The 72,089-nt window shown below is 38.1% G+C and overlaps 2 protein-coding genes and 1 long non-coding RNA gene across 4 annotated transcripts; 2 read left to right on the top strand and 1 right to left on the bottom strand.

Moving 5' to 3' along the window:
• The first annotated feature begins 16,462 nt into the window (after positions 1-16,462).
• On the top strand, positions 16,463-22,738 carry LOC133240983 (uncharacterized). Its single transcript, XR_009734457.1, has 3 exons — positions 16,463-16,479; positions 21,312-21,357; positions 22,517-22,738. It is a non-coding gene; the product is annotated as an uncharacterized LOC133240983 (long non-coding RNA).
• Positions 22,739-27,871: 5,133 nt separating this feature from the next.
• LOC133240982 (putative ankyrin repeat domain-containing protein 19) lies at positions 27,872-61,507 on the top strand. Its single transcript, XM_061405951.1, has 7 exons — positions 27,872-28,261; positions 28,423-28,596; positions 43,986-44,092; positions 51,097-51,234; positions 57,002-57,035; positions 61,168-61,228; positions 61,318-61,507. Exons 1-5 carry the CDS (start codon positions 28,067-28,069, stop codon positions 57,006-57,008), a joined length of 621 nt encoding a protein of 206 aa, XP_061261935.1. The 5' UTR covers positions 27,872-28,066; the 3' UTR covers positions 57,009-57,035; positions 61,168-61,228; positions 61,318-61,507.
• LOC133240981 (tropomyosin alpha-3 chain-like) lies at positions 29,881-30,723 on the bottom strand. Of its 2 annotated transcripts, XM_061405950.1 has the most exons (2): positions 30,542-30,609; positions 29,881-30,407 (listed from the first exon to the last, which is right to left on the bottom strand). In XM_061405950.1, exons 1-2 carry the CDS (start codon positions 30,607-30,609, stop codon positions 29,927-29,929), a joined length of 549 nt encoding a protein of 182 aa, XP_061261934.1. In that variant the 3' UTR covers positions 29,881-29,926. The 2 variants fall into 2 exon arrangements, with proteins under 2 accessions (XP_061261934.1, XP_061261933.1); XM_061405949.1 differs by having other exon boundaries at positions 29,881-30,723.
• Positions 61,508-72,089: the final 10,582 nt, after the last annotated feature.

Genomic DNA, 72,089 nt, shown 5'->3' with positions numbered 1-72,089 from the left:
GCCACTATGGAGAACAGTGTGGAGATTCCTTAAAAAACTGGAAATAGACTGCCTTATGACCCAGCAATCCCACTGCTGGGCATATACACCGAGGAAACCAGAACTGAAAGAGACACGTGTACCCCAATGTTCATTGCAGCACTGTTTATAATAGCCACGACATGGAAGCAACCTAAATGTCCATCAGCAGATAAATGGATAAGAAAGCTGTGGTACATACACACAATGGAGTATTACTCAGCCATTAAAAAGAATGTATTTGAATCAGTTCTAATGAGGTGGATGAAACTGGAACCTATTATACAGAGCGAAGTAAGCCAGAAAGAAAAACACCAATACAGTATACTAACGCATATATATGGATTTTAGAAAGAAGGTAACGATAACCCTGTATGAGAGACAGCAAAAGAGACACAGATATATAGAACAGTCTTTTGGACTCTGTGGGAGAGGGAGAGGGTGGGATGATTTGGGATAATGACATTGAAACATGTAAAATATCATATAAGAAGCAAATCTCCAGTCCAGGTTCAATGCAGGATACAGGATGCTTGGGGCTGGTGCACTGGGATGACCCAGAAGGATGGTACAGGGAGGGAGGTGGGAGCGGGGTTCAGGATGGGACCACATGAACACCCATGGCAGATTCATGTTGATGTATGGCAAAACCAACACAATATTGTGAAGTAATTAACCTCCAATTAAAGTAAATAAATTTAATTTAAAAAATCCATGTGAAATCTCAAACCTAAAAAAAAAAAAAAAGGTCTATGTCCAAAAAAAAAAAAAAATCTTTAAAGAAAAAAAACCCATCTGTGAGAATTATTATTTTAAAATCTGAATTTTAGGCTTGAAATTGAAAATGTCAAGTTACAAACTACAGTCAAAAAGCAAGTGGGTAAAACTGAACAACTTCAGAAAAACCTGTTAAGTACAAGATTGGTAAGTAAACCTCTTAATTTCTGTCATACTGAGAAAATATTTTATTATTTTTTACTAGTAATATATAAGAATATTTTGGACAATGTGAAAAGTCTCATTGATTAGCTTATTGTATTTTTATTGATACTGCTTGCTACTAGTACTGTGATTCCTCTATAGAAGAAGTCGACTGAATTCATAAAATTAATGAGTTTTATAGTAAGATTTTAATTTAAAAAATTGTGACAGTCAGAGGGATGGTACGGGGAAGGAGGAGGTAGGAGGGTTCAGGATGGGGAACACGTGTATACTTGTGGCGGATTCATGTTGATATATAGCAAAACCAATACAATATTGTAGAGTTAAAAAATAAAATTAGAAAAAAATTGTGACAGTCCAAAAGCAATATTTTATATAGACCACATTTTGTTTGTTCATTCATCTGTCAATGAAATTCCACCTTCTGACTATTGTTAATAATGCTGCTTTGAACACTGGTACATAAACATCTATTTGAGTCCAGAAATTTGAGGGATGGTTTGATTGAGAATTTTGAGTTTCTTATGTAATCCAGATCTTTCTGTGAGATTTTTGAGAATGAATCACTTTAAATATTGTAGTTTGTTCTCTTCATTAAGAAGGAATACTGTCTGTATAGAACCTTTTTTCTAAACGAATGTATTTTTCATTTGTTGGATTTTTTTTAAGAGATGGGGGTTGCATGGGAATTTTTCAAATATTCTTTTAGTAGGGTGTGACTTAACAAAACCTGGAATATCTTGAACTATTGATGAAAATTATTTTAGAGCATCTCTAGAAAGTAAAATGTAAATATAGGCAGTTTTATTTATTTATTTTTTTTGTGTGTAATTTTAGCCAGTGTGATTTTATTTTATTTATTTTTTTCTAATTTTATTTTATTTTTAAACTTTACATAATTGTATTAGTTTTGCCAAATATCAAAATGAATCCGCCACAGGTATACATGTGTTCCCCATCCCGAACCCTCCTCCCTCCTCCTTCCCCATACCATCCCTCTGGGCCGTCCCAGTGCACCAGCCCCAAGCATCCAGCATCGTGCATCGAACCTGGACTGGCGACTCGTTTCCTACATGATATTTTACATGTTTCATTGCCATTCTCCCAAATCTTCCCACCCTCTCCCTCTCCCACAGAGTCCATAAGACTGTTCTATACATCAGTGTCTCTTTTGCTGTCTCGTATACAGAGTTATTGTTACCATCTTTCTAAATTCCATATATATGCGTTAGTATACTGTATTTATGTTTTTCCTTCTGGCTTACTTCACTCTGTATAATAGGCTCCAGTTTCATCCACCTCATTAGAACTGACTCAAATGTATTCTTTTTAATGGCTGAGTAATACTCCATTGTGTATATGTACCACAGCTTTCTTAGCCATTCATCTGCTGATGGGCATCTAGGTTGCTTCCATGTCTTGGCTATTATAAACAGTGCTGTGATGAACATTGGGGTACACGTGTCTCTTTCCCTTCTGGTTTCCTCAGTGTGTATGCCCAGCAGTGGGATTGCTGGGTCATAAGGCAGTTCTATTTCCAGTTTTTTAAGGAATCTCCACACTGTTCTCCATAGTGGCTGTACTAGTTTGCATTCCCACCAACAGTGTAAGAGGGTTCCCTTTTCTCCACACCCTCTCCAGCATTTATTATTTGTAGACTTTTGGATCGCAGCCATTCTGACTGGTGTGAAATGGTACCTCATAGTGGTTTTGATTTGCATTTCTCTGATAATGAGTGATGTTGAGCATCTTTTCATGTGTTTGTTAGCCATCTGTATGTCTTCTTTGGAGAAATGTCTATTTAGTTCTTTGGCCCATTTTTTGATTGGGTCATTTATTTTTCTGGAGTTGAGCTGTAGGAGTTGCTTGTATATTTTTGAGATTAGTTGTTTGTCGGTTGCTTCATTTGCTATTATTTTCTCCCATTCTGAAGGCTGTCTTTTCACCTTGCTAATAGTTTCCTTTGATGTGCAGAAGCTTTTAAGGTTAATTAGGTCCCATTTGTTTATTTTTGCTTTTATTTCCAATATTCTGGGAGGTGGGTCATAGAGGATCCTGCTGTGATGTATGTCGGAGAGTGTTTTGCCTATGTTCTCCTCTAGGAGTTTTATAGTTTCTGGTCTTATGTTTAGATCTTTAATCAATTTTGAGTTTATTTTTGTGTATGGTGTTAGAAAGTTGTCCAGTTTCATTCTTTTACAAGTGGTTGACCAGATTTCCCAGCACCACTTGTTAAAGAGATTGTCTTTAATCCATTGTATATTCTTGCCTCCTTTGTCAAAGATAAGGTGTCCATATGTGCGTGGATTTATCTCTGGGCTTTCTATTTTATTCCATTGATCAATATTTCTGTCTTTGGGCCAGTACCATACTGTCTTGATAAAACTTTCATTAACATTTAGTGTTTTATGTGTAAAAGTCTCTATTTTTAACAAATAAATGTTGGCAATTTAAACTCCAGAAAAATGATGAAATGAAAAATCTTTTTAAGTTGTTTTAGGAAAAGTCAATTTTGAAATCTGTTATTGGCATCAATCAGGTTTAAAAATTGTGTTTACTATAAATTCATATTAGCTTGTGAACTCATGAGAAATAATATTTTTAAGAAAGAATAAGCCTCTATGTGTTTAAAAATAATTTTCCTAAATTGTTTTTTTCTAAGTCTGAGGATGAAAAGGAACAATTAAAGAAATACATTGAATTAAAACAATCTCCGGAAAATAGCTTGGAGCAAGAAAAGAAGAAAAACAGTGAGTTAGAAAAAGAGATTACTGGGTAAGATTTTAATATTTCTGATAATCTCAACTATTAATAAAAGTATAATTTTATTTTATTTAAATCTTCGGACATAAATTCATTTTTATTTGTATTTTCATAATTAAACACATTATCCTATTTAAAAGTTTACTGTGGAAAGTCAGCACAATCTGAAATGTTTTTGAGTGCAGCAGTGTTATACTTATCTGTAATGATTTCTAAAACAGTGACAACCGTGCCTCTGCATATAGTAATGTCACTCTGTTCCTCATCATCTATGCTGAATTTTTACTTCTACAAAGTATCTTTGTTCCTTTTGGTAGTCCTGCCTTCTTTTAATTGTGTTCCTTCCCTTCATCATTCAAGTAATTTATTATCTAAAAACCTACCTGTGTTATTGTTGAACAACAACACATGTATACCTGTGGCAGATTCATTTCGATATTTGGCAAAACCAATACAATATTATAAAGTTAATATCATATATGAAACGAGTTGCCAGTCCAGGTTCGATGCAGGATATAGGATGCTTGGGGCTAGTGCACTGGGATGACCCAGAGGGATGGTATGGGGAGGGAGGAGGGAGGAGGGTTCAGAATGGGGAACACATGTATACCTGTGGTGGATTCATTTTTATATTTGGCAAAACTAATACAATTTGTAAAGTTTAAAAATAAAATAAAATTTAAAATAATTTTAAAAATAAAACATTAAAATTGAAAAAAAATAAAATTAAAAAAAAGTATCTTGATTTGGCTTATATTTTCTTTTTGCCTCAAAATTTTAGTTATCAAATTTACATACAAAAATCTATGTGTAACTTACAGAATAATAAAATTAGTGACCATGTTTTGATCAGTAAGATAAAAAACTGCTTCTGTTTTTTTTTGCTGAGTACGGTTAACCCTCATCATCTACAGATTCAGCCAACCCTAGATCAAAAGTATTCAGGGAAAAAAATTTGAGAAAGTTCCAAAAAGCAAAACTTGGATTGGTCTCAAGCTGGCAACTATTTCCATAGTGTTTACACTGTATTTATAGCTAGTATTTATTACACTGTATTTATAACTGTATTTAAAATGCTTTTATAACATAAAAGCATTTATGTTGTATTAGATAATGTAAGTGATCTAGGTATGACTGAAAGTATAGGGAAGATGTGCTTAGAGAGACTTGAGCATCCATGGATTTTGTATCCACAGAGTGTTGGGGGATTTTTCAACCAGTCCCCTGTGGATGCCAAGAGATGATTATACAAAGGGTTCTTCTCTGATTATCATTAATATTTTTCTCTTAATTTTCTATACATTGCTTTGCATTTTGTTAACAATGTGCTGGGCAAGTTTCTACATCTCTTAAAATAGTCTTGAAGAGACTGGTACCCTCTCTCTTTCTTCTGATTTCCTTTCTTCTAAAACTCTCAGCCTGGGTTATTTCCCGCTTAACTCAGGCTCCAAAGATTTTTCTTTTTTTTTTTTTCAATTTTGAGTGAGAATCTTGTTGGTTTTTTGTATCTACTTTCTTTTATTTTTGTAGAGGTTGTGGTCAGTAGGAACAAACATGACTTGTGTCTTTTCAAAAAACATTCATATATCATATCTCTTCATCTTTAGCTTGAATACTGATCTCTGGTTTATAATTAATATTTAATACTAAATTAATATTTCACACTAGCATGCTAAAAATTGACATAACTTATTTATAAGAACCCATATATTACATATATCACACACAGTTCATTTAAATATGATAAAATTTTTCTTCATAATATTAATCTAAGATTAGAATTTAGTTATTATGCTTTCAAGGAGTATTAAATTTGAACAATGAGAAAGGATTACAATTTATAGATTTGTTTGTTTTATCTGATAGAACATATATCTGTTTAATTATTAAATATCTTCTCTTAAAGAACTTACTCATTCTATACGTTTCTACAGATTTAAGAAACTCTTAAAAATGACAAGAAGGAAGTTAAATGAATATGAAAATGAGAGCTTAGTTTCCATGGAGATTTAAAAACCAGTCAAACTGAAATGGATATTCAAATTAATATGCTAAAACATAAGGTAATTTTTAATTAGTTTTAGAACCCCAAAATCACTTAATTTGGGGAAATATAAATCATTCCATGCTTTGAGCAGTGAAACACAGATTTGTCTATTAATTTTTTAGGTTGGACACCACTAAAAAAGACAGCTTTTCCCTATATCATTTTGAGATAAAAAGGGCACACTCTTGACTCTCTCTGTCTTGAACCCTGGCTGGTGATCTGAAGCTGAGCAGCACAGCATTAATGACCCCAAAGCATCTGTTGTTTTTGGTGACAGGTTTGCTGAAATCTAATGAACATACCATGCAGTTCATTCACTTAAACTGTACACTTCAGTAACTTTATTGTGTTTAAAGAGTTATACAGGTATTACCACGTTAGAACATTTTCATCACCCTCCAAAAAAATCACCCTGTGCCACTTTTCCCTTCCTGACCTTCCCAGCCTGAGGGAACCATGACTCCACTCCCTGACTGTGTAGATGTCCCTTTCTGGACATTTCGTGTCAGTGGAATCATGCAATATGGTATCCTTTGTGACTACCTTCTCTTATTTAGCATAATATTTTCAAGGTACATCTAACATGTATCAGTATTTCCTTGCTTTTATTGCTCAATAATATTCTATTGTATGGACATACCACATTTTATTTATCCATTCATCATCTGATGGACCTTTGGGGTTGTTTCTACTTTTTGGCTAATGTCAGTAATGTTCCTGTGAACATTTATGTCTAAGTTTTTGGTGTGAACATATTTTTTCACTTCTTTTGGGAATACAGTTATGAATAGAATTGCTGTATTACACAGCAACTCTGTTTAACCTTTTGAGGACCTGCCAAACTGTTTTCCAGCATGGCTGCATCATTTTATATTTTTATCCAAAGTATGTTATGTAAAACATTCCCATTTCTATAAATTCCTGTCAGCACTAGTCATTACCTGTCTCTGTGAATATAGCCATCCTAGCAAGTATGAAGTGGCATCTCGTGGTGTTTTATGTCTCTCTCTGAGGAGAGGACAATGAAGATTGAGTTCTAGATTAGTAACTACTCAAAGCTACCCATCTCTTTTAGAATTTCAGTAAATTGAGATGAGGTCAAAAGTCTGATTTTGGTAATTAAACTATTTCTAATTATTTCTTATAGTTCAAATCATATGTCTCATTGCTTACTAGTCTTCATTGTTTTCAACTTGAGCAGAAATTCTAAGGAGTCACTCCTGCCTATTTGTAAGAAATTGTAATTGAAAGGAACCCTGAAAAAACTTCTTCCTGAATAGTTCTTAAGTCTTCCTTCTAGTTATATGCTTCTTCTCATCAACATTGTCATTAAAAATCTCATCTTTTATTATATTCCAGTTTATAGGAGACCAGTTTCTACCTGCATTTAAGTTATGTTTCTTTATTTTCTCTTTTTCAAAAATCCATTTTTCTGTTTTTTTTTTCCTTAATTAGCTTTAAGTTTAGTGGCTTCAATAAACAACATTGGTTTCATTCAAAATCTACACTTAGAAAAAGGTGGCCAGGATGGCTGACTTCTTGTCCCCTTGGCTTCAGGTGGGGCAGCTCGGGGGCTGGGGGTTGGAGTCGGGTGAAAGTGTGTTCATTCTCTTGTCTGATAGTTGGTATCTGTGGTTGGCTGGACTTTGGTGAAGGCAGACAAGTTAAACACCTACCCTGAACACCTAGGCTCTCTTTGCAGCCTGGGCTTACTCGCAACATGGAGCCTGGTTCCCAGGTTGAGAGCCAGGCAGAAGCTCTGCTGCCATGTCTAACCTTGCTTTGCAGTTCACACAGCATCACTTTCATCATCTTCTCTTCAATAGGAGCAAATCACTTATACTTGGCCTATATTCTACCTTTTTTACAGAATAAAGTTTTTAAAACTAACGTGTACATTTAGAAACTAGAGCAGTTACTCACTGGCCACAATTTTTTATATTCCTTCCAATGAAAAATACCCTTTTCCCTACCCATTCCCTCACAAGTCTCAGTTGTTAACAGTGTCAGGCCCAGGCTCAAGTAGAGATCTTACCATCTTCATCAGGTACAGATGGCACATGGGGATGAAGTTTCTGGGTGTGATTTCTAGAGTGTGATCCTGTGAGCACAACCTTCTCAGTACTAAGACTTGAGAACTAAAGGGAAAAGTTATCTGCCACCCACACCCCCGCCATTCTACTGAATGACTAGACTCTCCTGTTCTGAAATGGGAAACGGGAGGCACCGTAGTCCATAGCAACTCTGAGGTCAAATTTGGTGCTGTTAGCTCTTTGAAGAGGACTTGGTCCTGCCCATAGGAGTGCTTCTCCTTGCTCTACCCTCTGAGCTCTGTGTGCTGTCCTTTTCATAAGAAATGACCTCTGTCTGTAGCTGAGTCATGTTTCTTAAGCCAGCTTCCTCTTTATTGAACTTCTAAGAAAATCCCAAAGGCCTATTCTCATTTGTATGTCTTGGTCTCTGTTAGGCCAAGCACTTTTTTTTTTTTTTTTGCTGCCAAGTTTCTCTTTAAAGCTTTTAGTGTCCTGTGAATTGGATTGGGGTTCACGTCATTGGAGAAGCTACCCTCACAAATCTTTTTTTGAGAGAAGCTCTGCAACTTGGGTTTCTTGTGAAGGTTTGTAGGATGACGCCTTTAAAATTCTTATGCCCTTAAGATCTTTAAAGGAATTTGTGGCACCACCTTAAGTCTTTCCAGGATCTTAATGAAGGGTTTTACTGTCTACAGGCTTCACCTTTAGACCATGTTTTCCTGGTAGCACCCTAGATTTGATCTTAGCCCAGAAGCTTTTTCTCTCTTTTAGCATCATTTGACCACTGGACATGTGAAGATGCTATAAAGGAGATAACAGATATTGAACCCAAATATAATTGAGCCTGGCTCCTTTATATTTAATAGTCCCCCCACTTTTTTTTTGATAGCTTATCTCTCTCCTTGATACTTTCAGCTGGTTCGTAGCAAGAGTCTCTTTTCCCCTGTGTTTCAGTGTCATTTTCTTCTCTTGCCTAGAAGCTGTCACCAGCAGCCTCTTTAAGGGCCATCAGGATTCAGTTTACAATGTCATGAAGCGCTTTGGGTTTTCATTTCTTTCTCTGAATCCATTCAGATCTCACCTACTTCCATGTTGAAAGGCATTCTCACATCTTTTAGTTATTTTTAATGGCATTTTTAATATCAGTATCTGTGTCAGGTATTTATTGCCAGCAAATTGTATAATAAAGCATGTCAAAACCTAGTGGCTCAAAACAGCATTTACTTTGTTCACAAATTTGTGTTGGGGCAAGGCTCAGTTAGTGAAGCCAGCACATTTCTTTTCCAGTCGGCACCAGCTGGGATGTCGTGAAGGTGGGGACCAGAGTCATCTGAAGATTAGTTCATGCACATGTCTGGCAGTTGGAGCCGGCTTTTGGATGGGACATTAGTCGGGGGCAGTCAGTGGGGGCACTGACAAGGTGCTCAGTATGTGGTCTGGGCTTCTTCACAGAATAGTGACTGATGCTAAGGGTGGGCTTTCCAACAGAGCAAAAGTCAATTTCTCCAGACTCTATCCAGTAGAAATCAGTTACTGAGGCCAGCACATATTTAAGGGGAGGGAATTTCAGAGAAAAGTGTCAAAGAATTTGTAGACAGTTTCAGTACCACCACCTCCATTCACCTCGACTTACCGATTAATCATTCTGTCTAAAGGACAGTTCTTTGCAACTCAGTGTCACTGAACCCACAGATTTTGTTTGTTGTTTTGCTTGGTATGTTCTGTTCTGTGAAAAGTAACAAATGGTTACAAAAATGAGGCATTGTTTGCTGTTGTTGTTCAGAAAAATGTATGGATCATCTCACTAAGCTGTTAGGAGATGGGATTTCTTTAACCTTTTGAATTATTTTCCTTTGGAATGCAGTTCAAATTAGCAAAAATTATTCATAGTTCAGAAAAAGACTTATGGGATTAGAATCCATATTTATAAGATTTATTAATGAGAGTCTTATTTTCACAATCTTCTTTTGGGAAGCATTTATTAACTCAGCCCTAGATAACTCAATATATATCAAATCAGATCAGATCAGTCGCTCAGTCATGTCCGACTCTTTGCGACCCCATGAATCGTAGCATGCCAGGCCTCCCTGTCCATCACCAACTCCTGGAGTTCACTCACACTCACGTCCATCGAGTCAGTGATGCCATCCAGCCATATCATCCTCTGTCGTCCCCTTCTCCTCCTGCCCTCAATCCAGCATCAGAGTCTTTTCCAGTGAGTCAACACTTCGCATGAAGTGGCCAAAGTACTGGAGTTTCAGCTTTAGCATCATTCCTTCCAAAGAAATCCCAGGGCTGATCTCCTTCAGAATTGACTGGTTGGATCTCCTTGCAGTCCAAGGGGCTCTCAAGAGTCTTCTCCAACACCACAGTTCAAAAGCATCAATTCTTCAGTGCTCAGCCTTCTTCACAGTCCAACTCTCACATCCATACATGACCACAGGAAAAACCATAGCCTTGACAAGTGAACTTTTTTGACAAAGTAATGTCTCTGCTTTTCAATATGCTATCTAGGTTGGTCATAATGTTCCTTCCAAGGAGTAAGCATCTTTTAATTTCATGGCTGCAGTCACCATCTGCAGTGATTTTGGAGCCCAGAAAAATAAAGTCTCACACTGTTTCCACTGTTTCCCTATCTATTTCCCATGAAGTGATGGGACCGGATGCCATGATCTTCGTTTTCTGAATATTGAGCTTTAAGCCAACTTTTTCACTCTTCCCTTTCACTTTCATCAAGAGGCTTTTTAGTTCCTCTTCACTTTCTGCCATAAGGGTGGTGTCATCTGCATATCTCAGGTTATTGATATTTCTCCCGACAATCTTGATTCCAGCTTGTATTTCTTCCAGTCCAGCGTTTCTCATATGTACTCTGAATATAAGTTAAATAAACAGGGTGACAATATACAGCCTTGATGAACTCCTTTTCCTATTTGGAACCCGTATGTTGTTCCACGTCCAGTTCTAACTGTTGCTTCCTGACCTGCATACAAATTTTTCAAGAGGCAGATCAGGTGGTCTGGTATTCCCATCTCTTGAAGAATTTTCCACAGTTTACTGTGATCCGCACAGTCAAAGGCTTTGGCATAGTCAATAAAGCAGAAATAGATGTTTTTCTGGAACTCTCTTGCTTTTTTTCATGATCCAGCGGATGTTGGCAATTTGATCTCTGGTTCCTCTGCCTTTACTAAAACCAGCTTGAACATCAGGAAGTTCATGGTTCACATATTGCTGAAGCCTGGCTTGGAGAATTTTAAGCATTACTTTACTAGCGTGTGAGATGAGTGCAATTGTGCAGTAGTTTGAGCATTCTTTGGCATTGCCTTTCTTTGGGATTGGAATGAAAACTGCCCTTTTCCAGTCCTGTGGCCACTGCTGAGTTTTCCAAATTTGCTGGCATATTGAGTGCAGCACTTTCACAGCATCATCTTTCAGGATTTGGAATAGCTCAACCAGAATTCCATCACCTCCACTAGCTTTGTTCGTTGTGATACTTTCTAAGGCCCACTTGACTTCACATTCCAGGATGTCTGGCTCTAAGTGAGTGATCACACCATCGTGATTATCTGGGTCGTGAAGATCTTTTTTGTACAGTTCTTCTGTGTGTTCTTGCCATCTCTTCTTAATATCTTCTACTTCTGTTAGGTCCATACCATTTCTGTCCTTTATCGAGCCCATCGTTGCATGAAACGTTCCTTTGGTATCTCTGATTTTCTTGAAGAGATCTCTAGTCTTTCCCATTCTGTTGTTTCCTCTATTTCTTTGCATTGATCGCTGAAGAAGGCTTTCTTATCTCTTCTTGCTATTCTTTGGAACTCTGCATTCAGATGCTTATATCTTTCCTTTTCTCCTTTGCTTTTCACTTCTCTTCTTTTCACAGCTATTTGTAAGGCCTCCCCAGACAGTCATTTTGCTTTTTTGCATTTCTTTTCCATGGGGATGGTGTTGATCCCTGTCTCCTGTACAGTGTCACAAACCTCATTCCATAGCTCATCAGGGACTCTATCTATCAGATCTAGGCCCTTAAATCTATTTCTCACTTCCACTGTATAATCATAAGGGATTTGATTTAGGTCATACCTGAATGGTCTAGTGGTTTTCCCTTCTTTCTTCAATTTCAGTCTGAATTTGGCAACAAGGAGTTCATGGTCTGAGCCACAGTCAGCTCCTGGTCTTGTTTTTGCTGACCGTATAGAGCTTCTCCATCTTTGGCTGCAAAGAATATAATCAATCTGATTTCGGTGTTGACCATCTGGTGATGTCCATGTGTAGAGTCTTCTCTTGTGTTGTTGGAAGAGGGTGTTTATTATGACCAGTGCATTTTCTTGGCAAAACTCTATTAATCTTTGCCCTGCTTCATTCCGTATTCCAAGGCCAAATTTGCCTGTTACTCCAGGTGTTTCTTGACTTCCTACTTTTGCATTCCAGTCGCCTATAATGAAAATGACATCTTTTTTGGGTGTTAGTTTTAAAAGGTCTGTAGGTCTTCATGGAACCGTTCAACTTCAGCTTCTTCAGCATTACTGGTTGGGGCATAGACTTGGATTACTGTGATGTTGAATGGTTTGCCTTGGAAACGAACAGAGATTATTCTGTCGTTTTCGAGATTGCATCCAAGTACTGCATTTCGGACTCTTTTGTTGACCAATACAGTATCTCTCAAATTTCTTTAAAACATGGGTCATTAAGATGGGGGGAAGGAGTAAGAGACATTCTACTAAGAGGTGACTTGTTGTCATTTTATGGAGAAAAAATAGAAAACAGTGTAAAATCATGAGCAAATGTTGTGTGACAAAGATGATGACAGTGAAGAATATATTTTGTGACTCTTGGTGGTTTGAACTTCTTTCTTGATTCTCTGAGTAATCCCCGGTCCTACACTCTACAATACAGATGCCATTGTATCTATTTGATCCTGGGTTTGAGTTAGGCTGTGCTCAGTCCACTTGCCTCATTATCAAACAGTATTGTTTTATTTTTGCAGATTGATGATCTTACAGCAGAGCTGGAAACTGCATCTTCAAAATATCTGCACCTGGATGCAAAAAATCAAGTTCTTCGAGAGGAGTTATTATCCATGAGAGGAATGCAAAAGAAATGTGAAAAACTAGAGAAGAATAAAAAGAAGTTGGAACAAGAAGTAGTGAACCTCAGAAGTCATATAGAAATGAATATGATAGAACACAGTCAAGTAGAGCAGTATAAACGGGAGGTTGAAGAAAGGGCGAGACAGGATCTCATAGAGAAATGAAAGGAAGTCAACCTATTTTTGCAGGTTAGTTTGTTCATCTGTCATGTGCTTGAATTCACCTCATTGTAAATTACGTTTTGGATCTATACAGCTTATGTGTTTTCTCTACTTCCCTTAGAGCAGTTGGTTTGGTAGTTTTCTGGAAGGAAGGGGACACTTGTTTCTCCCTTTAAATATTTCTGTTTCCATCACAGTTATCACCAAATTGACCTATCAGAATGATTCTCACTAGAGAATCCTTGCATTTACAAGACCAATTGGTATAAAATAAGACTACTAGGAGGAAAAGAAAATATTGTGGTTTAGAATTGGTACCATCCTCTTGAATTATTTTTAAGTTGTCTTTTTCAATTTTTGACATTTTAAGTTGATCATCTTGTTCTTTGAATTATCAGATTATTTAAGCACCACTATAACAATAATTCCACTTTAATTTTATAATTCACATCAATTCACTTCACATTGACTATAATTGTTTTAAACGTCTGCTCTTTTTTTTTTTTAACCTTTAAAATTGCTTTCTGAATCACTGACTCAAAACTAAAGGAAGCAAATATCATTTTCCAGGTTAATGATTATTTTTAAAATGTTATTTTTTAAAATTTGCCTTAGATACAAGCAGCTCTCAGGAGAATTTAGAGCAGTTACAAGAGAAGAATAATGCTTCCATAAGAAGTCAGATGGAACTCAGAATTAAAGACTTGGAATCTGAACTCTCCAAGGTGAAAACTTTGCAAGAAGGTTCTCATAAAGCAGAGTTGGAAAAATATAAGCAATTCTACCTAGTAGAACTAGAAGTTAGAAAGTTATTGGAAGGTAAACTAGTCAAGTAAGTCAAAACACAGAATCACAGAAAGTAAATTTAGTTCGTTAATTTGTTTCTAAAGCCTAATTTTTATAGAGCGCAGTTCATAAGATTAGTAGGAAGTGAAAGCTAACTAGATGGTCACTGCTAGAGGGCGCCCTAAGACAAACTATTAATAGTGTGTCCTTTTAAGTTTTACCATACAGAGTCGGAAATGAAGTGACTTAGCAGCAGCAGCACACTGCATAAAGGCATGCTTGTGAAAATGGGGGCAATAACACAGGAGTGAAAGACAGGATAATTCACAGAGTGGCTAGAAATAGTATGGTGACCTGACTGAGGTGGGGGTCGGTTTGTGGAGGATGTAAAGGGCAGATGGCACCTCCAGTGCCTAGTCCAGGTTTCCCCACTGTCTGAAAGCAGAGCATTCCTAGGAAGCCCTTCATAAGCCAAAAGAGCAGACAGCAAAGAAGCAGGTACCCGAGGGCACGTTCTACTACCTGAAGCCTAAAATGAATATGCACAAGTGAAGCACAAGTGCTCCCATATAGGGTTCAGGGTTGTGGTGACTTGACACTAAGATGTGGGGTGTGGCTTCCAGGGAAGGAGCTCAGTTGGGCCAGTCTCCCTGGATGGGGCGTGAAATGCCTCTCACTGTAAAACAAACACTGAACCTTTTCATATGAAATCAAGAAGTCTCTTCAAAAAAACTTTTTTTTGTTGTTATCAAAAACAGATGCTGCCTTTGTTGTGCAGAAGTTTTAAGGCAGCCTTCAGAATGGGAGAAAATAATAGCAAATGAAGCAACGGACAAACAACTCATCTCACAAATATACAAGCAACTCCTACAGCTCAACTCCAGAAAAATAAATGACCCAATCCAAAAATGGGCCAAAGAACTAAATAGACATTTCTCCAAAGAAGACATACAGATGGCTAACAAACACATGAAAAGATGCTCAACATCACTCATTATCAGAGAAATGCAAATCAAAACCACTATGAGGTACCATTTCACGCCAGTCAGGATGGCTGCGATCCAAAAGTCTACAAGCAATAAATTCTGGAGAGGGTGTGGAGAAAAGGGAACCCTCTTACACTGTTGGTGGGAATGAAAACTAGTACAGCCACTATGGAGAGCAGTGTGGAGATTCCTTAAAAAACTGGAAATAGAACTGCCTTATGACCCAGCAATCCCACTGCTGGGCATACACACTGAGGAAACCAGAAGGGAAAGAGACACGTGTACCCCAATGTTCATTGCAGCACTGTTTATAATAGCCAGGACATGGAAGCAACCTAGATGCCCATCAGCAGATGAATGGATGAGAAAGCAGTGGTACATATACACAATGGAGTATTACTCAGCCATTAAAAAGAATACATTTGAATCAGTTCTAATGAGATGGATGAAACTGGAACCTATTATACAGAGTGAAGTAAGCCAGAAAGAAAAACACCAATACAGTATACTAACGCATATATATGGAATTTAGAAAGATGGTAACAATAACCCTGTATACGAGACAGCAAAAGAGACACCGATGTATAGATCAGTCTTATGGACTCTGTGGGAGAGGGTGAGGGTGGGGAGATTTGGGAGAATAGCATTGAAACATGTATAATATCATGTATGGAACGAGTCGCCAGTCCAGGTTCGATGCACAGTACTGGATGCTTGGGGCTGGTGCACTGGGACGACCCGGAGGGAGGGTGGGGGAGGGAGGAGGGAGGAGGGTTCAGGATGGGAAGCACAGGTATACCTGTGGCGGATTCATTTCGATATTTGGCAAAACTAATGCAATATTGTAAAGTTTAAAAATTAAAAAAAAAAAAAAAAACAGATGCTGACGTAGACCTTTCCTAGAAGTGAAGTAACATAAAGTAAACTTTGGAAAAGCAGGGGATACTTGTAATTGTTCTTGGGGTTGTTTTAGCTCTTTTCAATCACCCATTGACTTTCTTGTCCTCCCCTCTAGATTGTGACTCTAGAGGATTCCTCAGAGCCAAAAGCTTAATTTCTCCAAGGTCGTGAGTGAACGTGTATACAAGGGTGGTGAAAACAAATGCTTGAAAGTGGCTTTGTGGGATGGGGTGTTTCTTCATCCCTGAACTGTTTCCTGGAGGCAGGTGTGTCCCAGAGGGCAGCAGGTGTCACTGTGAGGCCACCTCCCTTTCTCTCTGATGTCCTTTCTCTCCTCTCCCAACTGTGACTTGTTATTTGAAAAGCCCTAGACACATGTGTACTTCCTTAGAACAAGGTTACAACTATCACTGTTTACAGGAGGTCTGCTCTGTGTTTTTAATGTTCAAACAGTTTATTGGGAATTCCATTTACTATATGGCAACTTTAAAAATGCAAATCATTAAGTTGATGTTTTCCATCTTCCCCAGGACACACGAGAGGCTGACAGTGATCAGCACCAAACTTGAGGTGGAGAAAGAGCAGAACAAATCTTTACTTAGCACTCTTAGCACGAGGCCAGTCCTGGAACCCCCTTGTGTTGGAAATTTCAATAATCCTTTAGTGCTCAATGGAAATATTACTCCAAGAACAAATGTAGGTTTCTCTACCTCAATTCCACACCCTTTGAATAACAGTATGAAGACTTACTTGACCAAGGTTAGCTCTATTATATTTTTTCCACTGGGTTTCAGATTTCTGATATGAATGATCCTTGTTTTTAATTTGGTGAACTTCTGAGTTGTTTATTTGACTTAATGCACATTAAGTAAAAGTCATAATTAGCTGTGCTAATAAAGGGGACAGAAATTTTATGATTTTTTTTTTGTCCCAGAGTTCTTGATTTTAAGAGATACTTAATAAATTATTAAAGTTCTTGAAAAGCTGCATTTAAATTATACTTTAGAAATGAAATCTTATTGCCTAGTATCCAAAAGTATTCTTTCAGATGTTTCACTTCCTTTCTAATTGATTTCAGTTGGCAATGTTTCATAATCATTTCCAAGCTCTGCTGTACCCAATGAAGTTTTTCTGCCTCTAAGCATAAGTGAATCACTGGCATCTAAACACTAACCACATATAGATGCTTTTTGTTTAAAGGAATCCTAGATAAATCATTTTTTTAATGAATTAAATAGACTTACAGTACTAAACCAAAACATTAATTTCTAGTTTTAGCTTAACATTTTTTGTCATTTTCTTACATAAATTTTGTCGTTTCTTACAAAAATGACATTTTTGTCATTTTCTTTAATTGCTATTTTATCTATAGCATTGTTTTTAAATAAAAAAAATCTTGCAGAGCATTTGTAGAATATTTCTAGATTTGTAGTTAATTCAAACATTTAAACATTATAAATGATGCTCACTTTATCTCTACCTTGACATCACCTGGATGAATGGTATCTAAGATAGCAATGATGGGGAGTCTTTAAATTGCAACCAGTTTTCACTGTTCAATCAGTGTGATTAAAATACCCATTTCAGTCAGTGCACACAGGTTTATAGTTTTAATGGTGTTTTCCTGATGTTTGTGATGCACGGAAAAGTAGCCCTTGTTAAATGCAGTCTCAACCTGTTTTCTCATTTGGCTTCTTGCCATCGTAGGAGAGCAATTAAGGTTTCTTTCACAGCACTGCATCTACATTGGGTCTTAGTACTTGAAAGCTGTGAAACTGGAGTACATGCTTTAGCTGTGCGGTCACAGTGGGCCTCCGAACACTTCATCCTAAGTCAGACACTTAAGAGGAGGAAGCAAATGCTTGACCCCCATCCCAGACACAGGCTGCCTACTGCACACCCAAGTTCATGGTGCTGTGGGCACATACATCTTTTCAAAGTAGAGATTTGGAACCAAGCAAGCACTTTGGGAGAAATTCCTTCTCCCAAACTCACTGGTTAGGTAAATCTCCTCACCTTTCATAAGGAGGATAGGAGTATAAGTCCTCACCTTGAAACTTTTCTCCTTCAAGTTCCCTGTCGTGTGTGTGTTTTTTTTTTAAATATGCTTTATAAATTAACTATATCAACTGACTGCTACATATAGGAGTTTGACATAATTTATTCTTGTTCTTGCCTTTAAAACATGATTTAGTTAGAAAGCTACTATGTCATGTCATGCCACAAGCATTATTGAACTATGTAAGAAGGTTTTACATATTCATTTTCTCTGTGCCAGGAGAAAATACAATCTCTTTAACAAGTGGTGTTCAGAAAACTGGTCAACCACTTGTAAAAGAATGAAACTAGAACACTTTCTAACACCATACACAAAATTAAACTCAGAATGGATTAAAGATCTAAATGTAAGACCAGAAATTATAAAACTCTTAGAGGAGAACATAGGCAAAACACTCTCTGACATATATCACAGCAGGATCCTCTATGACCTACCTCCCAGAATATTGGAAATAAAAGCAAAAATAAACAAATGGGATCCAATTAAAATTAAAAGCTTCTGCACAACAAAAGAAACTATAAGCAAGGTGAAAAGACAGCCTTCACAATGGCAGAAAATAATAACAAATGAAGCAACTGACAAACAACTAATCTCAAAAATATACAAGCAACTCCTGCAGCTCAATTCCAGAAAAATAAATGAGCCAATCCCTTGCATTCCTATACACTAATAATGAGAAAACTGAAAGAGAAATTAAGGAAACACTTCCATTCACCATCGCAACGGAAAGAATAAAATACTTAGGAATATATCTACCTAAAGAAACTAAAGACCTATATATAGAAAACTATAAAACACTGGTGAAAGAAATCAAAGAGGACACTAATAGATGGAGAAATATACCATGTTCATGGATTGGAAGAATCAATATAGTGAAAATGAGTATACTACCCAAAGCAATTTATAGATTCAATGCAATCCCTATCAAGCTACCAATGGTATTCTTCACAGAGCCAGAACAAATAATTTCACAATTTGTATGGAAATACAAAAAACCTCGAATAGCAAAGCTATCTTGAGAAAGAAGAATGGAACTGGAGGAATCAACCTACCTGACTTCAAGCTCTACTACAAAGCCACAGTCATCAAGACAGTATGGTACCGGCACAAAGACAGAAATATTGATCAATGGAACAAAATAGAAAGCTCAGAGATAAATCCATGCACCTATGGACACCTTATCTTTGACAAAGGAGGCAAGAATATACAATGGATTAAAGACAATCTCTTTAACAAGTGGTGCTGGGAAAACTGGTCAACCACTTGTAAAAGAATGAAACTAGAACACTTTATAACACCATACACAAAAATAAACTCAAAATGGATTAAAGATCTCAACATAAGACCAGAAACTATAAAACTCCTAGAGGAGAACATAGGCAAAACACTCTCCAACATACATCACAGCAGGATCCCCTATGACCCACCTCCCAGAATATTGGAAATAAAAGCAAAAATAAACAAATGGGACCTAATTAAACTTAAAAGCTTCTGCACAACAAAGGAAACTATAAGCAAGGTGAAAAGACAGCCTTCAGAATGGGAGAAAATAATAGCAAATGAAGCAATGGACAAACAACTCATCTCACAAATATACAAGCAACTCCTACAGCTCAACTCCAGAAAAATAAATGACCCAATCCAAAAATGGGCCAAAGAACTAAATAGACATTTCTCCAAAGAAGACATACAGATGGCTAACAAACACATGAAAAGATGCTCAACATCACTCATTATCAGAGAAATGCAAATCAAAACCACTATGAGGTACCATTTCATGCCAGTCAGAATGGCTGCGATCCAAAAGTTTACAAGCAATAAATGCTGGAGAGGGTGTGGAGAAAAGGGAACCCTCTTATACTGTTGGTGGGAATGCAAACTAGTACAGCCACTATGGAGAGCAGTGTGGAGATTCCTTAAAAAACTGGAAATAGAACTGCCTTATGACCCAGCAATCCCACTGCTGGGCATACACACTGAGGAAACCAGAAGGGAAAGAGACACGTGTACCCCAGTGTTCATCGCAGCACTGTTTATAATAGCCAGGACATGGAAGCAACCTAGATGCCCATCAGCAGATGAATGGATAAGAAAGCAGTGGTACATATACACAATGGAGTATTACTCAGCCACTAAAAAGAATACATTTGAATTAGTTCTAATGAGATGGATGAAACTGGAGCCTATTATACAGAGTGAAGTAAGCCAGAAAGAAAAACACCAATACAGTATACTAATGCATATATATGGAATTTAGAAAGATGGTAATGATAACCTTGTATGAGAGACAGCAAAAGAGACACAGATATATAGAACAGTCTTTTGGACTCTGTGGGGGGGTGGGGGTGGGCGGGGTGATGACTTGGGAGAATGGCATTGAAGCATGTATAATATCATGTAAGAAACGAATTGCCAGTCTAGGTTCTATGCAGGATACAGGATGCTTGGGGCTGGTGCACTGGGATGACCCAGGGGAATGGTATGGGGAGGGAGGTGGGTGGGGGCTTCAGGATGGGGAGCACATGCACACATGTGGAGGATTCATGTTGATGTATGGCAAAAAAAAAAAAAAATACAATATTGTAAAGTAATTAGCCTCCAATTAAAATTTTAAAAATCTATGTGTTTTTTCTTAGTCTGAGGAAGTAGCTGGCATAGGACTCTGGACTCAGTATGAAAGTCATTGGTTTTCTTACTTCTTTTGTAGAATTATGAACTTTGCCTAAATCATGACTCTCATACTTTACAAAAAGTTTTTTTTTTTTCCAAAGAAAACAACCTTTCTTTAAAAAAAAGAAAAAAACACTTTTGTGTGGAACCATATTATATAAAACGGAGACAAGTATAAAGCCGTTTAGTCAAAGGAGTGGCCAGAGGTCCTGCACTTGTGACTTCTCAGTTCCTCAACCCTGCAGTGACCCCTGTGGGACCTTCCCCTTCTCTGGGACATAGTTGGGAAACTAACAGTTATGTGTTAATCCTTCTCACTAAACACCTTTAGAATAAAAACTTGCTGGTACATTGTTTTCTTGTGTATAATTTTCTCACCTTTCTGTATTTTTGTTAAATGGAAAAGTTTAAAGAAAATTGCAGGTGTGTTCTCCTTAATAACATTCAACTCAAGCTACTTCCTCCACTTGAACAGGATCCTTACCTAGAAATCAAAATAAAAGTCTCAGAAGTATGTATTTAGGGCAGGAGCTGTTAGGGGCAGAAGATAGTAATCTTGTGGGTCATTCCTAGGATCATGGGTCATTCTCTAATTCTTTGAAATTATGTGTACTCGATAGACTGATATTTATTGTACTTTTTATCAGATTAATGTTCCATATATATGTTCTCTGTTATAAGTGGAATAAGTAGGAATGCATTTTCTTTTATTTATGTGATTATTTTTCTACTTAAGTAATCTTCAAGTTAGGTCTAGTCTCTAAAAGTATTATTTAAATGTCACATTTATTAAGCTGTATAACATTCCTATGATAATATCTCTTGCTTAACTTAAAGATAAATAATATTTGACTTATGTCAGATGTGGCAGGAGTTGGACGGGAGTATAACTAGAGAACTAAGAGAAGGTATGTTGCCAAAATGTATGAATTAAATTTAGATATTGATTTCTGAAATACACTGTAAACAATAAATGGCATCTCTTTCCATTGTTTGGATAAAAGATGCTATGTTAAATATTTTTTTCTTATACATAGCTAATGAAAAATGTGAAAGCATGAGCAGTCATAGTCAAAAATATTCTTCTTCCTCATTTATTCATCATGTTCCATAGTTTAAAAACAAATCTCAAAAGGTCTATGTATTTCTATTATTATTATTCTATTATTTCTGGCTGTATCCTTTCTCTATTACTGCCATCACTGTGGAACTGTCCATCTGCACCCTGACACCATTCTCAGAAAGCATGGAGTTCATCAATGTCTCAAGTGACTGGTAGTGGTTAAGGCTAGAACACCCAGACTCAAGCAGTCATGTTTGCATAGCTGTCACTTGGTGGGTGACTTTATAATTTCTGTGTCATTGACTTTGTCACTAGTTTATCTCTTGCCCTCAGGAAAAGCTCCAAACACCTGCATCAATTTGGGTCCTTCCAAAGTACTTGGCCTTATCTCTTTAGCACCTTACTCTGCCCCTTAGCTGTGCATCTAACCAGCCAGACTGTATAGGATCCCACAGATTTGTTTCCTCACCTCTGGTCTTTGTACGTGCTTCTCCCCTCTGACTCATACTTTTACCTGTCCTTCAGGTAGCTACTTCCATAGCACCTCCACCAAAAAGGTGGTAGTATTGACACAAAGCCGGCTGTCCCTTCTGAGTGTTCCTTGTGCCATCTTGTATACCTGTCTTAGTATTTATGACTCCATATAGAACTTGTCTGTTCATCTATTTTTACAGTTTATGGCATTATCATTTCTCAGGGTGACTGTGTCACATTCATTTTGTAATTCCAGTGTTTGTCACAGCACCTTAGCAGATAGTTATTGAGCAAATGATTGAAGAATGAGAAAGCCAGAAGCTCTGATACTCAGCCACATGTGGGACCATGGGTTGATTATATAATTGTAATCTTGTATTTTGTTTTCTGTCATTTATAGATATGTTTCATTTTTCAGAGCACTTAGAAATATCTCAGGTTTTTTTTTTTTTTGTTTGTTTGTTTGTTTTTCCTAATACTGAGTTAACTCAAGTATTTTAAATAAAGAATGTAATTCTTTTTCTTTCCAGCTGCTGCTGAATTTGAATCTGAGTCCTATGGATTGTCTCCTCTAGGAGCTACAGATGGGTCAAATCTGTCTCAGGACCTGCTTTTGAAAACATCACAAGAATATGTACAGATTTTGAAGAAAAAAATATATGATCTGAAAGATAAATAGTAAAAATTTCCCTTCTGGACTGTTTCCATGACATTTTAGTTGTTTCTCATTAAACATGATGAGAAAATCTTTATTAAAGGGAAATATTTTTGTGTGTTGAAAATTTATATGGTATTTAAAAAATACTATTTTTAAGTAGTATGAATACTACTTTTAAACAGTAGTATCTAAGTACTTTTGGTACTAAGTATTTTCTCTGCAGCTAACTTAAGCGATTTAAAAACCAGCACTGTTAAGTTTTCTATATTCAAAGTGAAAATGTTAGTCACTCAGTCGTGTCCAACTCTGCGACCAGTGGACTGGAACCCTCCAGCCTCCTCTGTCCTCCACTATCTTGTGGGGTTAGCTCAAATTCATGCCCATTGATTTGGTGATGTTATCCAACCCTCTCATCCTCTGTTGTCCCCTTTCTCCTCCTGCCTTCCATCTTTCCCAGCATAAGGGTCTTTTCTGATGAGTCAGCTCTTCCCATCAAGTGGCTAAAGTACTGGGGCTTCAGCCTCAACATCAGTCCTTCCAATGGATATTCAGGATTGATCTCCTTTAGGATTGACTGGTTTAATCTCCTTGCAGCCCAAGGACTCTCAAGAGTCTACTTCCAACAACAGAGTTCAAAAGCATTAGTTCTTCGGCAGTTAGCCTTCTTTATTGTACAACTCTCATATCCATACATGACTACTAGAAAATAGTGTATATATGTTATTCCCAATCTCCTAATTTGTCCTTCCCCTCATGTTTCCCCTTTTATAATCATAATTTGATTTTGAGATATTTTGAGTTGGTTTCTGTTGTGTAAATAAGTTTATTTTTATTAAATTCCACATGGAAGTGATGTGATACTTGTTTTTCTCTGTCTGAGTTACTTCACTTAGTATTGTAATTTTGAGATCCATCTGTGTTGCTGCAAATGCCATTATTTCTTTTTATGGCCAACTAATATTCCATTTTCATTGTGTGTGTGTGTGTGTGTGTGTGTGTGTGTGTATACCACATCTTCTTTTCCATTCTTCTGTTGATGGACATTTAGGTTGCTTCAGTGTCTTGGCTATTGCAAATAGTTCTGCAGTGAACATTATGGTGCATGTACCTTTTTGAATTATGGTTTTCTCCAAATATATGCCCAGGACTGAGATTGCTGAATCATATGGCAACTCTATATTTAGTTTTTTATAGCAATCTTTATAGAGTTTTCTACAGTGGGTGTACCTAGTTGCATTCCATAAGCAGTGTAGAAGGATTCCTTTTTCTCCACACTCTCTCCAGCATTTATTGTTTGTATATTTTTTGATGGTGGCTATTTTGATTGGTGTGAAATGATACGTTATTATAGTATTTCAGCATTTCTATAGTAATTAGTGATATGGAGCATCCTTTCTGAGCATCCCTCATGTGCTTTTTGGTCGTCTGTAGGTGTTCCTTACAGAAATGTGTATTTAGATCTTATACTCATTTTTTGACCAGGTTGTTTGCTTTTTGATATTGAGCTATCTGAGCTGTTTGAATATGTTGGAGATTAATCCCTTGTCAATTGCATCACTTGCAAATATTCTGTGGGTTGTCGTCTGTCTTGTTTATGATTTCCTGCACTGTGCAAAAGCTTTTAAGTTGAATTATATCCCATTTGCTTATTTCTGTTTTTATTTTCATTACTCTAAGAGGTGGATGAAAAAAGATCCTGCTGTAATTTATGTCAGAGTGTGTTCTGCCTATATTCTCCACTGAGTTTTACAGGACCTGTCTTATACTTAGGTGTTTAGTCCATTTTGAGTTTATTTTTGTGTATGATGTTAGGGAGTGTTCTAATTTCCTTCTTATACATGTAGCTGTTGAGTTTTCTCAGCACCACTTATTGAAGGGGCTGTCTTCTCTCCTTTGTGTAGTCCTGCCTCCTTTATCCTAGATTAATTGACCACAGGTACATAGGTTTCTCTCTGGACTTTCTTCTTGTTCCATTGACCATTCAATATGTTTCTGTTTTTGTGCTAGTACTGTGTTTTGATTACTGAAGCTTGCAGAGTAGTCTGAAGTCAGGGTACCTGATTCTGTCGGCTCTTGCTTTTCTTTTTATTTTATTTTATTTTTAAACTTTACATAATTGTATTAGTTTTGCCAAATATCAAAATGAATCCATCACAGTTATACATGTGCTCCCCGTCCTGAACCCTCCTCCCTCCCCATACCATCCCTCTGGGTCATCCCAGTGCACTAGCCCCAAGCATTGAGCTTTTCTTTCTCAAGATTGCTTTGTCTATTTGGGGTCTTTCATTTCCATACACACTGTAAAAATTTTTGTTCTAGTGGTGTGAAAAATGCCATTGATAATTTGATAGAAATTCCACTGAATCTGTAGATTGCTTTGGATACTATAGTTATTTTGACAGTTATACAGTTATAATGTCACTTTCATTTCTGTATTTCAGTTTCCTCTCTTTCCTTCTTAATTTAGGTAAGGGTTTATTGATATTGTTTATTTCTTTCAGGAAATGAACTTATAGTTCTTGCATATGAGCACTGGGCTGGCTCGCCAGGCCTCTGTGAGCATGGGCAATGTGTTTAGAGGTGTTGCTTAGCAACGATCATTCTGCGATGAAAGATTCCAAACTGTTGAGCTTCCCAGCTGGGAGGTTGTGGTGGGATGGCTCTGGCTTACCTGTAGTGCTCGTGTTGGGTTTAGGGGGCTGTGAAGAGCTGAGGGAGAGGTGAGGTGTGTTTGGAGTCTGTAGGCTCTGTGATGAAGATTTTTGGCTTCAGGAGTAAGAAGGGTGTGCCAACCTTTGGCTCCTCCATCAACCCGGTGAGAGACAGAGATCATGGAATCAACGTCCAGCCCGGGAACCTCATCTGAGACAAAGACCTCAGAAAGATCCACAAAGCTGCCATTGTGGGTAACATAGCCAAAGTGCAGCATGTTCTGTTGTTTGGAAAAAATGACCTGAACGACAGGGACAAGATGAACAGGTAAGCAGGGTGGAAGGGCCTGGCAGAGATCCCTCCTGTGAGTTTCCCTTCCAAGGCTCCTGGATACCTTCCTGGGATCCAGCACCCCACAGACTTTATAGGCAGCAAAAAGCCTTCGCTGGTTTTGGACCCACTTATAATTCCCCTTATACAGCTTTACTGATAGTTTTGAAGTCATTACCTGAATGTTGGTAATCACAGAAATGAAATGAAACATGAATAGCATCTGTTTTTCCTTTCTTCCTCCTACTTTTTCTTTGCATGGGTTAGCATGGTGTACTCATGAGTAACAGCTCTCAAGTTACATAGCCTTCAAGAAATCTTCTGAACATTCTGGCTCTCACATTTTTTCTCATGCGATTTATGAAAGCACTTCTTCATGGATCATCTGTTGTGGATCATGGCAGTGGCCAGATTTCTGATGTTGTCAATATCTTATTTTTAATGTATACATTTTTTATACCATAAGGTTATATATTACAGAAAACTGCATAGTTGAGCAAAGTAATTCCCATGCCAAATCAACTTCTGGATTAAAAATTCTTCAGATACAATTCAATATCCATTTTATATTAGTGTACACTTAGGTATATGTGTTCTTTGCTGAAGGACCATAGAAGACAGCTTTGAAGTAGGAAGCTGGCTGTGTCCTTGAATAGGAAGACATTTTCTTAGGATGTATGGTCTTTCTGTATTTAAAGCAAATCAACATTTCATGGTTTTAAAGATTTTGGATTACATATGCTGTCTTTAATTGTTGTGATGAAATTAAAAGTTTTGTATAGTAGAGGAAGATTTGCCCTTCTAGATGTCAAAATGTGCTATAAGTGCCTATAAAGTGTTTGTTTACTAACAACTGAAAAGATAGATAAATGAATGGAACAGAATGCCCAAACACCCAAATGTATGTAAAACTTTAGAACTTGAAAATGATGACTTTTTCTATTAGAAATGATAAACTGTGTGTAGATGGTGGAGAAATAACCTGGTAAAAGAGAAAAGTAACTCAATTTTTATCTCACCAAAAAGTTTCAGATAGAGTATGGATCAAACATTTCAAATATGCACAGTGAGAAAAGTACCAGAATAAAACTCAGATTCCTATTTATACAATTTTATCTGCTGACAGAGACGTTCTGTTTTTCCTATTTCTACTGTTTCTTAACCTTAATTTTTTTAATTGGAGAATAATTGCTTTACAATGTTGTGTTGTTTTCTGCTGTATAACATCATAAATCCGTTGTCAGTATACATATATTCCCTTCTTTGTGAGCCTCCCTCCCACCCCAAAGACCTTTCTAAGAATGGTTTCAAAAGTAAGAATTCTGGAGTTTCCTGGATTTCGGCATCAAAAAAAAAAAAACAAAAAAAGAAAAGGAAAAAAAAAGAAAATCTGGATGTTGATTTAACATTTTAACAACATAAAAAATTTAAAACTCTCTATAGATCAAGCTGTCTATAGGCAAGTCGGATTAGCAGACAAGGCTTGTCTTTTTGGCACTAATAGGAATGTGGCATGGATAAAAATGATTTCTCACTTCCAATTTTTATTTAGAATTTTTTTGAGGATTGATATTTTCTGACGACTTTCAGCCTTTTCAGAAGTCAAGGGAATCTAGGAAGTTCCTTGGTCATCCAGTGGTTAAGACTCACTGCTGTGGGCCCAGAGTTCGATACCTGGTGGGGGAACTAAAATCTTGCCAGCTACTGGGATGTATTGTACAACATGGGGAATATAGCAAATATCATATAATAACTTTAAATGGAGTATGACCTATAAAAATTGTGAATCACTATGTTGTGTACCTGTAACATATAAGTAATGTGCATCATCTGTATTTTAATTAAAAAGAAGCAACCTTAGACAAAAAGACCTTATGGTAATTAGATCAACAGGAAAAATGAGAAATGAGCAAACAAAAATGCTACCAATTATAGTTGTACAGATATTGTAAATTACAAATTTCATTCCAATGTCAGAGACGTTAAAATGTCAGAAAATGAAGGTATTAGAATCATTGAAGCACAGTGTTGTCTCTAATCCTCAAAATGTATCTGCAAAGGAGGTATGATATCCTTTGACTTCATTGAGATGTTGTCCTTGTAAAATAGTAGTAATAGTAATAAGTATGATTATATTACCTAACAGGTACTGAGCTGTTACCTGTGCTAGGAATGGTTGTAAACTCTTTGCATGAATCTCATTTAAGCATCGCAGTGCTGTCCTGTGAGAGGCACAGAGAGGCTGAGCGACAGCTAAGTGACAGAGTGAAAGTCAAATTCAAACCCAAGTTGAGCTGAATCTCAAGGTCATGGTCATTCTATTCAAGTAAATTGTTCTTTCATTATTGTGTTAAGAAGAGCTAATGCTAATATATAATGTTCTTTCTCCAGAAGGAAACAAAATATTTGTTTTAGAGCCATAGGAATAGCATGCTATTGAATGTTTTCAATCACAGGAACAATTGTTTGTTTTGAAACAGTAACACTAAAGTTTCCTGAAAACTCCTCTTGCTTTCATAAGACTGCCCTCCACGTGGCCTGTGCCAATGGCCATTCAGCAGTGGTCACTCTGCTCCTGGAGAGAAAATGCCTGCATAACCTATGTGACAATGAAAACAGGACAGCACTGATGAAGGTACGGGGCAGTGAACCGTGTCCACACGAGGTGGATGTGATTTAACTACTGACACTAAAAGTGAATTCATCTCATTAAATGTAGCAAACTGGTGAAGCTTGTGGACTGTTTACTTTGAATTCCTAGAATTTACACTCTGTTTCTTGGTGCAACACTGACAGGCCATAGAATGCCAAGAAGAGGAGTGTGCGACTCTTCTGCTGGAGCATGGTGCTGACCCAAATGTCATGGACGTCTGTGGGAACACTGCTCTCCACTACGCTGTCTTTTGCCAGAATATATCACTTGCAGCAAAGCTGCTTTCCTGCAACACCAATATAGAAGCCAGGAACAAGGTATATCTCAACTAACTTTATTTACAAAATATTTGCAAAGCATTTTTTTTTTTTTTGGAGGTATTGGTTCTTTATTTCAAAAAGACATTTATCAATTTTCAGTATCAAAATGGTTACACTATTGGGTTTTTTTTTCTCCCAGTTGGTCCCCAAAGAGACACCAAAGGAGAGAACATTTTAAGCCAATTAAGCTGCAGGATGCACACCTAACAGACCTCACTGAAACCTCATCAAAAAAGGGGGATTGGGTAGGGAAAGAAACTTTAAAAGATCAGCACACTGCTAGCCCACAGACTGTAGAGAGCTCTTACAGGCAGAGGGGTGACCAGTGTGCCTCAACCCCAAAGAAGCAAAGTTCCAAAATAATATAAAATTTTAAAAGTTTTGTACATATGCTTTTCAAGATTTCTCCAGCACTAACCGATACAAAGCACAATGAGATGGCACTTTTAGAGACAGCAGCTTCAGACCCAGAAAAGGATGATGAGATGAGATTCATATGGCTAAATCAGTGGCAAAACATAATTTTCTTTCCTTTCTTTCAAGGAGGCAGGAGAGCAAATAAGTGGTCACTTCAACATAAGAGGCACATGATCCATTCTGTGAGCAGTTGGGAACAGGGTAGAGCTAGGACAAGGATTTGGCCTCAGAGGTTTCACCATCTTAATTGTTTGGTCGCTTCTGATGAAAAAAGAAAAAAGAAAAAAAAAAAAAGGTTGTCCAAAGATACTGTAAAGCTGAAAACCTGAACAGCACTTTTTTTTTTTTTTTTGGTAACTCCTCCTGGAATGATCTTTCTGGTTTGGCAGGTACTTTTTACAGGGCAATGAGGTTTCCTCAAATGGAGCCTTTCTCTGGACTGCTAGGCTCTCAGTAAGGCAGGCCCAAACCTTTTCCCTTTCTCTCTGGAGAAGGCAATATGCATTAAGCTGAAATGTTACCTTCCAAAAGTGAGAAAGAGATTAGACTGCTGCTTCAGAACTATGGAATTATCTGGAATGTTTTTTTACAAATGGTTGTTACATCAACAACAAAAAAGGTAATTACAAAATGTGTACATCACAACATGCTTTTAAAGACACTTTGCATTGTGCTCACATTCCGTTAAACGTTGTTCCCAAAGGTGCTCAGCCTCTAGCCCAACTGGAATCTCTGGGGAGAGGCAGAGACAGTTTGGCGAAAAGGACACAGGAGTAGGGGGTGGGAGAGGTGGCGAAAGGAGAAAGCAGCCTTCCAGTTAAAGATCAGCCCTCAGTTTAAATAAAGGTCAGCTTCAGAGTCGGGGTCGGGGTGAGAGGGAGGAGCAGCGGCAGGGCGGGGCTGGGGTGCTCTACATCTCATTCAGGTCAAGCAGAGTCTGGTCCAGCATCCTTTGTGTACAGAGGTGCTCCTCTTTGGTGCATTTCAGTTTATCTTCCAAATCATCAATTGTCTTTTCCAGCTTGGCTACCGATCTCTCAGCAAATTCAGCACGGGTCTCTGCCTCCTTGAGTTTATCGGTAAGAATCTTTATCTCTTCCTTATATTTGTCTTCTTTTTGAGAGTACTTTTCTTCAGCAGCACTCAGACACTTCAGGTTCTGGTCCATCAGTTTGATTTGCTCATTCATCTCTCGGCAACGGGACTCTGCCAGCTCGGCTCGCTCCTCTGTGCGCTCCAAGTCTCCCTCAATAATCACCAACTTGCGAGCCACCTCTTCATACTTCCTGTCTGCCTCTTCTGCAATGTGCTTAGCTTCTTTGAGTTGGATTTCCTGGAGTTCCATTTTTTCTTCATCTTTTAAGGCTCGGTTTTCAATAACCTTCATACCTCTCTCACTCTCATCAGCAGCTTTCTCAGCTTCCTCCAGCTTTTGCAGGGCAGTGGCCAGGCGCTCTTGAGCTCGGTCCAGCTCCTCTTCGACCAGCTGGATCCTACGGTTCAAGGAGGCCACCTCAGCCTCAGCCTGTTCTCGGGCCCGTCTTTCTCCCTCCACTTCCCGCTGGAGGCGCTCGGCCCTCTCCTGTGCATCATCGGCCTGCTGCTGCAGAACCTGGATCTTGCGCTTCACCGCCTCGATGGTGGTGATCCCGGCCATGGTCCCCACCCAGCTCCTGCTTGCCTACGGGTTCCTGCCTCCTCCGCTCGGCATTCTGCAAAGCATTTTTTTAAACTAGAAGTGTTTTATTTCTAACTATGTAAATAGGTAAACTGAATAGTGTCCATCAAGCCCTGTTACCATGGAAACAACTCCAAAGCCACTGCAGGGGGTGGGGGAAAATGTTGGAGCCCACAGAGAGGGCAAAGCTCTGTCTCCCAGCCAACCATCTATCCCAGAAGGAAGATTTCTCATCAGAACGTGCCTGGGAGTGGGTGGTAGGCTCAGAGCCCACAAATGATGAAGGCCTGGGGGGAATGAAGTGATGTGAGGAGTGGCTGCTTCCAGGGGCTCAGGGAATGGGTGCCCCTGGGAGTGGGTGGGAGGAGGAAGGAGACCCAATGCCCATGAGGGGGAGCCGGGTGAGTGCAAATGGGCCTGGGAGGCAGCAGGCCTGGACCCCTGAGCCCTGCAGGACCCCGGTTCTGAGATCTGGCCAAGAGGGTCAGGTCATGTTTGACTCCCAGCAAGGGCGTTCACTTGTGCTGGTGACTGCTTGGTTTGCGATGTACACCTCGGGGTCTCCCACGCTCAGCCCCAGGAGCTCCTTGGTGGGGTTGCAGCTGTGCATGTGGAGCTGGTGATGGCGAAGCCACACCTCCTGCTTTCTCCAGGACACACGTGAAGTCCTGCAGCTGCAGCCCCGCCAGGAACTCCCTTCACTCTCACAGGTGGGCTCAGTTTTCCATCTTTGGAAGCTCCAGCCTTCCCTGAGTGAAAGTATTTTGAAGGAACCAAATTGTCTACGATTTCACTTTAAATCATGATATTTCTCAAGGATTAGAGAGTAAAGCATTCCTTTATGTGTTTATGGTTGTTACTCGTTGTAACACTGCACTTGTTAAAGGTAAAATAGTGAAGTTGCTCAGTCGTGTCCGACTCTTTGCAACCCCATGTACAGTAGCCAACCAGGCTCCTCCATCCATGGGATTTTCCAGGCAAGAATACTGGAGTGGGTTGCCATTTCCTTCTCCAGGGGATCTTCCCAACCCAGGGATCGAACCCGGGTCTCCCGCATTGTAGGCAGACACTTTACCATCTGAGCCACCAGGGAAGTCCTGTTAAAGGTAAAACATTTTCCAAATATTTTCCCCCACTTAAGTTTTTTTTTTTTTTTTGTAATCAGTCTAAAATAACACAGTAAAGCAAAATTTGCCTCAGTAGACTTTGTCTTAAAATTCAAACATAAAGAAAGCATTTTACAACATATTAGAAATCTTGCTGCTGTTCACAAATTCCCATTTTATGAAAATTGGTTTATATAAGCACAGTTTCTCTCTCATTGTCCAAGTCTTAAGAGGGTAAAAGGAAAGGAAAAGGAGCAAGCAAGTGAAAAATGCAAGTCAAGCTGGAATTTTGTCAGTTGGGAAATGCCAAGACGAGGATTTATTTTTTTTAAATATTTATTTATTTGGCTGATCTGGGCTTCGTTTCAGCATGTAGGATATAGTTTCCTGACCAGGGGTCGAACCCAGGCCCTCTTTCCTGGGAGCACTGAGACCCAGTCACAGGACCACCACGGAAGTCCCGAGATTTTGGTTTGTGCTTTTTATTCCCTTCAGTTTATATATTTCTTATATGCTTTTCAGTTTTCAGGGATAATAGTTGTCATTTTGAAAAAGATTGTGAGTGAACTGTAAACTTGCCTAGGTGCCAGTTTTAAGAAGACTCTGATGAAACCAGACTGACAGTCAACAGGTGGTGATTAAGTGTGAATTAAGAGGGAAGAGCAAATAACTACCTGCTAATATCCTATTCTGGCAGAAATATCCACTTAGATAAGAGTCTAGACTCTGCTCTCCAATCTAGAATGTCTTGATGGGAAGGAAGTAAGTGGTTTATAAATAATGAGATCAGGTTGCCTTTTGGGTTTACTAGTCCCTGTTCTACCACTGTTTACCCAGGAAACCTTAAAAAATTGCAGCTTTGATGACTCTTGCCTCTTAGACTTTTCTTTTTTATTCAAACCTTCATGTAAGAGAAGGAATTAGCTGTGTGAGTAAGAGATGAGACAAGTGGTTGCTGCACTAATTCTCAGCTATATTCTGCTGGTGAATCACAATTATTTGGGAAAACTTATTTTAAAAATGTATAAGCCTAGGGTGTTCCCTGTAAATTTTGACTGAGTAAATCAAGGAACGCTTGGACGTGTGTATTTAGAAATATTCCCTTGAGATTCTGATCCAATCCTTGATGAATAACGATGGAGTGAATACATGTAATTTCTTTTTTTTAAAATTTTATTTTATTTTTAAACTTTATAATATTGTATTTGTTTTGCCAAATATCGAAATGAATCCGCCACAGGTATACATGTGTTCCCCATCCTGAACACTTCTCCCTCCTCCCTCCCCATACCATCCCTCTGGGTCGTCCCAGTGCACCAGCCCCAAGCATCCAGTATCATGCATCGAACCTGGACTGGCGACTCATTCCATATATGATATTATACGTATTTCAATGCCATTCTCCCAAATCATCCCACCCTCACCCTCTCCCACAGAGTCCAAAAGACTGTTCTATATATCTGTGTCTCTTTTGCTGTCTCGTACACAGGATTAATGTTACCATCTTTTTAAATTCCATATATATGGGTTAGAATACTGTATTGGTGTTTTTCTTTCTGGCTTACTTCACTCTGTATAATAGGCTCCAGTTTCATCCATCTCATTAGAACTAATTCAAATGTATTCTTTTTAATGGCTGAGTAATACTCCATTGTGTATATGTACCACTGCTTTCTTATCCATTCATCTGTTGATGGACATCTAGGTTGCTTCCATGTCCCGGCTATTATAAACAGTGCTGCAATGAACATTGGAGTACACGTGTCTCTTTCAATTCTGTATGCCCAGCAGTGGGATTGCCGGATCATAAGGCAGTTCTATTTTCAGTTTTTTAAGGAATCTCCACACTGTTCTCCATAGTGGCTGTACTAGTTTGCATTCCCACCAACAGTGTAAGAGGGTTCCCTTTTCTCCACACCCTCTCCAGCATTTATTACTTGTAGACTTATGGATCGCAGCCATGCTGACTGGCATGAAATGGTACCTCATAGTGGTTTTGATTTGCATTTCTCTGATAATGAGTGATGTTGAGCATCTTTTCATGTGTTTGTTAGCCATCTGTATGTCTTCTTTGGAGAAATGTCTATTTAGTTCTTTGGCCCATTTTTGGATTGGGTCATTTATTTTTCTAGAATTGAGCTGTAGAAGTTGCTTATATATTTTTGAGATTAGTTGTTTGTCAGTTGCTTCATTTGCTATTATTTTCTCCCATTCTGAAGGCTGTCTTTTCACCTTGCTTATAGTTTCCTTTGTTATGCAGAAGCTTTTAAGTTTAATTAAGTCCCATTTGTTTATTTTTGCTTTTATTTCCAATATTCTGGGAGGTGGGTCATAGAGGATCCTGCTGTGATGTATGTCGGAGAGTGTTTTGCCTATGTTCTCCTCTAGGAGTTTTATAGTTTCTGGTCTTACATTGAGATCTTTAATCCATTTTGAGTTTATTTTTGTGTATGGTGTTAGAAAGTGCTCTAGTTTCATTCTTTTACAAGTGGTTGACCAGTTTTCCCAGCACCACTTGTTAAAGAGATTGTCTTTAATCCATTGTATATTCTTGCCTCCTTTGTCAAAGATAAGGTGTCCATATGTGCATGGATTTATCTCTGGGCTTTCTAGTTTGTTCCATTGATCTATATTTCTGTCTTTGTGCCAGTACCATACTGTCTTGATGACTGTGGCTTTGTAGTAGAGCCTGAAGTCAGGCAGGTTGATTCCTCCAGTTCCATTTTTCTTTCTCAAGATTACTTTGGCTATTCGAGGTTTTTTGTATTTCCATACAAATTGTGAAATTATTTGTTCTAGCTCTGTGAAGAATACCGTTGGTAGCTTGATAGGGATCGCATTGAATATATAAATTGTTTTGGGTAGTATACTCACTTTCACTATATTGATTCTTCCAATCCATGAACATGGTATATTTCTCCATCTATTAGTGTCCTCTTTGATTTCTTTCACCAGTGTTTTATAGTTTTCTATATATAGGTCTTTAGTTTCTTTAGGTAGATATATTCCTAAGTATTTTATTCTTTTGGTTGCAATGGTGAATGGAGTTGTTTCCTTAATTTCTCTTTCTGTTTTCTCATTATTAGTTTATAGGAATGCAAGAGATTTCTCTGTGTTAATTTTATATCCTACAACTTCACTATATTCATTGATTAATTCTAGTAATTTTCTGGTGGAGTCTTTAGGGTTTTCTATGTAGAGGATCATGTCATCTGCAAACAGTGAGAGTTTTACTTCTTCTTTTCCAATTTGGATTCCTTTTATTTCTTTTTCTGCTTTGATTGCTATGGCCAAAACTTCCAGAACTATGTTGAATAGTAATGGTGAAAGTGGGCACCCTTGTCTTGTTCCTGACTTTAGAGGAAATGCTTTCAATTTTTCACCATTGAGGATAATGTTTGCTGTGGGTTTGTCATATATAGCTTTTATTATGTTGAGGTATGTTCCTTCTATTCCTGCTTTCTGGAGGAAATTTATCATAAATGGATGTTGAATTTTGTCAAAGGCTTTCTCTGCATCTATTGAGATAATCATATGGTTTTTATTTTTCAATTTTTTAATGTGATGTATTACATTAATTTGTGGATATTGAAGAATCCTTGCATCCCTGGGATAAAGCCCACTTGGTCATGGTGTATGATCTTTTTAATGTGTTGTTGGATACTGATTGCTAAAATTTTGTTAAGGATTTTTGCATCTATGTTCATCAGTGATATTGGCCTCTAGTTTGTGTGTGTGTGTGTGTGTGTGGCATCTTTGTCAAGTTTTCATATTAGGGTGATGGTGGCCTTATAGAATGAGTTTGGAAGTTTACTTTCCTCTGCAATTTTCTGGAAGGGTTTGAGTAGGATAGGTGTTAGCTCTTCTCTAAATTTTTGGTAGAATTCAGCTGTGAAGCCATCTGGACCTGGGCTTTTGTTTGCTGGAAGATTTCTGATTACAGTTTCAATTTCCGTGCTTGTGATGGGTCTGTTAAGATTTTCTATTTCTTCCTGGTCCAGTTTTGGAAAGTTGTACTTTTCTAAGAATTTGTCCATTTCTTCCACGTTGACCATTTTATTGGCATATAATTGCTGATAGTCTCTTGTGATCCTTTGTATTTCTGTGTTGTCTGTTGTGATCTCTCCATTTTCATTTCTAATTTTATTGATTTGATTTTTCTCCCTTTGTTTCTTGATGAATCTGGCTAATGGTTTGTCAATTTTATTTATCCTTTCAAAGAATCAGCTTTTGGCTTTGTTGATTTTTGTTATGGTCTCTTTTGTTTCTTTTGCATTTATTTCTGCCCTATTTTTTAAGATTTCTTTCCTTCTACTAACCCTGGGGTTCTTCATTTTTTCCTTTTCTAGTTGCTTTAGGTGTAGATTTAGGTTATTTATTTGACATTTTTCTTCTTTCTTGAGGTATGCCTGTATTGCTATGAACTTTCCCCTTAGGACTGCTTTTACAGTGTCCCACAGGTTTTGGGTTGTTTTGTTTTCATTTTCATTCGTTTCTATGCAAATTTTGATTTCTTTTTTGATTTCTTCTGTGATTTGTTGGTTATTTAGCAGCGTGTTGTTCAGCCTCCATATGTTGGAATTTTTAATAGTTTTTCTCCTGTAATTGAGATCTAATCTTACTGCATTGTGGTCAGAAAAGATGCTTGGAATGATTTCAAATTTTTTGAATTTACCAAGGCTAGATTTATGCCCTAGGATGTGATCTATCCTGGAGAAGGTTCCATGTGCACTTGAGAAAAAGGTGAAATTCATTGTTTTGGGATGAAATGTCTTATAGATATCAATTAGGTCTAACTGGCCTATTGTATCGTTTAAAGTTTGTGTTTCCTTGTTAATTTTCTGTTTAGTTGATCTATCCATAGGTGTGAATGGGGGTATTAACGTCTCCCACTATTATTGTGTTATTGTTAATTTCTCCTTTCATACTTGTTAGCATTTGTCTTACATATTGCGGTGCTCCCGTGTTGGGTGCATATATATTTATAATTGTTATATCTTCTTCTTGAATTGATCCTTTGATCATTATGTAGTGACCGTCTTTGTCTCTCTTCACAGCCTTTGTTTTAAAGTCTATTTTATCTGATATGAGTATTGCTACTCCTGCTTTCTTTTGGTCCCTATTTGCATGGAAAATCTTTTTCCAGCCCTTCACTTTCAGTCTGTATGTGTCCCCTGTTTTGAGGTGGGTCTCTTGTAGACAACATATGTAGGGGTCTTGTTTTTGTATCCATTCAGCCAGTCTTTGTCTTTTGGTTGGGGCATTCAACCCATTTACATTTAAGGTAATTACTGATAAGTATGATCCTGTTGCCATTTACTTTATTGTTTTGGGTTTGAATTTATACACCGTTTTTGTGTTTCCTGTCTAGAGAATATCCTTTAGTATTTGTTGGAGAGCTGGTTTGGTGGTGCTGAATTCTCACAGCTTTTGCTTGTCTGTAAAGCTTTTGATTTCTCCTTCATATTGAATGAGATCCTTGCTGGGTACAATAATCTGGGCTGTAGGTTATTTTCTTTCATCACTTTAAGTATGTCCTGCCATTCCCTCCTGGCTTGAAGAATTTCTGTTGAAAGATCAGCTGTTATCCTAATGGGAATTCCCTTGTGTGTTATTTGTTGTTTTCCCCTTGCTGCTTTTAATATTTGTTCTTTGTGTTTGATCTTTGTTAATTTGATTAATATGTGTCTTGGGGTGTTTCGCCTTGGGTTTATCCTGTTTGGGACTCTCTGTGTTTCTTGGACTTGGGTGATTATTTCCTTCCCCATTTTAGGGAAGTTTTCACCTATTATCTCCTCAAGTATTTTCTCATGGTCTTTCTTTTTGTCTTCTTCTTCTGGGACCCCTATGATTCGAATGTTGTAGCATTTAATATTGTCCTGGAGGTCTCTGAGATTGTCCTCATTTCTTTTAATTCGTTTTTCTTTTTTCCTCTCTGATTCATTTATTTCTACCATTCTATCTTCTAATTCACTAATCCTATCTTCTGCCTCTGTTATTCTACTATTTCTTGCCTCCAGAGTGTTTTTGGTTTCATTTTTTTTGCATTATTCATTATATACTGACTCTTTTTTATTTCTTTGAGGTCCTTGTTAAACCTTTCTTGCATCTTCTCAATCCTTGTCTCCAGGCTATTTATCTGTGATTTCATTTTGATTTCAAGATTTTGGATCAATTTCACTATCATTATTCGGAATTCTTTATCAGGTAGATTCCCTATCTCTTCTTCTTTTGTTTGGTTTGGTGGGCATTTATCCTGTTCCTTTATCTGCTGGGTATTCCTCTGTCTCTTCATCTTGTTTAAATTGCTGAGTTTGGGGTGTCCTTTCTGTATTCTGGCAGTTTGTGGAGTTCTCTTTATTGTGGCATTTCCTCACTGTGTGTGGGTTTGTACAGGTGGCTTGTCAAGGTTTCTTGGTTAGGGAAGCTTATGTCAGTGTTCTGGTGGGTGGAGCTGGATTTTTTCTCTCTGGAGTACAATGAAGTGTCCAGTAATTAGTTATGAGATGTCTATGGTTTTGGGGTGACTTTGGGCAGCCTGTGTCTTGGAGCTCAGGGCTGTGTTCCTGTGTTGCTGGAGAATTTGCTTGGTATGTCTTGCCCTGGAACTTGTTGGCCCTTGTGTGGTGCTTGGTTTCAGTGTATGTATGGAGCCATTTGATGAGCTCCTGTCAATTTATGATCCCTGGAGTCAGGAGTTCCCTGGAGTCAGGGTTTGGACTTAAGCCTCCTGCTTCCAGTTATTGGTCTTATTTTTACAGTAGTTTCAAAACTTCTCCTTCTATACAGCACCATTGATAAAACATCTACATTAAAGATGAAACATTTCTCCACCCTGAGGGTCACTCAGAGAGGTTCACAGCCTTACATGGAGAAGAGAAGAGGGAGGAGGGAGTTAGAGGTGACCCAAATGAGTTGAGGTGGAATCAATAGAGGAGAGAGTGGGCTAGCCAGTAATCACTTCCTTATGTGCACTCCACAATTGGACTGCTCAGAGATGTTCACAGAGTTATACAGAGAAGAGAAAAAGGAGGAAGGAGACAGAGGTGGCCAGGAGGATAAAAGTGGGGAATGAAAAGGAGGGAGACAAATCCAGCCAGTAATCAGTTCTCTAAGTGAACACACAGAAATTCACAGAGTTGGGTAGAGTCGAGAGGGGTTAGGGAGGAGACATAGGCGACCTGGTGGAGAAAAAGGAGAGTCCAAAGGGAGAGAGAGCAGTCAAGCCAGTAATCTCACTCCCTAGTGAAAAATGGGTATTGAAGATTGGGTTCTTAAAGGTACAAAATTGGTAACAAATACATAAAAGCAAAAATTAAAAATCTAGAATAGAGTTTGAAATTTCAAAAATACAATGTTAAAGAGACACGTGTACCCCAATGTTCATCGTAGCACTGTTTATAATAGCCAGGACATGGAAGCAACCTAGATGCCCATCAGCAGATGAATGGATAAAAAAGCTGTAGTACATATACACAATGGAGTATTACTCAGCCATTAAAAAGAATACATTTGAATCAGTTCTAATGAGGTGGATGAAACTGGAGCCTATTATACAGAGTGAAGTAAGCCAGAAAGAAAAACACCAATACAGTATACTAACACATATATATGGAATTTAGAAAGATGGTAACAATAACCCTGTGTACGAGACTGCAAAAGAGACACTGATGTATAGATCAGTCTTATGGACTCTGTGGGAGAGGGAGAGGGTGGGAAGATTTGGCAGAATAGCATTGAAATATGTATAATATCATGTATGAAACGAGTCGCCAGTCCAGGTTCGATGCACAGTACTGGATGCTTGGGGCTGGTGCACTGGGACGACCCGGAGGGAGGGTGGGGGAGGGAGGAGGGAGGAGGGTTCAGGATGGGAAGCACAGGTATACCTGTGGCGGATTCATTTCGATATTTGGCAAAACTAATACAATATTGTAAAGTTTAAAAATAAAATACAATTAAAAAAAAATTTTTTTTAAATAAAATTAAATTAAAAAAAAAACTTCAATGTAATATTGCTTTATACCCCCAGAGAGGTACACACTCAAATGTCTAATAATAAAAAAAAAAAAAAAGAAGAAGGAAAAGAAAGAGAGAAACAAACAAACAAACAAAGAAAGCCAAACAAAGTCGCAAAAATTATAAAGAAAATATAGGTACAAAACTGATAACAAATACCAAAAAGCAAAAGTTAAACATCTAGAGTAGAGCTTGGAATTTCAAAAATACAATGTTAAAAAAAAAAAAAGAAGAAAAAGAAAGAGAGAGAAAAAAAAAACAAACAAAAACAAAGTCTCAAAAATTATAAAGAAAATATAGGTACAAAATTGATAACAAATACCAAAAAGCATAAATTAAAAATCTAGAGTAGAGTTTGGAATTTCAGATATAAAATGTTATATAAAAGAAGAAGAAAAAACAAAAACAAAAACAAGATCACAAAAATTATAAAAAATATATATATATATATATGAAGTTTGCTTTAAAAAAATGGTCTTTTTTTTTTTTTGCAAAGTAATAGTAGATTATAAAAGTGAAAATTAAAGGAATAATAGAGGACTTAAATTTTTTTAAAAAAATTAAAAAAAAAAAGAAAGAATGATCGTAAAAATATATCTAGGACTTTCTCTGGTTTTGTTGTGAGTATTGTGGGGTCAGTTCATTTTTGGCTAGTTCCTTGGTCTGACTTATATTTCTCAAGATCTATAGGCCCCTTCCTATGTAGTCGGTACTAACCACAGGGTTTAATCTATTGCCTGTAGCTTCCAAGGCGGTTCCCTCTGTTATTGCTTCTTCTGTTTGCTGGTCTCTTCAGTGTCTGGTTTCTGCCCTGACACAAAGGGGACAGTGGTGGACACTTTTTTTTTTTTAGGTTCACTTGTTCAGTCATGCTGTGGGGTGGCGGGGGGCGGGATCCTGCAAACAAATAACACTAGAGTGTGCTCGCAGTGCCTCAGCCACACTGGGTCTGCCCCCACTCACGGCGCGTGTAGCCTCCCTGCCCACACTGCTCAGGGTCTAGGTTGCTCTGCTGGGAACCATCCACGGCCGGCCCTGGGCTGCTTGCACCTCCCGGGTCCAAGCCGCTCAGGTTCAGGCACTCCGGTAGTCCTCAGAGGCGCAGACTCAGTTGGGCCTGCGTTTTGTGCCCTTCCCAGGTCCGAGCAGCTCAGGTGATGAGGTGTTTGGCGAGCGCGATTGCTGCAACTTATCGCCTCCCCGCTGCTTGGTTATCTAGGTGTACAACCAGTGCACCTTCTCAGGCGGATGTTGACCGTCCAGACCCCCAAGAAGTTTTAGTTAGCAAAAAAGCCTGTTTACAGTTTTATAGATAATGTCTCTCTGGGGCTGCGATTGCCCCCTTCTGGCTCTGGCTGCTTGTCACCAGAGGGGGATGGTCTGCAGCCGGCTATCTCTGTTCAGTCCTTTGTTCCGTGCATGGGCCTGGCGGTGTCTTAGGTTAGGGCTGGCTTTTCACGTGGTAGATATCCCACAGTCTGGTTTGCTAGCCCAAATTATTCTGCTTAGATAGCGCTTGGGGTATTCAGGCCAGATCCTTAGTCTAAGCGATGCAGCCTGTGCCATGCCTCCCTGCCCAGCCCCCGCTTGCTAGTGGCATGTGCAGACATCTGCGCTGCTTCTCTGCTGGGGGAGTTACCATAGGGCTCGCAATCTGCAGGTTTTAATTATTTATTTTTCCTCCATGTTATGTTGCCCTCTGTGCTTCCAAGGCTTGGCACAGATTCGGCAGTGAGGAGGTTTCCTGGTGTTTGGAAACTTCTCTCTTTTTAAGACTCCCTTCCCGGGATAGAATTCTGTCCCTCTCTCTTTTGTGTCTTTTTTTGTCTTTTATATTTTTTCCTACCTCCTTTTGAAGACTTGGGTTGCTTTTCTGGGTGCCTGATGTCCTCTGCCAGCATTCAGAAGTTGTTTTGTGGAATTTACTCGGCGTTTAAATGTTCTTTTGATAAATTTGTGGGGGAGAAAGTGTTCTCCCCGTCCTACTCCTCCGCCATCTTAGCTCCCTCCCTCCTACATGTACATGTATTGTATATGTAATTTCTAAATGCACCCTCCACAAAAGAAAGTAGTCTCCTGAAGCATTGGAGTTTGATCAGTGCTAGCTACTTCCATCAGCTCCCTCCTTTCCAACAATATTAGCCTGACTTTTTCTTTGCCCCTGTGTTTGAGACATTAAAAAGTGTATCTTTGGCAGTATCTATGGGCTTGAACGATAACTCCTTTTCCTTCCAACCACTCATCATTCAGTGACACTCTGAGAGTCTTTAGCGACTTGCTCATGGCGAAGTCACTTTGTCTGTAGAGTCTGACCTTTAAGGATTTTGCACCTTCGCTTATCATCCAGGTCATTAGGTCAACAGATGTTTGTTACCAACAGGGTTTTCCTGACTGCAGTAATAGTAACTCATGAGCCTTTTTTGGTGTCAGCTTCAGGACAGACTCTTGCAGTGTGTCTGTTAGAATTGCTGATCCCTGGCATAAGCAGATGAGAGCTTTAAAACCTGTGAAGTTAGTAACAGTACAGAGGGGAATTGTTTTAAGCATTTATTTTCAGCAGGCTTGGAAACTTATGATCCATTTTATTAACAATCTAGAAGAATTCTAGAGATAGACTGTAGTTTCAACAGGCAGTGGAAACATTCTTGACTGTGAATTATGAGTCTTTTTAATATAATTTATGTTTAATTGAATTATGAGTCTTAATAGCTGTATTTATTACATATTGGGACCCACGTTTTCTGTGAAACATATGATACTAAAGAAAGGAAAGGTTTCACATACAAATATTTGCTTTATACACACCTGTTTGGAAACAGCAAACATAAAACCAAAGGTTGGCCATAAACCAAACATGGTCCTTGGATATGTTTAGTTTACCTCCACACATTGAGTCAACATTTCAAATTTAGGAGGCTCATGCAGAAGTTCAGGCTTCTCCAAGGACCAAATCTGGACCCCCTTGAGCCCATCCTACTTCTTGGTCTGTGTGCAGAGGCCACCCCTTCTGTTTGGGACATGTGTTTTTGGGGTTACTGGTCTCACCTGGCTTTTTCACTTACTCAGGTCATCAGCTTTCCATCCATAAGCATCTGAGTTTCCAATTTTTGATTGATAGTTTATTTTGATAAATATTTGAAGGTTTTTAAAGACAGTCTAATTAATCTATAATTGATTTCATATTTAAAAAAACTCTTAAGAATGGGATTGAATTTTTCAAATTAGAATTTTTAAGTTGGTTGTGGCAGTTTCGCACTGAATAAGTCTCACAAACACACAAGATTATAAGAGACAGCACAGGGGGAGCTGGTGGAAGAGCAACTCCCCGAGAAAAGGTTGAGCATGTATTTATTGGTAATTTTACGTTCCAATCTTTAACTAAGAGCAGTAAAGCAAGGCAGACACCAGAACTCTAGGATTTTGGAAGCTTCCTCCTGGTGGTCTGGAGGTAATCACATGAGAGTCATCAAGAAGGGTCTTTGAAGATAAGCTGGGGAGGGCACTCATTCTGCATGCAGTTAGCATCTAGCTAATGCTGACCTCTCAGCCAGAATGTCTAACTTAAGGAATGGCAGTGGAAAGAGCAAGCAAGGAAGAAAGAATGAGTAAGATTAAATTCCAGGAGACATTTCTGAGAACGCAGTAAAACAGGGTTCCCACAGTTGACTTTTTGAAAAAGAAAAAAAAAAAGTTTCTCTCTTTGAATGTTCATGTAGAGAAGAATATTCCCACTGGAATGTCTGTAAACCTTTTGAGTTTACTCATGGTCATCGTTGGATAAGTTATGCATGCTACAGATAGTATTCTATATTTCTGCCTCAGCATTGTCCCTAAAATATGCAGTTGATACAGTAGCTAAATGATACCTGCACCCCCTGCATTGGGAGCTTGACATTTAGCCACAGGACCACCAGGGAAGGCCCAGAGGAGGAGCATATTAAAGAGAAAGAAGGTGAACTGGGCAATGAGGAGGGGGCTGTCTTTCATTTATTTTCTTTATTTTTAAGTTCAGAGAATCTTTTGCATGACTTTAATTTCAGTTTAGAAAGTAACCTCCAATTAAGATAAATAAATTTATGTTTTAAAAAAAGAAAAAAAAATGACACACACACACAAAAGAAATAGGTTAACTGTGTACATTAGAAATGGTTTTCCCTGTTTTACAGGATGACCTGACACCACTGTTACTTGCGATACATGAAAGGAGAGGGCAAATGGTGGAGTTTTTAGTAAAGAAAGAAGCAAAAATACATGCGGTTGATAAGAAGAAAAGGTACCATTGTTCTTTTTCTTTTTAAAATCCTTAGTGCTGTTCTAGGATGCTAATATCAAGATTAAATGAATAAGAGGATTCATTTGTGATCAACACATCATCACTTATGTAGAAAATCAATGGTTCTGACTGGGAATCATGAACAATATATAGCAGGAATGTACAGGAGGATTCATATTCCTTTATAATATTGACCGATGTCACATGCAACCTCTTTTTTTTTTTTAACATTTTTTAAAATTTTATTTTATTTTTAAACTTTACAATATTGTATTAGTTTTGCCAAATATCGAAATGAATCCGCCACAGGTATACCCACGTTCCCCATCCTGAACCCTCCTCCTTCCCCTACCCTCCCTCTGGGTCATCCCAGTGTACCAGCCCCAAGCATCCAGTACCGTGCATGGAACCTGGAATGGCATCTCGTTTCATACATGATATTATACATGTTTCAATGCTATTCTCCCAATTCTCCCCACCCTCTCCCTCTCCCACAGAGTCCATAAGACTGATCTATACATCAGTGTCTCTTTTGCAGTCTCGTACACAAGGTTATTGTTACCATCTTTCTAAATTCCATATATATGTGTTAGTATACTGTATTGGTGTTTTTCTTTCTGGCTTACTTCACTCTGTATAATAGGTTCCAGTTTCATCCATCTCATTAGAACAGATTCAAATGTATTCTTTTTAATGGCTGAGTAATACTCCATTGTGTATATGTACCACTGCTTTCTTATCCATTCATCTGCTGATGGGCATCTAGGTTGCTTCCATGTCCTGGCTATTATAAACAGTGCTGCAATGAACATTGGGGTACACGTGTCTCTTTCCCTTCTGGTTTCCTCAGTGTGTATGCCCAGCAGTGGGATTGCTGGATCATAAGGCAGTTCTATTTCCAGTTTTTTAAGGAATCTCCACACTGTTCTCCATAGTGGCTGTACTAGTTTGCATTCCCACCAACAGTGTAAAAGAGTTGCCTTTTCTCCACACCCTCTCCAGCATTTATTACTTGTAGACTTTTGGATCACAGCCATTCTGACTGGCGTGAGATGGTACCTCATAGTGGTTTTGACTTGCATTTCTCTGATAATGAGTGATGTTGAGCATCTTTTCATGTGTTTGTTAGCCATCTGTATGTCTTCTTTGGAGAAATGTCTATTTAGTTCTTTGGCCCATTTTTGGATTGGGTCATTTATTTTTCTGGAGTTGAGCTGTAGGAGTTGCTTGTATATTTGTGAGATGAGTTGTTTGTCCGTTGCTTCATTTGCTATTATTTGCTCCCATTCTGAAGGCTGCCTTTTCACCTTGCTAATAGTTTCCTTTGTTGTGCAGAAGCTTTTAAGTTTAATTAGGTCCCATTTGTTTATTTTTGCTTTTATTTCCAGTATTCTGGGAGATGGGTCATAGGGGATCCTGCTGTGATGTATGTTGGAGAGTGTTTTGCCTATGTTCTCCTCTAGGAGTTTTATAGTTTCTGGTCTTACGTTTAGATCTTTAATCCATTTTGAGTTTATTTTTGTGTAAGGTGTTAGAAAGTGTTCTAGTTTCATTCTTTTACAAGTGGTTGACCAGTTTTCCCAGCACCACTTGTTAAAGAGACTGTCTTTTGTCCATTGTATATTCTTGCCTCCTTTGTCAAAGATAAGGTGTCCATAGGTGCGTGGATTTATCTCTGGGCTTTCTAGTTTGTTCCATTGATCAATATTTCTGTCTTTGTGCCAGTACCATACTGTCTTGATAACTGTGGCTTTGTAATAGAGCCTGAAGTCAGGTAGGTTGATTCCTCCAGTTCCATTCTTCTTTCTCAAGATAGCTTTGGCTATTCGGGGTTTTTTGTATTTCCATACAAATTGTGAAATTATTTGTTCTAGCTCTGTGAAGAATACCGTTGGTAGCTTGATAGGGATTGCATTGAATCTATAAATTGCTTTGGGTAGTATACTCATTTTCACTATATTTATTCTTCCAATCCATGAACATGGTATATTTCTCCATCTATTAGTGTCCTCTTTGATTTCTTTCACCAGTGTTTTATAGTTTTTTATATATAGGTCTTTAGTTTCTTTAGGTAGATATATTCCTAAGTATTTTATTCTTTCCGTTGCAATGGTGAATGGAATTGTTTCCTTAATTTCTCTTTCAGTTTTCTCATTATTAGTGTATAGGAATGCAAGGGATTTTTGTGTGTTGATTTTATATCCTGAGACTTTACTATAATCATTGATTAGTTCTAGTAATTTTCTGGTGGTGTCTTTAGGGTTTTCTATGTAAAGGATCATGTCATCTGCAAACAGTGAGAGTTTTACTTCTTCTTTTCCAATTTGGATTCCTTTTATTTCTTTTTCTGCTTTGATTGCTGTGGCCAAAACTTCCAAAACTATGTTGAATAGTAATGGTGAAAGTGGGCACCCTTGTCTTGTTCCTGACTTTAGAGGAAATGCTTTCAATTTTTTACCATTGAGGATAATGTTTGCTATGGGTTTGTCATATATAGCTTTTATTATGTTGAGGTATGTTCCTTCTATTCCTGCTTTCTGGAGAGTTCTTATCATAAATGGATGTTGAATTTTGTCAAAGGCTTTCTCTGCATCTATTGAGATAATCATATGGTTCTTGTTTTTCAATTTGTTAATGTGGTGTATAACATTGATTGATTTGCGGATATTGAAGAATCCTTGCATCCCTGGGATAAAGCCCACTTGGTCATGGTGTATGATCTTTTTAATGTGTTGTTGGATTCTGATTGTTAGAATTTTGTTAAGGATTTTTGCATCTATGTTCTTCAGTGATATTGGCCTGTAGTTTTCTTTTTTTGTGGGATCTTTGTCAGGTTTTGGTATTAGGGTGATGGTGGCCTCATAGAATGAGTTTGGAAGTTTACCTTCCTCTGCAATTTTCTGGAAGAGTTTGAGCAGGATCGGTGTTAGCTCTTCTCTAAATTTTTGGTAGAATTCAGCTGTGAAGCCATCTGGACCTGGGCTTTTGTTTGCTGGAAGATTTTTGATTACAGTTTCAATTTCCGTGCTTGCGATGGGTCTGTTAAGATTTTCTATTTCTTCCTGGTCGAGTTTTGGAAAGTTGTACTTTTCTAAGAATTTGTCCATTTCTTCCACGTTGTCCATTTTATTGGCATATAATTGTTGATAGTAGTCTCTTATGATCCTTTGTATTTCTGTGTTGTCTGTTGTGATCTCTCCGTTTTCATTTCTAATTTTATTGATTTGATTTTTCTCCCTTTGTTTCTTGATGAGTCTGGCTAATGGTTTGTCAATTTTATTTATCCTTTCAAAGAACCAGCTTTTGGCTTTGTTGATTTTTGCTATGGTCTCTTTTGTTTCTTTTGCATTTATTTCTGCCCTAATTTTTAAGATTTCTTTCCTTCTACTAACCCTGGGGTTCTTCATTTCTTCCTTTTCTAGTTGCTTTAGGTGTAGGGTTAGGTTATTTATTTGACTTTTTTCTTGTTTCTTTAGGAATGCCTGTATTGCTATGAATTTTCCCCTTAGGACTGCTTTTAAGGTGTCCCACAGGTTTTGAGTTGTTGTGTTTTCATGTTCATTAGTTTCTATTTAAATTTTGATTTCTTTTTTGATTTCTTCTGTGATTTGTTGGTTATTCAGCAGCGTGTTGTTCAGCCTCCATATGTTGGAATTTTTATTAGTTTTTCTCCTGTAATTGAGATCTAATCTTACTGCATTGTGGTCAGAAAAGATGCTTGGAATGATTTCTATTTTTTTGAATTTACCAAGGCTAGATTTATGGCCCAGGATGTGATCTATCTTGGAGAGGTTCCATGTGCGCTTGAGAAAAAGGTGTAATTCATTGTTTTGGGATGAAATGTCCTATAGATATCAATTAGGTCTAACTGGTCTATTGTATCTTTTAACGTTTGTGTTTCCTTGTTAATTTTCTGTTTAGTTGATCTATCCATAGGTGTGAGTGGGGTATTAAAGTCTCCCACTATTACTGTGTTATTGTTAATTTCTCCTTTCATACTTGTTAGCATTTGTCTTACATATTGCGGCGCTCCCGTGTTGGGTGCATATATATTTATAATTGTTATATCTTCTTCTTGGATTTATCCTTTGATCATTAGGTAGTGACCATCTTTGTCTCTTTTCACAGCCTTTGTTTTAAAGTCAATTTTATCTGATATAAGTATTGCTACTCCTGCTTTCTTTTGGTCCCTATTTGCATGGAAAATCTTTTTCCAGCCCTTCACTTTCAGTCTGTATGTGTCCCCTGTTTTGAGGTGGGTCTCTTGTAGACAACATATGTAGGGGTCTTGTTTTTGTATCCATTCAGCCAGTCTTTGTCTTTTGGTTGGGGCATTCAACCCATTTACATTTAAGGTAATTACTGTTAAGTATGATCCCGTTGCCATTTACTTTATTGTTTTGGGTTCGAGTTTATACACTGTTTTTGTGTTTCCTGTCTAGAGAATATCCTTTAGTATTTGTTGGAGAGCTGGTTTGGTGGTGCTGAATTCTCTCAACTTTTGCTTGTCTGAGAAGCTTTTGATTTCTCCTTCATATTTGAATGAGATCCTTGCTGGGTACAATAATCTGGGCTGTAGGTTATTTTCTTTCATCACTTTAAGTATGTCTTGCCATTCCCTCCTGGCTTGAAGAGTTTCTATTGAAAGATCAGCTGTTATCCTAATGGGAATTCCCTTGTGTGTTATTTGTTGTTTTCCCCTTGCTGCTTTTAATATTTGTTCTTTGTGTTTGATCTTTGTTAATTTGATTAATATGTGTCTTGGGGTGTTTCGCCTTGGGTTTATCCTGTTTGGGACTCTCTGTGTTTCTTGGACTTGGGTGATTATTTCCTTCCCCATTTTAGGGAAGTTTTCACCTATTATCTCCTCAAGTATTTTCTCATGGTCTTTCTTTTTGTCTTCTTCTTCTGGGACCCCTATGATTCGAATGTTGTAGCATTTAATATTGTCCTGGAGGTCTCTGAGATTGTCCTCATTTCTTTTAATTCGTTTTTCTTTTTTCCTCTCTGATTCATTTATTTCTACCATTCTATCTTCTAATTCACTAATCCTATCTTCTGCCTCTGTTATTCTACTATTTCTTGCCTCCAGAGTGTTTTTGGTTTCATTTTTTTTGCATTATTCATTATATACTGACTCTTTTTTATTTCTTTGAGGTCCTTGTTAAACCTTTCTTGCATCTTCTCAATCCTTGTCTCCAGGCTATTTATCTGTGATTTCATTTTGATTTCAAGATTTTGGATCAATTTCACTATCATTATTCGGAATTCTTTATCAGGTAGATTCCCTATCTCTTCTTCTTTTGTTTGGTTTGGTGGGCATTTATCCTGTTCCTTTATCTGCTGGGTATTCCTCTGTCTCTTCATCTTGTTTAAATTGCTGAGTTTGGGGTGTCCTTTCTGTATTCTGGCAGTTTGTGGAGTTCTCTTTATTGTGGCGTTTCCTCACTCTCTGTGGGTTTGTACAGGTGGCTTGTCAAGGTTTCTTGGTTAGGGAAGCTTGTGTCGGTGTTCTGGTGAGTGGAGCTGTATTTCTTCTCTCTCCTTTTGAAGACTTGGGTTGCTTTTCTGGGTGCCTGATGTCCTCTGCCGGCTTTCAGAAGTTGTTTTGTGGAATTTACTCGGCGTTTGAATGTTTTTTTGATGAATTTGTGGGGGAGAAAGTGTTCTCCCCGTCCTACTCCTCCGCCATCTTAGCTCCTCCCTCACACATGCAACCTCTTTTTGTTTGATTGGTTGATCTTGTAATAGCTGAGGGATTTCAAATTAGTTTTATTAACTTTGTGAAATATGGATTCTGCTTTTTAGTTTACCTCATGACAGTATTGTGTTTCTTAATTCTTTTAAAAGAATTCTTTAACCTCTACTTTGTATGTATATATTTTTATAAGATGCATAGTAAACCTAAAAGACTTGATTTTGTCTTTTGGATAACTCTTTGTTTTAAATTACTTTGTTTGAAGAATGCTGATGTTACTAGGTTGCAAAAGAGTCAGATACAACATAGCGACTAAATAACAACAGCCACAAAAAGGTGATTATTACTCACGGTCACCATATCCTGTGTGCTCATCAGTTTTTATCCTTTCTCATTTTAGTACATTTTGATATTTTCATTTTTAATGCAGGTAGAAGCAAGAAAGATAGCTTTGATCGGATAAACAGTTCCTTTATAAAGACAAGTCAGAGGTGGATGATACAGATAAAAATGATGGGCTTTAGTTTCAGGCTAGGTTCAATTCCTAGGTTTCCTACTGATTAGGGTTATCATCAGCAAATAAGTTTCCTGATACAAAAGGCAAATAGTAATGCATCTTTCAAAGGTGCCTGTGTGTAAGAAAGATTTGATATATAGTATTTCATTTTTAGCACCTAGCACATGCTTGTCCACATCATTAACTGCCAACCATGACTATTTTTATTCCCATTATTATCAATATTTTTTATTTAAACCTGCAAGTAGCCTTTCCTTAACCCAACCTCTAGTTGACTTTGAAGCTGAATATATCAGACTAAGGAGGAAATAGAGAATTTATCCCTTAAATCGTCATCTGCCTCAGATAAGTGACCTCAGCATAGTTTCTTGTCCATCAAGGACTTTATTATTATTTTTTAAAAACATTTATTTATTTTGCTACGTGGGGTCCTAGTTGTGGGAACTCTTAGTTACAGCATATGGGATCAAGTTCCCTCACCAGGGATGGAACCTAGGCTCCCCACATTGGGAACCTGAAGTCTTATCCACTGGCCCACCAGGGAAGTCCCCATCAGGGACTTTTGAAATAGTAAGTGCTGCCACCTGGCATCCCAGTGGGACGGGAGGCTTCTTTTCCGTCCCTTCATTTTAGCCTTGGAGGTAATTTGTAAAGATGAACACTTGAGCCTGTAAATGGTCAGTTCTTCATGAAAGGGCAAGGTGTTCACTTGGTAAAGCATATCAAATTAACTGTTTAAGTAAGTCAACTCAGCTTCCTGAGGCTGAAGTTATCTCTCTGTTGTTTTAGAACAGCCCTCATGCTTGCTCTCAAGTATGGATCAATAAATGTCATCAGATTTCTTCTTCAACAAGGTGCTGACATCTTTTCTCAAGATGTTTTTGGATGGACTGCAGAAGAGTATGCTGTTATTAGTGGTTTTAATATGTAAGTGTTCACATTAAAATGCCAGTTCTCACTAAACTGCAGCCAAAAAATAATTTTAGCTGTTAGCTTGCTACGTGACCAATGAGAGTTCCAGTTTGTTGCAGGGATTTTGGAGAATGGTGGTGAGATGTTCCCCCTCAAGAACTGAAAGCCATGCAAAGGCCAATTAGTTATAATTGGCTGTGGGCTTGGGGTGCTTTATCTCAGGACATGTAGACCTTGATCCTTAGAAAGCTTGACATTAGCTATTTCATTCCAAGTGTGGCCTCTTGGTATGATGTATGAACAATGTGACAGTTGTGATATTTCTAACTAGTTCTTTGGATCTTGAAATATTTAGTTCAGCAGCAAATCCTATTTTCCCATGAGGGCTTGCCTCTCTAGACACTTCTGCTTGAATTTTCCAAGAACCCAGAGGATTCCCTAAGATCAACGAAACAGTCCTCTTCCACAAGTCATTTGGAGGGGAGAAAATAGTTCCTTCTCATCATTCTGTTGCTTGCATTGATTCTACTGCTGCAGCACTGCTGCTACAGCTGGTCTTGACAGGGCTGCTTGGCAGCTGGATCTGGAGTCTGGATGTGGCTCTATAAAGACCTTTAATAAAATCATTTTAAAAGGAAAAAAAAAAAAAGAAAAATCACCTCATCCTGCAGTGGGCTCACGATTGACCTTTGCTCCCAGGCTGCTCCTCTGGGTCCAGGTTCACCAACCTTTAAGGTGATGCACACGTCGACTTTAGAGTGAGAGGTCCTTTGTTCTCATATGTATGCTTGTTGCTCAGTCACTGTTGCAAACACAGCTCCAGCACCCAGTTTGGGCAGCTGGGCCGCCTACCTTCCCCCCTCACTCAGAGACCTTATGTGGAGCCCATGTGGAAGCCTAGGTCTTCACGATGAGGTGCCCTTGAGGCTCTTATTTGTCTTTTCTGCTAGCAGATGTCAGTGGGGACCATTTTAGGCTGTCAGAGAGGGTCAAGTGCTCCTGCAGGGCTTGAGCAGACTTCCCTTTCTCCTTTGTATCTAGACTTGAACCTCAAGGTGGCTTTTTGTCCTGTGGGGGCACCTTTTCTTAGGTCACAGGTTCCCTGTCATCCTTCCCAGAGTAGTGGGTGCCAGCTTGCCTGAGATTCCCTAATTATGCTTGGCCCCTCATGGGATCTCTTTTCTGTAATACTGAAAATCTTCCAACGGATTTCCATCTGCCTCCATCTAAAATGTTTTCAGAATCTGCCCCATAAGGAACCCATTCAGCAGAAATCCCTAAATCTCAAGTAAGATAGTTGGAATTCAGAGAGGTAAGCCCTGTCTAGAACTTGCCAGCACCCACTGTAAGAGTAGGGATATGTCTTCCAAGGGAATTGGAGAGGAACATGGAGATTAAACATCATTGTCAGAAAGATCTGCTGGTTCAGAGTTTGAGAAGGTAGAGAAGGAAGAGTAGTGGTCCAGGCCAAGTCTTGATTGTGATTAGTTTTCTGCTCTTGGTGTAATTAGCTGCAATAATGGGGGATCATTATGTTCTCTAATGTAGTGAATTCATATGTTATAAATAAATTTAGGTACACATTATCTAAAAGCTGAAATTCTCTAAATTACAAACCACAAAGAAGAGTTATTCACCAGAATTAATAACAGTTTCACTTGAATGTTAAACATATGAAAACGCACACATTGGGATTTACTTGGAATTCCAAAGTAGTTACAGCAGTAAAGTTGAAGATGAAATTATTCCATTCTTTGACTGTTTCTGCAAGCATTTTGGGGGTTTATTATCTCATTGCATCCTATTAATCCTCTTGTGAAATAAGGTAGTAATATTCCAGTTGTGCAGAGGAAGACTTTGAACTGAAGAGAAACAACTCCTCCAGGAACAAAGAGAAGTTGGTTATAGAGGTAGGATTTGCAAGCTCGAGAGATTTTTCATATGCCAAGCTAAATCTAGTTAATTATTGGAGCTGTACTGACCTGAGTTCATGACTACTTCATCTTCCTTTTCTTTCCCCTTTCAGTTCAGTTCAGTTGCTCAGTCGTGTTCGACTCTTTAGGACCCCATGAATCGCAGCATGCCAAGCCTCCCTGTCCATCACCAACTCCCAGAGTTTACCCAAAATCATGTCCATTGAGTCGGTGATGCCATCCAACCATCTCATCCTCTGTCGTCCCCTTCTCCTCCTGCCTTCAATCTTTCCCAGCATCAGGGTCTTTTCGAATGAGTCTGCTCTTCGCATCAGGTGGCCAAAATATTGGAGTTTCAGCTTCAACATCCGTCCTTCCAATGAACACCCAGGACTGATTTCCTTTAGGATGGACTGGTTGGATCTCCCTGCAATTTAAGGGACCCTCAAGAGTCTTTTCCAAGACTACAGTTCAGAATCATCAATTCTTCTGCACTCAGATTTCTTATAGTCCAACTCTCACATCCATACATGACTACTGGAAAAACCATAACCTTGACTAGACGGACCTATGTTGAGAAAGTAATGTCTCTGCTTTTGAATATGCTAAGTTGGTCTAATTTTCTTTCCAAGGAGTAAGCGTCTTTTAATTTCTTGGCTGCAGTCACCATCTGCAGTAGTTTTGGAGCCCCAAAACACAAAATCAATCACTGTTTCCCCACCTATTTGCCATGAAGTGATGGGACCGGATGCCATGATCTTCGTTTTCTGAATGTTGAGCTTTAGGCCAACTTTTTCACTCTCTTCTTTCACTTTCATCAAGAGGCTTTTTAGTTCTTCTTCACTTTCTGCCATAAGGGTGGTGTCATCTGCATATCTGAGGTTATTGATATTTCTCCTGGCAGTCTTGTTTCCAGCTTGTGCTTCATCTAGCCCAGTGTTTCTTATAATGCACTCTGCATGTATGTTAAATAAGCAGGGCAAAAATATACCTTTACTTTCTCCTTTACTACATGCTAAATAAAAGTTTATAGAACTTAGAAACTTGACATGTATGTGACAATTGAAGTTTTGGTATTATCTCTGACATTGTCTGAAATGATCTAAGAATTTGGTAGTTGTTTTTCATATCAGTGTTAAAATATTATTTATCGCATTTTTAATACATAGCTTTCGCCAACTGATTTCTGAATATAAAGAAAAGAGATCTAAAACTTCTCCTGGAAAAAACCAACCCAGGTACATCATCTGATACCAAATTACTCTTGGTGATTCTACCATAGATAAAGTAGGAATGAGGAAGTTTCAATAATGAAGGAACTATTAAAAAATAAGTGCAAATTGCATGTATATTTTATTTTTTTCAAAATTAGTTTCTTTATACTCTAGTATTCAGAATTTTTTAAGAAGTTAATTGTAGGTGATTTAACATGAAAAACAGTATTGTTTGAGAAGAAATACATCTCTTTAATATGGCCCCTAAAGTCCTATATTAGATTTTTGTGTAAATCATAAAAAATTTTAAGTGAGTATGATGTATATTTCATCTATAGTCATAGTACAGCAGACTGGACGTCTTATGAAAGTGAACTTTCATTTTTAGAAATGGTTTGCATTTAGTGAATGAATAGTTAGTAGTTACTGTGTAGTGATTAGTCTTACTAAAATAGTTACCATCATTAAAACTGAGAACTTGAATAATCCCTTCCTGGTAGGATAAGAAATGATAAACAATAACTGCAAAGCTGAGCCAGTGTGCAGCATAGTAGTGAGGGATTATTTCTGAAAGATTCCTACCAATTGTACAGAAGACAGAAAAGCAATGCCTAGTTGAGAACCAGTTATTTTGCCTATTGTACCAAGCAGGTCTAGATTACCAACTTCATTCCTTACAGATCCAGAGAGAGTGAGATAGGTTGACTTCATTAGGATCAGATATTTTCTTTTGTGTGTTGGACAATTGTCATGAGAGTATAATTTTGTAAGAACATGATGTTCTCTTGCCATCAGTTAAAAGATTATCATAATAGATATTCAAATAGAACAACTTGGGACTCTGCAGGTTCTAATAAAAGCACAAAAATATTTGCATTAACAAAAAACAGCATTAGGTCCACTGGATGTGGCATCTATCACATTGTACAGGGTATCCAAGGATACCTTTAACTGAGTAGACCTCTATCTAATCAAAGGAGGCTTCCTAGGTGGCTCAGTAATAAAGAATCCACCCACCAATGCAGGAGATATGGCTTGATCCCTGTGTCGGAAATATCCCCTGGAGAAGAAAATGGCAACCCACTCCAGTACTCTTGCCTGGGAAATCCCATGGACAGAAGGGCCTGGTGAGCTGTAGTCCATGGGATCACAAGAGTCAGCCACGATTTGGTGACTGAACAACAAAAACATCTGTCAAAGAACTATAGGTTGGCTCATTACACAAGTCAGAAGAGATACAGAGATGACAGTGTCTTGGTCTTCAATACGCTCAGAATAGAGTTTTTCTCTGGTTAATTTCTGTATTTTTTTAAAGAAAAATTTCAAAGAAAACATGCTTATTTATTTGTTCATTTGTTCACTAAACAGATAAATTTCAAGTGTCTTCTATGTACTAAGCATTGTTCTGATGTCACAGGATGAAAACATTTAAAAATCACTGCCCCTGCTCTCCTTGCTCAAGCTTGCAGTACTGCTCTCCCTGTGGAGTCACTGCATGTGAGTCATCCCTCCAGCATCAGATCATGACGACCCCTGGGAAATGTTGTTCAACAGCACCAGAGTCCGTGGCTCCCTCCATTCTTCCCTCCCTCCCCTTGTTCATCAGCTTAGGATGTGATGATGTATGCCTTCCAAGCTGAAAAAGCATGATTTCTATAAACATTTGCCATATAATGGGAAGGACTGATATAATGATATCCCTCACTAGTACACAGCGCTCTTTGGACCATCCTAATCTGTGTGGTCCAGATACTCTTGAGCAATGGAAGGAGATAGTCTCAAGAGATTCTTTTTAAACATGCTAGAATATATACAAATATACAGAAGCTGAACTTTTAAAAAAGTTCCCTGTGTGTGGACACACACACACACAGAAGCTGAACTTTTAAAAAAAGTTATATATATATACACACACGCACACACACAGAAGCTGAACTTTTTTAAAAAAGTTCAGCTTCTGTGTACCCTACTTCATGCTCACCACTACAAGTATAGTCCCCATTCTCACCATTGAACTGAGCCCCTTTACCCATTTGCCCTCCCCCACCTGCCTTTCAAGAGATTACCCTTTCTAAGACTGGAATCACTACATCTCTCATACTTCTCTTGCCTTTGGAAAGAGGGCCAGGAAGAGAAGACTTTTGTTTCCAATGTTTTACCTTGCTCTGAGGTTCAGTGCCTTTGACCCAGCTTCCCTGTGATAGGGCATTTTCACTGTGAACTGAAGAGCCAGAGAAGTTGTCATGTCCCAGCAAGACACCTATAGTCTCTGTTCAGTGCTCCAGGCAATAGAAATCCAGAAATACTGTGCTGTTAATACTGTGCATGCTATTGTCAGCTTATAGTACTGATTGTATTAATGGTATAGTATCATTTTCTGTCAGTCTCCTGGAGTTTGGTTAGGATTATGGTCATTGTAAGCAGCAGTTCTTTTCTTTGTTGTTTTGTTTTGCATTTGATAACTATAAAGGGGAGGAGTGGTTCTTAGGCATTAGTGGCCTATGAGTATAGTAAAACCACTGTTCCCTTCCTCTAGTGTGGCCTCCAGTTGTGGTTTGAAAGGAATACTTTTAAACAAAGCCTCAGTCTTGAGGTTTTAATAGTCTGTATTTTTCTTCCATTGATTTAAATGTATCTTGCTTTTTTCTTTAATAGTGGATGAGAGTTCTGAAGAGGACTCTTCAAGGAGGTAGGATTTTATGGATGTTTTAAATTATATGTTTAACTAAGGGAACATGGAGAAGAGAAACTAATGGTTGTTGAGTGTTCTACTCTGGGTTAGACACTGCATTACATGCTTAACATTTGTGACCTCATAGAGTCATCACAGCAGCTTTGTAAAGTAGCTGTGTCCTACTTTTACTTAATTAGGCAACTGTGGTTTCAGGAGGTTAGTGAATTGATCCTGGTTAAAATGAGCTGACCTGTGATTTGACAATTGGCCTTCTTGGCTCCCGTGTCCACTCCCATGGCCCTCAGCAGAGACTGAGAAGTACCTATGTAGCATATAAGTTAAAGATATAAATTAGTTCTTTGACTTGTGTACATTTTAAGTTTCGACATTGTGGGGAAACTCCGGTACTCCCTTAGAGAAAGGAGAGAAGTGGTGCCATCTCAGTAAGTGGTATCCCTGCTGGCGGACCAAGACTGCCATTTTGGACGGACTCAGATTCATCTCTGAACCTTGAACAGACAATGGAGAAGGAAAAGCCTATTCTTCCACTTTAAGTCATTAGGTTTATTCTGGTTTGGGCAAACAAGAATTATTTCAATCCATCAATTGGATTTTCACTTCAGCTATTAGAACTTTTAGTGAAAACAATTTATTTTTAGGCTCTGCCGATACATTGGCTGTCACTCTCTGTTATGGAAACTAAGAATGAGTGTTAACTAGATATTTCATAGGTTGGGAGAGATGGATGCAAAAATAGGTAACGAAAAACTTTTTTGGAGACTTCCCTGGGGGTGCAGTGGTTAAGATGGTTAGTAAGACATCTTCCAATGTAGGTAGTGTGGGTTTGATACTCGGTCAGAGAAGCTAAGATCTCACATGACCCAGGGTCAGACAGCCAAAACGTAAAATAGAAGCAGCATTGGAACTAATTCAGTAAAGACTTTAAAAGTGGTCCACATCAAGAAATCTTAAAAAAAATTAAAAAAAATGCTGTTTTAAAACAGGCCAAATTTTATTCATGTCAAGAAAGTTCATTTAATACATAGACAAAATTTCACTTTTTTTTCTTTTGTTCAAGGACATGAGCCCACTGATTTTTATTGTATGTTTTTGCTTTAAAGATTTCCGAACAAACCTGGCGTTGATTTAGGGCCTACATCAAACTATGAAGTCTTAGATTTTAAAACCAGGTAAAGTGTTCTGTTGTGAAATTATTTTTCCTGCTCTGAAATTAGTTTCATGTAGTATTTACCCTTATGATTAGACAGTGGAGATGACAAATAGATTCAAGGGATTAGATCTAATAAACAGAGTGCCTGAAGAACTATGGATGGAGATTCGTGACATTGTACAAGAGGCAGTTATCAAGACCATCCCCAAGAAAAAGAAAAGCAAAAAGGCAAAATGGTTGTCTGAAGAGGCCTTCCAAATAGCTGATGAAAGAAGATAAACAAAAGGCAAAGGAGAAATGGAAAGATATACCCATTTGAATGCAGAGTTCCAAAGAATAGCAAAGAGAGATAAGAAAGCTGTTCTCAGTGACGAATGCAAAGAAATAGAGGAAACAATAGAATGGGAAAGGCTAGAGATCTCTTGAAGACAATTAGAGATACCATGGGAACATTTCATGCAAAGATGGACACCATAAAGGAAGAAATGGTATGGACCTAAGAGAAGCAGAAGATATTAAGATGAGGTGGCAAGAATACACAGAACTCTACAAAAAAGATCTTTATGACCCATATAACCAGGATGGTGTGATCACTCACCTAGAGCCAAACATCCTGTAATGCGAAGTAAAGTAGGCCTTAAAAAGCATCACTATGAAGAAAGCTAGTGGAGGTGATGGACTTGCAGTTGAGCTATTTCGAATCCTCAAAGATGATGCTGTGAAAGTGTTGCACTCAATATGCCAGCAAATCTGGAAAACTCATCAGTGGCCACAGGACTGAAAAAGGTCAGTTTTCCTTCCAATCCCAAAGAAAGGCAATGCCAAAGAATGTTCAAACTAACACATAATGGCACACATCTCACATGCTAGCAAAGTAATGCTCAAAATTTTCCAAGCCAGGCTTCAAGAGTATGTGAGCCATGAACTTCAGATGTTCAAGCTGGATTTAGAAAAGGCAGAGGAACCAGGGATGGGAATACCAGACCATCTGACCTTCCTCTGGAGAAATCTGTATACAGGAAAAGAAACAACAGTTAGAAATGAATATGGAACAATTGGTTCCAAATCAGAAAAGGAGTACATCAAGGATATAAATTGTCACCCTGCTTATTTAACTTATATGCAGAATACATCATGCGAAATGCCAGGCTGGATGAAGCACAAGCTGGAATCAAGATATGCAGAAGAAATATCAATAACCTCAGATATGCAGATGACACCACCATGATGGCAGAAATTGAAGAACTAAAGAACCTCTTTATGAAAGTGAAAGAGGAGAGTGAAAAAGTTGACTTACAACAAAACATTCAGAAAATTAAGATCATGGCATCTGGTCCCATCACTTCATAGCACGTAGATGGGGAAACAATGGAAACTATGACAGACTTCTTTTTGGGGGCTTCAAAATCACTGCAGATGGTGACTGCAGCCATGAAATTAAAAGATGCTTGCTCCTTGGATGAAAAACTATGCCCAACCTAGACAGAAGATTGAAAAGCAGGGACATTACTTTGCCAGCATAGTTCTGTCTAGTCTAAGCTATGGTATTTATAGTAGTCATGTATGCATGTGAGAGTTGGACTATAAAGCAGGCTGAGCGCTGAATAATTGCTTCTTTTGAACTGTGGTATTGGAGAAGACTCTTCAGAGTCCCTTGGATTGTAAGGAGATCCATTAGTCCATTCTAAAGGAAATCAGTCCTGAATATTCATTGAAAGGACAGATGCTGAAGCTGAAACTCCAATAATTTGGTCATCTGATGCAAAGAACCAACTCATTGGAAAATACAAGTTCTGGGAAAGTTTGAAGGCTGGAGGAGAAGGGGATGACAGAGGATGAGATGGTTCGATGGCATCCCTGACTCAATGGACAAGAGTTTGTAAAACCTCTGGGAATTGGTGATGAACAGGGAAGCCTGGTTGTTGCAGTCCATGGGATCACAGAGAGTCACACACAAGTGAGCAACTGAACTGAGCTGAACTAATGTTGATATTTTCATAAAATTTCAAGAACAGTGTAGATGCATAAAAATATATTAATAAAATCACATGAAACGGAGGCTTTGCTCATAATATATCCTTAAGAATACTGATATGTTACTGATCTATTGTATATAAAGTCTAAATATATGTGTTTCTCCACATACCTTATTATACTTTTTATTTCCATAAAGTTTATTCTTGATTAGGAATGTTTCACTTTTTCCTTTCTTCCTCTTCTACCTTAAAAAAATTTTTTTTAAATTTTATTTTATTTTAAAACTTTACATAATTGTATTATTTTTGCCAAATATCAAATATCTACTATTAACCTAATTTTTCCTTGCAGAACACATTTCTTCAGTGTCTGTTCTTTAAGTCCATCTCTCTCTGTCTCTATTGTGAACATGTTTGCTTATGGCTTTCTATTTAGAATTTGGCTTTCATTCATGATCATTGCTCTATGGGTTTAACCTCGTGTTTTCCCTGTTTCATTGGTCTCTAGATGTTTGAAAAACAGAAGTAGCTTATCATGTTTGCAGTTCTAGTCCATCTAAATAAGGTTCTGTTAAAACCTAAACTTTCATATTTCCCTTTACAAGTGATAAGCCATGTATATATTAATCATGGAAGCAAATTTCAAAATATCACAATTAATTTAAATGTCTTAGTTTTTCAACAGTGCTCTAAACTACTGGGGATAAATTATTACTCTAGAACATTTTGGTAGAGAAATTAATCTAGTGGGTGTCCTAGTATTTGTATATCAGTCAATTAGGGGTAAGGAGAGGAAGATCTGGGGCTTCTGATGTCATCTGTCATAATCCTTTCCCCATGAGCAGGTCAGTCAGTGACAGAACTGGGATTTGAATCCACATCTGAATGACTTCAGAGCCTGTGCTCTTTGTGTTAGATCATAGAGGAATGGGAGATGTTACAATGCTTTTATTCAGGTTGATACTTGTTATATTCTTCAAGCTCTTATTTTCTTTTCCAGCATGTCCTGAAACCAAAGTTAACGAAGCTAATGAAGGCTTCTCAGCAATCCAAGAGAAACAGTAAGTTATTTGAAGACTGTCCTCCTGGTGTTATTCCTTGATTTGAAATGACACATGTTCTCATGTACTCTCTCCTGTTTTCACTATAGTAGATGCAAAATGTGGCATTTTGAGACCAGAGAGTATAGCTTTCTCTGAGGACAATAATTCTGATAGTAACATTGAAGATGTGGTTGAAACATTTCCCAAACCATCACCCTGGTGTGAGGGCATCTGTCATCCTTCCTTCCCATCGCCTGAGCCTGTTTCAAAACTTCTCAAGTCTATAGCAGGCCTTGGTCGTACAAAGGTAAGTTTGTTCTGTTTGTAACTCTTCTTTCACTGTATTTGTTCACATACCAGTCCCCTGAACCTTATGGTGACAAAAAGTATCCCACCACAGAAATCAGTTCAGTTCAGTTCAGTCGCTCAGTCATGTCTGACTCTTTGCAACCCCATGAATCGCAGCACGCCAGCCCTCCCTGTCCATCACCAACTCCCGGAGTTCACCCAGACTTACTTCCATTGAGTCAGTAATGCCATCCAGCCATCTCATCCTCTGTTGTCCCCTTCTCCTTCTGCCCCCAATCCCTCCCAGCATCAGAGTCTTTTCCAATGAGTCAACTCTTCGCATGAGGTGGCCAAAGTATTGGAGTTTCAGCTTTAGCATCATTCCTTCCAAAGAAATCCCAGGGCTGATCTCCTTCAGAATGGACTGGTTGGATCTCCTTGCAGTCCAAGGGACTCTCAAGTGTCTTCTCCAACACCACAGTTCAAAAGCATCAATTCTTCGGCTCTCAGCCTTCTTCACAGTCCAACTCTCACATCCATACATGACCACAGGAAAAACCATAGCCTTGACTAGATGAACCTTTGTTAGCAAAGTAATGTCTCTGCTTTTGAATATGCTATCTAGTTTGGTCATAACTTTCCTTCCAAGGAGTAAGCGTCTTTTAATTTCATGACTGCAGTCACCATCTGCAGTGATTTTGGAGACCAAAAAATAAAGTCTGACACTGTTTCCACTGTTTCCCCATCTATTTCCCATGAAGCGATGGGACCGGATGCCATGATCTTCATTTTATGAATGTTAAGCTTTAAGCCAACTTTTTCACTCTCCTCTTTCACTTTCATTGAGAGGCTTTTTAGTTCCTCTTCACTTTCTGCCATAAGGGTGGTGTCATCTGCATATCTGAGGTTATTGTTATTTCTCCTGGCAATCTTGATTCCAGCTTGTGTTTCTTCCAGTCCAGCGTTTCTCATGATGTACTCTGCATATAAGTTAAACCACAGAAATAGAAGCCCTCAAAGTCACGATATGAAATGGTGTGATAATAACAGCCATACACGTGCATGATTCAGATTTATAAATATTGGCATACTAAGTATGCCATTATGAAAGAAAAGAATTACAAAGCACTGAGGAAAAACAACTATATGAATATGAAAATGGGGAGGAGGATGAAGGGGAAGAATTCCTTTAAGAAGGACAAGATAAATATAAGATGGAATGAGGGTGAAGGTGAGACAGATACTACACAAACACAACAGAAATAGTGGGGTCAGTCAGACCAGGAACTCTATATTATAAATATGTGAGAAATTATTTCAAATTCAACTTAAGAAGAGAAAGTGAGGTTGTAAAAATAAAAACAATGCTCATACTCTTTTGAATGACATATAGCTGATTTTTATGAAGAACTAAAAAAAAATGTGTTCCTTATTATTTGTGGTGGTTGTTTTCAAGGTTGGTGGTGGTTCTTGGTTTTTTTTTTTTTGGTTGAAGTGTAGTCAGTTTAAAATACTGTGTAAGTTTCAGGTGTACAGCAATGTGATTTGTTTATACTTGTGTGTGTGTGTGTGTGTGTGTGTATTGAATATAGTTCCCTCTGGAAGTTCATTTGAATTTGAAGTGATTTCTCTTTTTAAAAAAATTCTCACTTTGAAATTAATGAAGCAATGTCTTCTATTTAACCTAGCATAACTTTCGTTTAGAGATAATTCAAGATGAGCCCTGTTTTAGGCGTTCGGATTATGAATTATGTATTATGAATTAAGAATTTCTGGCCCTTCTGTTTCTTGTGGTTTCTAACTTCGTCAGTTCAGTCACTCAGTCGTGTCTGACGCTAAATACTTAATGTACTTATTTAATTTATCTTACTGTTTGCTATAACCCTGGTGGGTGTTTTAGATCTTTCTGAAAATAAAGAGGAAATACATAAGCATTTTATCTATTCTTTTTACTAAAATTATAATTTATAATTTTATAAATGAGATTCTTAATCTCTCTTCATTAAATGAGAAAATTTTCAGCTGCAACAGTCTGAAAGAAGAAATGTAGAAGTATATTTTTTCCTCTGGAGAGATTCTGATTTCTTTTTTCTGAATGTCAGCAGATAATGGGTAATTACATACATTAAGTGAATGAAATCATGATTTATGCTTTTTTCTTATATAGACTGCTGCTGCTGCTGCTAAGTCACTTCAGTTGTGTCTGACTCTGTGCGACCCCATAGACAGCAGCCCACCAGGCTCCCCCCTCCCTGGGATTCTCCAGGCAAGAACACTGGAGTGGGTTGCCATTTATATAGACTATTTGTTATTATTAAATCATAAGGAAAGAAAAACTACCACCAGAGTTTTAAAAATTATCTGTGGAAGATATTTTTTCTTTTAAAAATATCTCTAGCAACATGTACATTCCACGTTATTTTTATTTATTTATTTTTAATTTTAATTGGAGGCTTGTTACTTTACAATATTATAGTGGCTTTGCCATACATGGACATGATCAGCCATGGATGTACATGTGTTCCCCATCCTGAACTCTCCTCCCACCTCCCTCCCCATCCCATCCCTCTGGGTCATCCCAGTGCACCAGCCCTGAGCACCCTGTCTCATGCATCGAACCTGGACTGGCGATCTGTTTCACATATGATAATAGACATGTTTCAATGCTATTCTCTCAAGTCATCATGCCCTTGCCTTCTCCCATAGAGTCCAAAATACTGTTTTTTACATCTGTGTCTCTTTTGCTTTCTCGCATATAGGGTTATCATTACCATCTTTCTAAATTCCATATATATGCGTTAGTATACTGTATTGGTAGTTTTCTTTCACTCTGTATAATAGGCTCCAGTTTCATCCACCTCATTAGAACTGATTTAAACATATTCTTTTTAATGGCTGTGTAATATTCCATTGTGTATATGTACCACTACTTTCTTATCCATTCGTCTGCTGATGGATATCTAGGTTGCTTCCATGTCCTGGCTATTATAAGCAGTGCTGTGATGAACATTGGGGTACACGTGTCTCTTCCACTTCTGGTTTCCTCAGTGTGTATGCCCAGCAGTGGGATTGCTGGGTCGTATGGCAGTTCTATTTCCAGTTTTTTAAGGAATCTCCACACTGTTCTCCATAGTGGCTGTACTAGTTTGCATTCCCACCAACAATGTAAGAGGGTTCCCTTTTCTCCACACTCTCTCCAGCATTTATTGTTTGTTGACTTTTGGATAGCAGCCATTCTGACCGGCGTGAGATGGTACCTCATGGTGGTTTTGATTTGCATTTTCCTGATAATGAGTAATGTTGAGCATCTTTTCATGTGTTTGTTAGCCATCTGTATGTCTTCTTTGGAAAAATGTCTGTTTAGTTCTTTGGCCCATTTTTTGGTTGGGTCATTATTTTTTCTGGAATGAGGTGCAGGAGCTGCTTGTATATTTTTGAGATTCATTCTTTGTCAGTTGCTTCATTTGCTATTATTTTCTCCCATTCTGAAGGCTCTCTCTTCACCATCTTTATAGTTTCCTTCATTGTGCAAAAGCCTTTAAGTTTAATTAGGTCCCATTTGTTTATTTTTGCTTTTATTTCCATTACTCTGGGAGGTGGGTCACAGAGGACCCTGCTGTGCTTTATGTAGGAAAGTGTTTTACCTATGTTTTCCTCTAGGAGTTTTATAGTTTCTGGTCTTATGTTTAGATCTGTGATCCACTTTGAGTTTATTTTTGTATATGGTGTTAGAAAGTGTTCTTCTTTCATTCTTTTACAAGTGGTTGACCGGTTTTCCCAGCACCACTTGTTAAAGAGACTGTCTTTTGTCCATTGTATATTCTTGCCTCCTTTGTCATCGATAAGGTGTCCATAGATGCACGGATTTATCTCTGGGCTTTCTATTTTGTTCCATTGATCTATATTTCTGTCTTTTTGCCAGTACCATACTGCCTTGATGACTGTAGCTTTGTAGTATAGTCTGAAGTCAGGCAGGTTGATGCCTCCAGTTCCATTCTTCTTTCACATGATTGCTTTGGCTATTCGAAGTTTTTTTTTGTATTTTCATACAAATTGTGATATTTGTTCTAGTTCTCTGAAAAATACTGTCTGTAGCTTGATAGCGATTACACTGAATCTATAGATTGCTTTGGGTAGTATACTCATTTTCACAATATTGATTTTTTCAATCCATGAACATGGTATATTTCTCCATCTATTTGTGTCCTCTTTGATTTCTTTCAACAGTGTTATATATATATATATATATATATATATATATATATATATATGGCTTTTATTTCTTTAGGTAGGCATATTCTAAGTATTTTATTCTTTACGTTGCAATGGTGAATGGAATTGTTTCCTTAATTTTTCTTTCTTTTTTCTCATTGTTCGTGTATAGGAATGCAAAGGATTTCTCTGTGTTAATTTTATATCCTGCAACTTTAATTTATTCATTGATTAGCTTTAGTAATTTTCTGGTGGAGTTTTTGGGGTTTTCTATGTAGAAGATCATGTCATCTGCAAACAGTGAAAGTTTTACTTCTTCTTTTCCAATCTGGATTCCTTTTATTTCTTTTTCTGCTCTGATTGTTGTGGCCAAAACTTCCAAAACTGTGTTGAATAGAGTGGGCACCCTTGTGGTGAGAGGGGTGGGAGTGAGTACCCTTGTATCTTTCCTGATTTGAGGGGAAATGCTTTCAATTTTACACCACTGAGGATAATGTTTGCTGTGAGTTTGTCATATAAAGCTTTTATTATGTTGAGGTATGTTCCTTCTGTTCCTGCTTTCTGGAAAATTTTTACCATAAATGGATGTTGAATTTTTTCAAAGGCTTTCTCCGCATCTGTTGAGATACTCATATGGTTTTTATCTTTCAATTTGTTAATGTGGTGTATTTCATTGATTGATTTGCGGATATTGAAAAATCCTTGCATCCCTGGGATAAAGCCCACTTGTCATGATTATGATCTTTTTTAATATGTTGTTGGATTCTGTTTGCTAGAATTTTGTTAATGATTCTTACATCTATGTTCATCAGTGATATTGGCCTGTAGTTTTCTTTTTTTGTGGCATCTTTGTCTGGTTTTAGTATTAGGGTGATGGTGGCCTCATAGAATGAGTTTGGAAGTTTACTTTCCTCTGCAATTTTCTGTAAGAGTTTCAGTAGGATAAATGTTAGCTCTTCTCTAAATTTTTGGTAGAATTCAGCTGTGAAGCCGTCTGGACCTGGGCTTTGGCTTGCTGGAAGATTTCTGATTATAGTTTCGATTTCCATGCTTGTGATGGGTCTGTTAAGCTTTTCTATTTCTTCCTGGTTCAGTTTTTGAAAGTTATACTTTTCTAAGAATTTGTCCATTTCTTCCAAGTTGTCCATTTTATTGGCATATAATTGCTGATAGTAGTCTCTTATGATCCTTTGTATTTCTGTTCTGTCTGTTGTGATTTCTCCATTTTCATTTCTAAGTTTGTTGATTGGATTTTTCTCCCTTTGTTTCTTGATGAGTCTGGCTAATGGTTTGTCAATTTTATTTATCTTCTCAAATAAACAGCTTTTAGCTTTGTTTATTATGGTCTCTTTTGTTTCTTTTGCATTTATTTCTGCCCTAATTTTTAAGCTTTCTTTCCTTCTACTAACCCTGGGGTTCTTCATTTCTTCCTTTTCTAGTTGCTTTTGGTGTAGATTTAGATTATTTATTTGACTTTTTTCTTGTTTCTTGAAGTAAGCCTGTATTGTTATGAGCCTTGCCCTTAACAGTGGTTTTACAATGTTCCTAGGTTTTGGGTTGTTTTGTTTTCATTTTCCTTCATTTCTATGCATATTTTGATTTCTTTTTTGATTTCTTCTGTGATTTGTTGGTTATTCCGAAGCATGTTGTTCAGCCTACATATATTGGAATTTTTAATAGTTTCTCTCCTGTAATTGACATCTAATCTTACTGCATTGTGGTCAGAAAAGAGGTTTGGAATGATTTCAATTTTTTTGAATTTACCAAGGCTAGATTTATGACCCAGGATGCAATCTATCCTGGAGAAGATTCCATGTGCACTTGAGAAAAAGGTGAAATTCATTGTTTTGAGGTGAAATGTCCTATAGATATCATTTAGGTCTAACTGGTCCCTTGTATCATTTAAAGTTTGTGTTTCCTTGTTAATTTTGTTTAGTTGATCTCTCCATAGGTGTAAATGGGGTATTAAAGTCTCCCACTATTATTGTGTTATTTTTAATTTCCCCTTTCATACTTGTTAGCATTTGCCTTACATATTGTGGTGCTCCTATGTTGGTGCATATATATTTATAAATGTTATATCTTCTTGGGTTGATCCATTGGTCATTATGTAGTTTCCTTCTTTGTCTCTTTTCCACAGCCTTTATTTTAAAGTCTATTTTTTCTGATATGAGTATTGATACTCCTCCTTTCTTTTGGTCTCCATTTGCTTCAAATAACTTTTTCCAGCCCTTCACTTTCAGTCTGTATGTGTCCCCTGTTTTGAAGTGGTCTTTTGTATACAATATATATAGGGGTCTAGTTTTTGTATCCATTTAGCCAGTCTTTGTCTTTTGGTTGGGGCATTCAACCCACTTACATTTAAGTTAATTATTGATAAGTATGATCCCATTGCCATTTACTTTGTTATTTTGGGTTCGAGTTTATACACCGTTTTTGTGTTTCCTGTCTAGAGAAGATCCTTTAGCATTTGTTGAAGAACTGGTTTGGTGGTGCTGAATTCTCTCAGCTTTTGCTTATCTGTAAAGCTTTTGATTTCTCCTTTATATTTGAATGAGCTCCTTGCTGGGCACAGTAATCTGGGTTGTAGGTTATTTTCTTTCATCACTTTAAGTATGTCCTGCCATTCCCTTCTGGCCTGAAGAGTTTCTATCGAAAGATCAGCTGTTATCCTTATGGGAATCCCCTTGTGTGTTAATTGTTGTTTTTCCCTTGCTGCTTTTAATATTTGTTCTTTGTGTTTGATCTTTGTTAATTTGATTAATATGTGTTTTGGGGTATTTTGCCTTGGGTTTATCCTGTTTAGGACTCTCTGGGTTTCTTGGACTTGGATGACTATTTTCCTCCCTGTTTTAGGGAAGTTTTCAACTATTATCACCTCAAGTATTTTCTAATGGCCTTTCTTTTTGTTTTCTTCTTCTGGGACTCCTCTGACTCGAATGTTGGTGCGTTTAGCATTGTCCCAGAGGTCTCTGAGGTTGTCCTCATTTCTTTTAATTCTTTTTTCTTTTTTCCTCTCTGCTTCATTTATTTCTACCATTCTATGTTCTACCTCACTTATCCTATCTTCTGCCTCTGCTATTCGACTGTTGCTTCCCTCCAGAGTGTTTTTGATCTCATTTATTGCATTATTCATTATTGATTGACTCTTTTTTATTTCTTCTAGGTCCTTGTTAAACATGTCTTGCATTGTCTCAATCCTTTTCTCCAGGCTATTTATTTGTAACTCCATTATGTTTTCAAGATTTTGGATCATTTTTACTATCACTATTCTTAATTCTTTTTCAGGTAGACTCCCTATCTCCTCCTCTTTTGTTTGGTTCCATGGGCATTTATCATATTACTTTATTTGCTGAGTATTTCTCTGCTTTTTCATCTTGTTTAGATTGCTGTGTTTGGGGTGGCCTTTCAGTATTCTGGCAGTTTGTGGTTCCTCTTTATTGTGGAAGTTCCTCACTGTGGGTGGGGTTGGACGGTTGTCTTGTCAAGATTTCCTGGTTAGGGAAGCTTGTGTTGGTGTTCTGGTGGGTAGAGCTGGATTTCTTCTGTCTGGAGTGCAATGAAGTGTCCAGTAGTGAGTTTTGGGATGCCTATGGGTTTGGTGTGACTTTGGGCAGCCTGTATATTGAAGTTTAGGGCTATGTTCCTGCGTTTCTGGAGAATTTGCATGGCTTGTCTTTCTCTGAAACTTGTTGGCTCTTGGGTGGTGCTTGGTTTCCATGTAGGTATTGAGGCCTTTGGATGAGCTCTTATCGATTAATGTTCCCAGGAGTCAGGAGTTCTCTGGTGTTCTCAGGTTTTGGACTTAAGCCTCCTGCCTCTGGTTTTCAGTCTTATTCTTACAGTAGCCTCAAGACTTCTCCATCTATACAGCACCAATGATAAAACATCTAGGTTAATGATGAAAAGCTCCTCCACAGTGAGGAACACCTGGAGAGGTTCACAGAGTTACATGGAGAAGACAAGAGGGAGAAGGGAGATAGAGGTGACCAGAAGTAGGAGAGGGGGAATCAAAAGGAGCGAGAGCAAGCTAGCCAATAATCAATTCCTTATGTGCTCTCCACAGTCTGGACCCCTTGGAGAGGTTCACAGAGTTACAAAGAGAAGAGAAGTGGAAGGAAGGAGACAGAGGTGGCCAGGATGAGAAAAAGGTGAATGAAAAGGAGAGAGACAGCACTAATCAGGTCCCTAAGTATTCTCCACAGTCCAGAACACACAAAAATATTCACAGAGTTGGGTGGAGAAAAGAAAGGGGAGGGAGGAGATAGAGGCAACCTGGTGGAGACAAAGCAGAGGCAAAAAGGGGAGAGAGCTATCAAGCCAGTAATCACACTCCCAAGTAAAAATGGGTACTGAAGATTGGGTTCTTAAAGGTACAAAATTGATAACAAATACCAAAAAGCAAAGATTAAACATCTAGAGTAGAGGTTAGACTCTGAAAAATACAATATTAGAAAAACAAAACAAAGTCACAAAAATTATGAAATATATACATGGAGTTTGCTTTAAAAATAGGGTCTTTTTCCTTGCAAGGTGAAAGTAGCTTATAAAAGTGAAAATTAAAGGAGTAATGTCTGGGGACATTCAGCTTTAAGGAATCCAATATGTTATTCTTTTCTTTTGTGTGCCATTTCTCAAGGATTCTCTCTTCCTCATCAGTTGCTGCAGGAACTGGCAGAGCTGTACAGAGTTCCTGGGACTGAAATCCTTTAATCTTTACCTGTCATTCCAGAAGACGTAGATAAGAAGTTATAGTCATTAGTTTGCTGTTTACAGGGAAGAGGCAGTAAACCATCTGAATGTTCAAACAGGGTTGTAAAAAATTCATTTATTCTTAAATGAAGGATAATTGCTTTCCAAAATTTTGTTGTTTTCTGTCAGACATCAACAAGAATCAGTCTTAGGTACACCCATGTCCCCTCCCTCCCAAACCCCCTTCCAATCTCCCTCTCCATCCTGCCCTTCTAAATTGTTGAAGAGCCCCTTTTTGAGTTCCCTGAGTGATAGGGCAAATTCCCAATGGCTATCTATTTTATATATGGAACTGTAAGTTTCCATGTTACTCTTTCCATCCATGTCACCCTCTCCCCTCTTCCCCTTCACCCGTGTCTCTAAGTCTGTTCTCTCTGTCTGATTCTCCATTGCTGCCCTGCAAATAAATTCGTCAGTACCATCTTTCTACACTCCGTACACATGCGTTAGTATCAGATATTTATATTTCTCTTTCTGACTTACTTCACTATGTATATTAGGCTCTAGGTTCATCCACCTCAATAGAACTGACTCAAATGCATTCCTTTTTACAGCTGAGTAATGTTCGTTTGTATATATGTAGCACCACATCTTCATCCATTCATCTGTCGATGGCCATCTAAGTTACTTCCATGTTCTAGCTATCATAAACAGCACTGCAGTGAACATCAGGGTTCATGTGTCTCTTTTCATTTTGGTTTCCTCAGGGTATACTCCTAGGAGTGGGACTGCTGGGGCATATGGTTCCTAGTTTCTTAAGGAACCTGCATACCGTCTTCCATAGTGGTTGTATCAATTTACCTTGCCACCAGCAGTGCAAGAAGGTTCCCTTTCCCCCCACACCCTCTCCAGCATTCATTGTTTGTAGACTTTTTGATGATGGCCATTCTGACTGGTGTGAGGTGGTATCTCATTGTGGCTGAGCGGTAAAGAATCTGCCTTCAGTGGGAGACCTGGGTTTGATCCCTGAGTCGGGAAGGAGGGTATGACAACCCACTCCAGTATTCTTGCCTGGAGAATCCAATGGACAGGGGAGCCTGGAAGGCTTCAGTCTTAGGATGGCACAGACTCGGACATGACTGAAGTGACTAAGCAGCAGCAGAGGTAACAGACTTTTGGATGATGGCCATTCTGCCTGGTATAAGGTGGTATCTCATTGTAGTTTTGATTTTTATTTCTACTGTGGTTTTTTACCAAATCGATGTTGACAAGATAGTGCTTGAGGCTTGAAAGTATTGCTACATTTGGATTGTCAAGCTGATATGCAAGGAACATTTCAAGAGACGCCAAAGCATGGGAAATAGTAATAAATATGTGGGGCTATAATAACAGCAGTTAGCTTTTTGCATAGCTTAAGTAGCACGTGCAGAGTACCTTTATGGCAGCCATACTTGAAGTAACATAAAGTAACGGTGCCCTGTTTGAAGGTGGCAGCTATGGAAGGAGATAAGAAGAGCCTGATCTCTTAGATTTGGCAGTCACTGCTTGGTGATGCACCACCGTGTTTGAATTCAGCCTCCTGGTCCTGTCATATAGCAACTGTGAGATCTTGGCAAAACTTGTCTTAACCAGGTTAAAAGTAGGGTATTTCTTCAAAAGTAATTAGGAAAACTTCATGCAACTCATT

Source organism: Bos javanicus, chromosome 29 (genome assembly GCF_032452875.1).
Source record: "Bos javanicus breed banteng chromosome 29, ARS-OSU_banteng_1.0, whole genome shotgun sequence".
Lineage (NCBI taxonomy): Eukaryota > Metazoa > Chordata > Mammalia > Artiodactyla > Bovidae > Bos > Bos javanicus.
The sequence above is the reverse complement of the archived record's forward strand: the minus strand, read 5'-3'. Positions and strand labels throughout refer to the sequence as shown.

Coding starts and splice junctions, on each gene's coding strand:
- LOC133240981 (XM_061405949.1), bottom strand. CDS start 30,673: ATGGCCGGGATCACCACCATCGAGGCGGTGAAGCGCAAGATCCAGGTT.
- LOC133240982 (XM_061405951.1), top strand. CDS start 28,067: ATGTTTTCAATCACAGGAACAATTGTTTGTTTTGAAACAGTAACACTA. Junction 28,262..28,422: donor ACAGGACAGCACTGATGAAG/GTACGGGGCAGT, acceptor CAACACTGACAG/GCCATAGAATGCCAAGAAGA. Junction 44,093..51,096: donor GCGGTTGATAAGAAGAAAAG/GTACCATTGTTC, acceptor CTGTTGTTTTAG/AACAGCCCTCATGCTTGCTC.